We start from the raw sequence: 56,445 nt of genomic DNA, 5'->3' as shown, positions 1-56,445 counted from the left end.
TTGTTTTCTAGGCTTATGTGTTGCTGCTTCCAGCCCTTTATATGCTTTTACACAGAACGATTCATTAACAAAAAAAAGAAATCACTGGAGAGATTGAATTTGAATATCATTCAGTGTAAGTGGAGCTAAGGTTTGAACAATGAACGACAATTAATTCGCTTATCATCCATCATTCATTTTATGCAGGCATAAAAATCACTGTTGGCTCGTTCGCTAATCGTTCTGTTTAAACACCGATTGTTCAGTCGTTCGCATTCACTGGTACAAATGATTTATCTTTGTGTTTAAACTGACTGCACGAGGGAACGAGCAAACTGTGTCATCATTTGCGCATTCACTCAGATGAATGATGTCTCACTATGTGTAAACGTACCCTTCCACTGCCTGGCTTTGTACAGTCCCAGCGCCAACTTCCAACACCAATCGTTATCTGAACGGACAGATATATGCAAACTCATGTCAATCTATTTGCTGAACACTTGGTCAGTTTTATTCATCACCGCATGGGCATAACTGGCTTTACAGGATGATGGCAATTATGGCATTTGTTTTTGTTCAGGATAATCTGCTATATCTCACTAGTATACATGTTTGATTGCTGCTTAAGGGCTTCTACCCACCGGCGTTTTTTTTTTTAACGTTGCGATATCGCTCCGTTTTGTTACTGCAGATGTCAATGGGACTTTCTAATGTTAAAATTGCATTACACTAAAATCGCAAGTTTGTGCTTCTGTGTGGATCCAGCTATGCCAGCACCTCAACTTATGAAAATTACGCCAAAGCTACCCGCTCAAAAAAATTACAGCTAACTGCACGAAAAATAGCGTGAATGGACGATTTCCCGTAATCACATCCCGAGCTTAATTAGAGTCAAAATTGCCCATTCACACCATTGGGAGCTGCGTGTTACTTTAAAAAAGCACTGCTGCAACACCCCTAACATCATTTGAGAGTCTTCTTATTACCAATCCCACAACACAGGGTAGAATATCAGAATTATATAGGTTCTTGCTGGGAGAGGATACTAATTTGGGGGGTAGAATAATTGAAAGAGAGTGGGAAAGGGAGCTCATTGGTTTGCCTTCTGAGGAGTCATGGAAAAGGGCATATATCCTGACACACAAAATAAATATTTCCAGTAGATCACAGGAGCTGAATTATAAAATTCTGATGAGATGGTATCGGACTCCGGTGATATTGGCCAAAATCTTCCCCCAGTATCCGGACAACTGCTGGAGATGCCTATATTCTTATCTGGTGGTCCTGCCCCATGATCGGTGCATTATGGAGAGAGGTTGGCGCCCTTTACTCTTGGGTGTGCAGGGATAGGGTTCGGCTGACCCCGGAGTTGGCTCTCCTTTCCATGTTCCCGGGTTCGCTGGTACAGGCCAAGAAATCATTACTGAGGTTCTTTGTAATGGTGGTGCTTCAGGTGATTCCGAGAAACTGGAAATCCACGACTCCACCCTCTAGGGCAATGTGGCTAGAGGTCCTTGATACAATAAGGTACATCGAGGAGCTGTGTGCCAGAGACGAGTTGAGGCGTGACAAATACATGGCGGTTTGGGCTGCATGGAGCCGGTTCCGGGACACACCAGAGCTGATCACCTGGGTCCTCGACGGAAGTGTCCCTTCTCCCCCGAATGACTTATGATGTACGTTGGGTTAGATGAACAATGGAATATACTGGTTAGAAGGTGACTAAGCCGGATACCCCTCCCATCCCTTTCTCTTTTTCTCTTTCATAGCTTTGCCTTAGCCCTTTCTTTCTTCTTATGTTTTTTTTCTCTTTCTGTATACTAGTATAGTATAATATATGTATAAGTGGTATATTCGGTGTTCAAACAAGCCAAATGTGTTTTTTTCCATGGCCTTCTCCGCCCCTTAAGGGGAGATAAATGGTTTCTAGCATGCCGCTGGATTATTTTTCACGTATAAAGAAACAGAGACTGGTTTATGGAAATGTTTTTTATTGTACAGATAAATGATCGTGGCGATAAATGGAAACCACTGGATTGTTATGTAAAATCCTTCTTGTCAAAATAAAATACTTTTTGAACCATAAAAAAGCACTGCTGCTCTGGGAGGAGAGCGCGAGACAGGTGAAGGAAAGCCCCAGTGAACCCCCTTTTCTGCGGGGCTTCCCTTCATCTCAGCGTGGCTGGAGGAATATCCCCAGTAGGGGCGAGACTGGGGTTCGTCTCATCACTGCTAGGGGTATCCCCCTAGCCCCGCCGAGATGAAGGGAAGCCCCGCAGAGAAGAGGGCTTCCCCAGGGCTTTCCTTCATCTCTCTCTCCCCGCTATGATGGAATTCCCCTGTAGTGGGGAGAGAAAGAGGGAGGGGCTAGCGGGGTTCTCCCAGGGATTCCCACATAGCAAGAAGAGAGGGGGCAGGGCTAGAGAGATGGTGGAGGCTCCGCTTAGTTCCGCAGGAAATGAGAAGGGAGGAAGCGTTCCGGGTGTGCACACTGCCATCAGCGTTGAGTAAAGGAGGAGCAGCACTAACTACAAGGAGGAGGCTACTGTGGGTTTAATATTACTACTTGGGCTACTGAGGGGATTAATATTACTACTGGGGGGGCGGGGTTAATATTACTACTGGGCCACTGTGGGGTTAATGTTTTTACTGGGGCCACTGTGGGGTTGTTATTATTATTACTGGGTCTATTGTGGGCTTAATATTATTACTGGGGCCACTGTGGGGTTAATATTACTATCTGGGCCACTGAGGTTTATTTTACTACTGGGGCCACTGTGGGGTTATTATTATTACTGGGGCTACTGTGGGGTTAATATTATTACTGGGGCTGCTGTGGGGGGTCACTATTACTACTGAGGTCACTGTGGGGGTTACTATTACTACCAAAGCCACTGTGGGGGGTTACTATTACTACTAAGGCCACTGCGGGGGGTCACTATTACTACTGGGGCCACTGTGAGGGTCACAATTACTACAGCTTAATATTACTACTGAGGCCACTGTGGGGGTCACAATTACTACTGGGGCCAATATAGGGGATACTATTACTACTAGGGTCACTATCACTGCTAGGGCCGCTGTGGGGTTACTATTACTAGTGAGGCCACTGTGCGGGTCACTATCACTAGTGAGGCCACTGTGGAGGACACTATTAGTACTGAGGCCACTGTGGGGGTTACTATTACTACTGGGGTTGATATAGGGGACACTATTACTACTGGGGCCAATATGGGGGACACTATTACTACTGAGGCCAATCTGCTCATGGCAGCATACCTCAAGCTGCGGAAATTTCCATGGCAAATTCCCCAGCATTTCTGCATCCAAAGAACTGTCAAAATCCACACCATTGGTGCAGATTTTGACTAAAAATCAACCGCATATCCGCAACTGATTTCATACTATGCAGTGCTCCCATCGCCTCCTTTGTAGGCTTCCTGCCATCAGCGCCCCCCCAGCTTCCGGTTTTCAGTGGCCTGGTCAGGCGAGAACACTACAGGCCGCTGGGAACCAGAAGCCATGGAGCGCTGACAGCGGGAAGCCTTTGAAGGAGGTGAGGGGGAGCGCTGCATAGTATGAATTCAGCTGCGGGTACGCAACGGATTTCCATTCAAAATCCGCACCAATGGTACTCCAGTGCTCCAGCTAGGAAAAAAAAAACAGGGCATTTCCCCCTGTCTATGTCAACGTTGTGATAAGCCCTGCCCCCTGATGTGTTGGTACTTTTCTATAAATAAGTGGGTTTTGGGTTGCAGTTTGGGCACTCTGTCTCTAAAAGGTTCGTCATCACTGGACTATAACATAATATTGTTACACCCAAGAAAGGCGTCCAGGCCCCTCTTGTACTGCTTTAGTGAGCTCCCCATCCCCACGTTTGCAGGCAGAGAGTTCCATAGTCTCACTGCTCTTACAGTAATGAACCCCCTTCTATGTCTTTGTAGAAACCTTCTTTCCTCTAGATGTAGAGGGCGCCTCCTTGTTCCAGTCACAGTCCTGAGTATAAATAGATGATGGAATTCTTTTTTCACATTGTTTGAAAGACAGTAACATATTTTGGACACAATTGAGCAGATTTATATGCTGAATGTCACACTACAGTTAACTCACTCCATCTCTGGGGTACAGATTTCGCTAACATAATCAGAGACCCTGACCCTGGTATCTGTGCTGCGTACAGTATGTGCAAGACCGCAGATGTCAAGGAGAGGGTCAGACCTCAGGGTCTCTGATTATATCAGTGGTGGCTGGACCAGAGTTACAATGTGAATTAAACGCCGCTTGATGGTGTGTGGCTGCTGCCTGGCCTGAGGTTCAGCAGTTAGGAGGGCACAATGAGGGCGCACTAGTACTATTGGGGCCACTAAATAAAGAGGGACTATTACTGTTGGAGCTACTATTGCTACTGGTGCCATTAAGTGGGGCATTATTACTGTTGGGACCACTAAGGGGTTACTAATACTACTGGGGCCACTAATCACTGAGGGGGGGCACCATTACTAATGGGACCACTATGGGGCACTAATAGTACTGGGGCCACTAAGGGGGGGGGGTCACTATTAATACTGGGGGAAGTAAGGAGGTCACTTTTACTAGTTGGAAGCACAATTATTAGTTTAGCGGCACTATAACTTTGTGGGGACACAGAGGGGGCACTAGTAATATCAAGTGATTACTGAGAGCTTTATTTAGTGCACGCAGGACACCTAAATAATAATAATAAACTTTAATTGTATAGAGCCAACATATTCCGCAGCGCTTACATAGACATGGGGAATACAGAAAGACAAAAAGTACAAATATTACAGAACCACGGTTACATAGTAATCAGTTGATGGAAACAATAGGGGTGCGGGTCCTGCTCCAACGAGCTTACATACTACAAATAGTGGGGTGATACAGAAGGTAGAGGGGCTGGAGATGTGCATGGTATGGTGAGGTGGAGTGTGAGGGATTCTATACACATAGACAATGGTCAGACATTTAGCCGTGTGACGGCAGAAATGGTATGACTGCAGGAGCGGTTTATGATGGCTATCAGGGATTGCAGTCAATAGGTCAGGGAGCATGTTATCAGGCGGAGTACAGAGGGGTTTGTTTAGGGAATGCGGTATGCCTCCCTGAAGAGGTGCGTTTTTAGAGCACGCCTGAAGTTCTGCGAGTTCTAGATTGCTCGGGTAGCCTTTGGTAGTGCGTTCCAGAGGACCGATGCTGCTCTGGAGAAGTCTTGGAGGCGGGAATGAGAAGTTCGAATTAAAGGGGCGCACAGTCTGGTTTCGTTAGCAGAGTGGAGAGCCCAGGCTGGATGATGGATTGAGATGAGGGAGGCAATATAGGGGGGCGCTGCGCTATGGAGGGCTTTGTGGATGAAGGTAGCGAGTTAAAATTGAATTCTGTATTTAACAGGCAGCCAGTGCAGTGACCGGCACAGGGCAGAGGCATCCGAGTAGCGACTGGACAGGAAGATGAGCCTGGCTGCCGCATTCAGGATGGATTGGAGAGGGTAGAGTCTGGTGCAGGGGAGGCCGATCAGCAACGAGTTGCAATAAGCGAGCCAAGAGTGGATGAGGGCAACAGTAAGCGTTTTTAGCGTGTCCACAGTGAGAAAAGAGCGGATTATTGCGATGTTCTTGAGGTGCAGCTGACATGTTTGGGCGAGAGATTGGATGTAGGAGGTAAAAGAGAGATCAGAGTTGAATATGACCCCAAGGCAGCAGGCATGTTGTCTAGGAGTTATGGTGGCGCCACACACTGAGATGGAGATGTCAGGATGAGGTGGGTTAGTGGAGGGTGGAAATACCAATAAGTCAGTTTTAGAGAGGTTTAATTTTAGGTAGAGAGAGGACATAGTGTTAGAGACAGCGAACAGACAGTTGGTGATGTTTTGGAGGAAAGGTGCAGAGATATCACGGGAAGAGGAGTATAGCTGGGTGTCATCAGCATACAGGTGGTATTGGAGGCCAAATCTCCTAATGGTTTGTCCAATTGGGGCTGTGTAGATAGAGAAAAGGAGGGGGCCGAGGACCGAGCCCTGGGGGACCCCAACAGCAAGGGGAAGTGGAGGGGAGGTAGAGCCAGCAAAGGAGAGACGCTAAAAGAGCGGTCAGATAGGTAAGAGGAGAACCAGGAGAGGGCAGTGTCCTTTAGGCCAATGGAGCATAGCATACTGAGGAGTTTGTGGTCAAATGCTGCAGAGAGGTCGAGGAGGATCAGTAGGGAGTAATCGCCCCTCGATTTGGCTGTCAGTAGGTAATTGGATACCCTTGTAAGGGCAGTTTCTGTCGAGTGTTGAGGTCGGAAGCCAGACTGTAGGGGGTCTAGGAGAGAGTGCTCTGATAGGTAGCTTACAAGGCGGGAGTAAACCAGGTGTTCTAGTAGTTTGGAGATGAAGGGGAGGTTTGAGATGGGCCGGTAGTTGGCAGCATCAGTCGCGTCCAGAGTCGGCTTCTTTAGCAGTGGGGATATGATGGCATGTTTGAAAGAAGAGGGAAAGATGCCAGATGTCAGAGAGAGGTTGAATATAGTGGTGAGATGGGAGATGACCACTGGGGAGAAGGAACGGAGGAGGTGTGAGGGGAGAGGATCGCTAACGCAGGTGAGCAGAGAAGAGCAATTTGGAGACTTCTTCCTCTGTCGCTGGCCTGAGTACAGACAGTGAGCAGGAGCTAGATGCAGTGCTGACAAGACTAGGGTCAGGGATAGTCTGGGATTGGGAAGTTATTTCCTGACGGATGTCATCAATTTTTGTTTTTGTAGTAAGCAGCCAGCTCTTCAGCACTGAGATCCGTCACCGGGGGCTGCGGTTTTGGGCTGAGGAGGGAGTGAAAAGTATCAAAGAGGTGTTTAGGGTTGTGCGATAGTGAGGAGACTAGAGAGGTTAAGTAGACTTGTTTGGCGTGGTGGAGGGCGAGGTTGTAGGTTCTGAGCATGAATTTGTAGTGGAGAAAGTTTGCGGATATTTGCGACTTCCTCCACAGCCGTTCAGCAATTGTTGAGCACCGCCGTATGAAGCGTGTTTGAGGCGTGAGCCAGAGTTGCCGCGTTCTACATCGGATGGCTCGGGTCCTGGGGGGCGCCGCTTCATCCAGGGCATGTTTGAAAGCGGTGTTGTAGTGAGTGGCAGCCAGGTTGGGGCATTCCAGACTAATGCACTGCTGTTAGTGACTGCCTCTACAGGCTCATGAATCTATGTTGACTTCACCATGAACCAAGACCATACAGTCCACTACAGGACACTTAAATGAATATGATTTTAGGCAGTAATGCACTGCTGCAAGTGACTGTTTTTCTAGGTTCATGATGCTGTGGCGACTTCACCATGAACCAGGACCAGAGGTGAGCCCTACCTAACTAGCCTAAGATATGCTTGCCTGTACTCTTCTGAGGCTAGTTGCTTGCTTGTGGAGAAAAAGTAGTGTCCCTACATCTATAGAAACGCCTAGCTCGGTGTCTTAGTGTTGAATAGCAGCCAATAGCAGCAGAGTCTGTGGACTCATATATATATATATATATATATATATATATATAGTGCTTGCCGCTATCAGTGAATAGATTGTTTAATAAAGAGAAATCAGGTTTAACTTCCTGGTCTGCAGAATTCTTCCTTTAAAGGGCTGCACCATTGACACATTATTCTTGTTAATCTTCTGGGTTATACTATCACGCCGCGTATAGCGGAGGTGTATTTGGGATTGCGTCACCTCAGCATTGTATCATATAAACATTTTTTTTCTCACTGAACTATATCGATAAGATTTCATCTCCACTCAGGGTCGCTTCACCTCTTTTCTCTCTTGGGCAATCCTATTCATGGCCTTTGTAATAGATAAGAACATGTTTCTGTGTTTTATGATGCAACGATTTCTTTAAATTGTATTGTATTTCAGGTGCTTGAGTGGAGTGGCACGAAAGGTGCAGGACAGAATAAGTGGTAGTACCGCTTTAAACAGGGCGCCCCAAAAGTTTATAAAAGTCTGCAGATTGGGGAAGTAAGAGTGACGCAGCAGGTTTTGTAGTGTCTTGAAGCAGCAGCTTTGCAGTCTAAAAACACGTGGCCTGGAAGTAAAATAAACCGCAAATCTGAGAGTCTGTTGAACCAATGCTAGAAACTGAAGCTGAGAACTAAAGGAGCCATATCTGAGGGCTTCCATTAGTGCTCTTTACTGGGAGACGTGTGCTACGCATGATACGCTGTAAGAGGAAAATAAATTTGTATTGTTGATAAAGCCCCTATTACTCGCCCACAAAAGTCAACATAGGGTTAAAGAAGAACTAGGGATAAAGCGAACTGTTAGTCGACACCATTGAGGTTGTTGTTCACGACCCTCGGTGACCCTAAAGGCTCCCTCCCTCCATGTTTTTCGGTTTTGTACTGCTTCTTTCATTTGTGTGATATCCATGCCAGTATCCGCTCTGACAGTATCAGCCATCGTGTCCTCTGGCGGTGAGGTCTTTTTTGCCACTGATCTGTCCAAGCATTATAGACTCTGCTCGCATTACATGGCCAAAATCTGTGAGCCTGAGTCTGGTCATCTTGCCCTCCAGTGATATATCGGGTTTTATATGATTCAGGACTTCCCTGTTTGTTACTCTTGCTGTCCAAGGTATATGCAACAGCTTTCACCAGCACCTCAGCTCAAACGCATCAATCCTCCCTCTATCAGCTTTTTTCTCAGTCCAGCTTTCACATCCATACATGGCTATGGGGAAAACGGTGGTTTGCACTATCCTGCATTTAGTTGCTATACCGATAGCCCTACTTTTCCAGATTTTGTCCATGTTCAGCATTGCGCTTCGCCCCAATGCTATCCTATGTTTTATCTCTGGCATAGATTCTCCAGCCTGGTAAATTTTTGAGCCAAGGAAATTGAAGTCTTGTATGCATTCAATGACCTCATTGATGATTTAGATTTGAATTTGGCCATTTTTTAAAGTTGTCATGATTTTAGTCTTCTTTAAATTCAGGTAGAGACACATTTTTTCCCTTTCAGTTTTAATCTTCCATATCAGCTGCTTCAGACCTGCTTCTGTTTTACAAGCAGAATTGTGTCATCCGCATAACGGAAATTGTTGATGCTTCTTCCATCTATTTTCACCATGATTTCCAATTTGTCTAGGTCCATTTTACGTATGATCACTTCCGCATATGGGTTAAACAAGAAGGGTGAGAGGATCTAGCCCTGTCGGACGCCTTTGCCGATCCCAAACTAATCTGCATCCCCATACTGTGTTCTCAGTGACTTTATCAGCTTGACTAGTTGTGCCGCTATGCCCAGCTCTTGTAGGGCATGCCATAGTTTGTCATGGTTGATGCAATCAAAGGTCTTGATGTAGTCAATGAAGCACATGTAGACATTCTTTTGGTATTCTTGGTCCATTGCAGGTTTGCAACATGGTCGCGGGGGCCACGTCCTTGCTGGAATCCTGCCTGCACATCAGGGAGTATCTCTTCAACTACTCAGATCACAGTTTTTCCTGAATAAATTTGAGAAGGATCTTGCTTGCATGCGGAATCTATTGTTCGGTAGTTGGAGCACTTATGGGAGCCGCCTTTCTTTGGTAGAGGGATGAAGCCATTGTGTGGATGCCCATACTTCCTGGCACAGTGCTGTGATGGTTTTCACTGGTACTGGCAGCAATAGCTCTGCCGGTATGTTATCTATGCCTGGTACTATATTTTTGGCTAGTTGTTTCATTGCCATAACCACTTCTGACTCCATAATGGAGGGTGCCAAGCTCACAGGCTCCACCTCAGGTAATGGTTCAGGAATGTGGTTGCAGGCAAGGGCGTAACTATAGAGGGTGCAGGGGATGCGGTTGCACCCGGGCCCAGGAGCCTTAGGGGGCCCATAAGACCTCTCTTCTCCATATTGGGAGCCCAGTACTATGAAAAAAGCATTATAGTTGGGGGCCCCGTTGCAGATTTTGCACCGGGGCCCAGAAGCTTCAAGTTACGCCTCTGGTTGCAGGCATATAGTTCCTCTGAGTGTTCCCTCCAGCTATCCTTGATACTCTGTTGGTCATTCAGTTCCTTCTTATTTTTGCCTTTGATTGTGCTGTTGCATGCCAAGAAAACCTTGACCTGCGAGAATAGGCCTCGCCTCTGGCCTTTCATGGCTTCTGCTTCGAGTTGTTTGCGACACGCATTCTAGTCTATTTCCTTATATTTCCTTGCCGCTCGCTGAAAATCGGCATTTAGTTGTAGAACTTCGTCGTTGTTGATGGCTGCCTTTGCTGCTCTTTTATCAACTATTCTGAGGGTTTGCTCGGACAACCAATAGCGTTGTTTTGCCTGCTTCTTATAGGCAAGATACTTACTGGCTGTTTCCATAACTGTGGACTGTATAGCGTGCCATACTTCCTCTGGATGCTTTACTGATGTGTAAAGCAGTTAGAATCGTCTTGCTACCTCAATAGTGTATGATTGGGGGATTTTAGAGGTGTCAAATCTTCTGAATGGGGGGGGGGGGGGCTGCCATCGGATACCATATCTGACTCATTTGAGAGCTCTTTCATAGGGTTTCCAAGGCAAAGTTTTTACAGGATAGAATGCCAGGTCTTTCACAACCATCCCCATTTATCCGGGCTTGGGACCAGTGTATAATGACGACTCCTACACGGCTGGGTTACCGTTAAAGTTACATGTTAATAAAGTTCTATTTTAGCAAGAGATGGTATGGCCTGTATGAGAGAATGTGCTAATCCATAGGCTGCTGGGACAACACTGTGACCTGATGTTTTCTGGAGCAGAGGTACCAGCTATGCCCCATGTTCTTTCATGTGGTAAGTCTACTGGAAGTTCTGCCTGAGAGCCCCATTTACAACTTCCTTTACTAAAGCTTCCCATTCACTGATACAATGATGGCCTGCTCATTAGAGAAACGACTGCAAATAAAATTCTGTTCCATTCATCTGAATGACGTTATTTCGGTAGCAAACAGGTGGATTTCTGTGAGCCCCATTCAAACACATAAGTCACAGAAGTTATTGCACGAAATCTTCTGCATGTAAATATACCCTTTCGGCGAATGTAACAAGTATTGAATTTCTAGTTTAAAAAAAAAACTGGCACCAAATTTAGGACTTACTTTTCAGTCAGTACAGATTAGATTATAGCACACAACTATCTCTTCAACAGGGAGGGCGATTGCCATAGGTGTAGATATTATGGTGCATGGCCCTTTAATGACCAAAGGTAATAGGGAAAGATGTTAGATTAGAAAAGACTGCACAATCAAAATAGCTCAGTTCGATTTGGACCATTTGAAGAGAATCCAAGATGACGTTTTAAAAAGGAATTTATTATACTGGAGGATTCAAAAGTCAGGGCCAACCAGAATATCTTCTGTACGGAAAGAGATACAAGTAGGAAACTTGGTAGAACACTTAGATGCCAAAACTTTTTGGCACTATGCTGGTGCCTGTCAGCCAGCTTGGTTGCAGCTATCTTGGATTAAGCCCAAGAAACTTCAATAGAGAGCGGGTCATAGGATAATTTAAGAATTTAATTTAATTTTAATTTAATAATTTAAATGCCTCAGGCTTTGGCTTATATTCCCAGGCATTGTTACAAAGCTTGTCTGATGTTGCCTTGCAGGAATGCTGATTTCTAATAGGTGGCGCTGTAGAGGCATTGCTCCATCTCCCTTTTGCATTATATATATACACATACATACACACACACACATTGTCAGAAATAAATAAAGCACCTAGGAGTTGTATTGCTTCAAAATCCGGCAGATAGGTAAATGGCCACTCATGGCCTATAAAAAAGCTCTCAGAGGCTACTTGTGTTTAGGGGACCTCTTTTTCCGCTTGTGTCGAGCTTGTTGACTGGCAGACAGGCCTCTACGATTCAATCAAAGATATTTTGACCAGTTAACAGTTTGAGAGGGGTTCATTTTTTGGAATGCGAGAAGCCAGATGGTCGTGTGAACGAATTTCCCACCACCTGGGCCATTCTGACCAGACTGCTAAGAGGTGTTGGGACCAGTGGAAGCGTGTGTGAGGGCACACTCACAAGGCTCAGGGCGCCCTCGACAGACCACCAGTAGAGGATCGTCTGACAAGAACGAGCAGCCCCCACTGTTTGTCTGTCATCCAGAGAAAGGTAGCGCCATCATTACAGGCCCGTGTCTGTTGGAACCATTTCCAGGTGCTTGGCTGAAGGTCTCACAGTGCCGATTACGTGTACTGCCTTTAACATCCACTTACCATTGTCTCTGCAGTGGTGAACGACGAAACTGGACTACTATGGAGTGGAACCGGGTTGTCTGCCGTGACAAATCCAAGTTTAGTCTGGGCACGGATGATAGCCGTGCTCATGTCTGAAAACATAGGGTTGAGCGCCTCAATCCTGCCTTTTTTGTGGAGTGGCACACTGCCCCTGCTGTGATTGTCTGGGGGGGCCATTGCATATAACAGTCGGGCACCCCTACTGGCAGCTCAGCGATATGTTCAGGACATCCTGCAGCCACGTGTTCCTCTCATGGCGGCTTCCAAGAGGCAGCAGGATAATGCTCGGCCGCACACACAAGGGGGTCACAGGAATACATACACAACATTGTCACACTTCCATGGCTGCCCGGTCACCAGCTTTATCACCAAGAGAACATGTATGGAACCATCTGAGATGCCACCTTCGACAGTCTACGAGTTTGCCCAGTAATAGGAAATGTAGACTGATATGCCGCATGATACCATGAACCCACCCATATTACATCTTGCATCCAAGCTAGAGGCGGCCCAATAGGGTACTAGACTCTCCCTTCAATGGGTCAGTTTCCACATTAACCCCTTAAGGACACATTAACCCCCCATTTTCAGTTTTTCCTCCCCACTTTTAAAAAATCATAACTCTTATTTATCCATCGCCACTGCTGTATGAGGGCTTGTTTTTTGTGAGAAGAGTTGTATTTTTTAATGATACTATTTAATGTGCCATATAATGTACTGAAAAACTTTTAAAGAATTCTAAATGGAGTAAAATGGGAAAAAAACCTAAATCCTGCCATCTTTGAGTGCGTCTTGCTTCTACGGCTTAAACACTGCAACAAAAATGACATACCTTTTTTCTATGAGTCAGTACGATTACTACAATACCAGTTTTTTTTTGCTGTACTTTTATGTTTTTTTAAGATATTTAATTTTTTAACATTATTTTCTGTTGCCATCTTCTGACCGTAATAACTTTTTATTTTTCCCACAACATAGTTGGGTGTGAGATCATTTTGTGCGGTACATCCTGTAGTTTCAGTTGGTGGCATTTTTGAATACATACGACTTTTTTGAGCCCCCAGAGGGAACAAGCACATGTGATGCTTTGATCGCTCCTGCAGTGTGATGTAATACCATAGCATTACATTATACTGTGATCTGACAGGCAGTCTATCAAGCCATGCCATAGGCACGGCTTGATACGCATTCTGTACGGCAACCCGATCTCATCGCGGGGGTGCCGCATGGAACCCCCGAACATCAGATTTGAATGTTGGCATTAAAAGGCTCAACAGCTCCGTTGAGCTGCAGGGCTTCTCAGAGCTGTTTTGGGCAGCAGCCGCGATGTATGGAGCGAAAACGACTTGCAATTTCCCTATTTCCTTCACCCATGTGAAAAATTCAAACGCTTGAGAGAACCTGCCATGAGCCTTTTATGTGGTTTTTGAGGAATTCTGGCCCACTGTTTGCAGAATGGTTTTGACTCCACTACTTCTGAGGGGTTTCAAGTATGAACTGCCCGTTTAGTCATGCCACAGTATCACAATGGGATTCAAGTCAGGACTTTCACTGCCACCCCAAAACCTTAATTTTGTTTCTTTTGAGCCATTCAGAGGCGGGCTGCTTGTATGCATCAGATCTTTGTCCTGTTATATAACCCAACTGCGACAGAACTTCAGGTAGCGAACGGCCAGCTGGACGGTCTCTTTCAAGATTTGCTGATAGCAGAATTATCTCAAATGTTTTGGTGTTTAATGCCATCTAGCTTATGGTTTTTTTTCTCCCTGGTTTTCATTCTATACATCACCTTACATAATGTATTGCATGTGAGGTCTGTGCCAGTTGCAACACGTTATGTTTTGGTAGGTAGGGCAAGATTACCCCATCCTATAGTGGCACCTGTTTACATACAGCCTGCATATGTGTACATACACAGTTAGGGCTTATTCACACATCCATATACCGTCCGGGTTTTCATGCCTGGCCGATATACGGTGTTCCTTTCTGCAGGGGGAGGATGCGGGCTGGGAGCAGTGCACTGAGCTCCCACCGCCTCTCCACTGTTTGGAATGGGGAGAGGGGGGAGCCAAGTTCCACCCTGTCCCCCTCCCATTGCAAACAGTGGCAGGGGGTCGGAGAGGGGGCAGGAGCTCAGTGCACTGCTCCCAGCCGGCCCGCCCCCTCCCCCTGCAGAAAGAGACACCGTATATGGACCAGGCGTGAAAAGACGGCCGATATATGGACGTGTGACTAAGCCCTAAGATTTATTCTACTGACTGGCATCTGTTTGTTGTGAAGGCTGAAGAGGGTATAAAATGAATTGATATTGTTAGTGATGACTTCCGAATTATACACAGCAGGTAGCCAATTTGTATTTGAGATTTATTAATTACTGCATTTTAGTGATTTGGATGATTATATATAAACATTTGCATTATGACATGTCTATTTCACATAGTGGACTATATTTTTATACTTATTCCTGTATTAATGCATTAATCCTAGTGATTGTGTATATATTAAATCCTACACAGTGTAGACTGACATTATGTCCACTATGGGATTGTGTTATGAAAGGCTCTCTATAATCTGTAACACTGCAAAGGTGAAATTAAAGGGATCATTCACTAAATGCTCCCTCCTTTTTTATTTCTTATGCTGAATAGTAAAATCCTAACTTTCACCCATCTACCCCGTTTCCCTGAAAATAAGACATACCCTGAAAATAAGACAGCATGATTTTCCAGAATGAGGATGCAAAATGATTTTTCAGGCTTTTTGAGGCTGCTTGAAATATAAGCCCTACTCCAAAATTAAGCCCTGCTAACAGTTAATTAAAAAAGTCAATTTTAATAGTGTCCAGGCAGCTATACATGTAAAAAAGTTAAACCTTTTTGAACAAAAATTAATATAAGAGACTGTCTTATTTTCGGGGAAATAGTATTATGGTGTTGCACAAAAGCCTTACATCTTATGTCACTGCCATATGACACTTGTGGTTGAAAACTTACAACTTAATGTGTGAAAGCTTTTAGAATTGTCTGAAAACATAAGAACAGCAGATCACATAATAATTAAATGGTCTCTTACTCATTACCAGAGCATCAGTTACTATATATGAACAGTGTAGAGGCAGCTTCAGTAACTATGTAGACCACCTATTACTCTGCTCTTCTCTGAACTTTGCTTGTTGCCTTGCCTTTTGGATTAAGGCTCTTCTGTGTTTTTTCAACCCCTGGCCCCACAGCTTAGTCCGATTACTCTCAACTTGCAATCACTTCTGAACCCTGCTGCTGCTAACTACATGGAAGACCATGGCCTGGGGATCAGACCAGCTAAACTCAACATTTCTTGTTAAGGTTCTTGGTGAAGAGGACCTTTCAGACTTTGCATTTCACTTTAATCAGCGCCAAACTAGTTGTAACCTTGCGGTTTCACTACTAAGGAATGTCAGCCTATTGTATGGGATCCCTCATGTATCTACCTTTTCTGGTTGCAAGCTAAAACCCTATATAATCTGAGCCTAGATATCCACTTGGATCCCGTTTGCCTATTACCAAACTGGTAGACATGACACCAGTCTACTCAATACTCTGACTTCGCCGTTAGATGTCCCGTGTAAAAGGCGCGATGGATGACAGTCGCCTAAAACGACTGCACAAGCGCTGACGTCACCGCCAAGTTTAGTGCTCATGCAGAGTGTTTAGACAGGCAGACTTCACCGCTGGCTTCACACGGAAGGAGAGGCCCGAAATTCCAGTGACCGTTTTCATGCTGACTGAGTCAGCAATGACAAGTTAACGAATACGAGTACCAAGCGATTCTTTTACATTTTCACCGCACAATTTTGGCTCAAATTCATTTGTTGAACGAGTTTTTAGCAATAATCGTTACGTATAAATGGGCCATAACCTCAAGAGGGTGAAAACAACGATTCACCTCAGCATTCGAATTGTACACTAGAGTGAATGATGTCCCAGGTTTAAGAAGTCTTACTGCACTTATACAAAATAAAGTGGAATACTGTGACATGATTTTGTCCCACAGGAGACTTATTAGACCATACATGGTTTAGGATTGGGTGTGAAGGTAGAATCTGCAGGTGGCTACCCTGTTTCCCTGAAAATAAGACATGATGATTTTCCAGAATTTTTGAGGATGCAAAATGATTTTTCAGGCTTTTTGAGGATGCTTGAAATATAAGCCCTACTCCAAAATTAAGCCCTGCTAACAGTTAATTAAAAAAGTAAATTTAAATAGTGTCCAGGCAGCTATACATGTAAAAAAGTTAAACTTTTGAACAATTAATATAAGACACTGTCTTATTTTTGGGTAAATACAGTAGTATGTCAAACTATCGATTTTTTTTGTACCTTTTAATTTGTCTTTTTAGAGGACAGATCCCTTCTGTGCCGTGCCGTTTATTGTGCATGTGATTGATCATGCATTCATAGGCTTCAGCAGTGATTCTTTCATGGCCTGCGAGTGCCTGAGTGGTCATGTGCACAATGAACGGCACGTGGCCGACCACCGCTTCTTCTGGGTTCCAGGGCAGGGCAGAATTCAATTTTAGCTAATTTTAAACCATTTAATTTTTTTCCCCCTATATCCCAGACACCCCCCCCTTTAAGCACTGCTCCGTGTGCATGAAATTTTAATCTCATCCACAAGGAGCAGGGAAAAAACCCCACAAACATGAAATGGATATGTGGTGCAGATTTTAAACCATAGTAGATTACATTTATGCTGCAGATTTTTAGGGCAGATTTCATCTTTTCAAATGAGGGTGCGAAATGGGCATTAAAAGCCGCATGTAACGTGGATTCTGGTGCAAAGCTACACCAAAACCTACAGTGGATCTGTGAAAAATCCACAATGTGGGAACATACCCTAATCGATGAATTAAAATATAATCTTTTGACGTGTCCAGCAGCAGATACGTAGGAAAACCACAGAACAAATCCAGAGGATTTTTCTGGACCCGCTGTGGATTTAGAATCTGCTGTTTTTCTAAAAAAAAGTGCAGATTTATTGTGAAAGTTTTACGCAGAGTGTGAGGGACATTTTTTTTATTTGCCTCCACATGGGCTGTATTGTAAATGCTGCTGACTTTCTGTAGTGACTCCGGCAGCGGGTATTCTGCAGCATTTCCACCACGCGTGAAGGCAGCCTTAGGGCTCCTGCAGACGGGCGATTTTGTAAGTGTTTTTGCGTACTGAACTGTGGTGTTAAATCGATAGTAACACTGTGGACTAATTAGGCTGCCTAGCCGATTTAATCGGGCCTGGGTTTGTCCCACATTGATGTAAATGGGCCTGGCAGCATAGAAAAGTATAGTAGAAAGTGCATATACACGCACGTGGTAGTGCGCTCTTCACAGTGCAATCAAGTCATGCTATTGTAAATACGCCTACGCTTGTCTGCAGGAGCCCTTAGTGTGAATTTCTACTTCAATGGACTTAAGGAATAAAGTGGCTACAGGCAGAACTACACATGCACTAATGCCGTCTATCAAGATGTAAGCAGATCTGAACACTTTGAAACCAGAGTCCTATATGGGGTGTATAATCACAAGACTTACCTTATAAAGTATTTGTCCACATGATATTGCGACACCCATTATAAAGCTCAACAGTACCAATTAGAACTCTGGGATGGGAATTTTTCAATACGTACCGTTTTCTACGAACAATTGAGGCTTCTAAAAATGCTTTCATGTTACTCTCAAATTGTCGAATAGCAAAAGTTTTGTATATGAGCAATTTAATATAAAACAAACAAACAAAAAAAAACACCCCATGTCCAGTAGTAAGTCACCAACAATAAGCCACAACTTTATTAAATCAATAGAAATAGTATAAATCTCAATTTCAGCTGCACCGACCAAATGAGTTCAGTCCGAGGGACACTCACATCGTCAACTCCTACACAGGGGGAGAGAAAAAGAACATCAATTCAGATAGATGAAGACATTAAAGCTTTGCCAGCTGTTCTACAGCACGTCTATTATGGGGAACAGACATTCTATAAAATGTAATATCAGTCTAAGCTCTAACCCAGAAAGACGTGGGCAGATTCACACAAGACTTCCTGACGTATTACTCCATCACGTTTGTACAAGTTTGACATTATCACCACAACTTCAATAGTACACCTGAATTAAACAAGACTGAATCGCTGTTATCAGCCCATAACTAAAGCACACCTTCTCCAGCAATAAGATCCTCCCAAGGAGGGGAACCTGTGTGTTGTCACAGATCTCTTATGCACGGAAGTGGTACATGGCAACTGTTTTAAATAACTATGTTACGCTATGTATGTCGCAGATACAACGGTTTAAGGCCCCTCGACACACTAACGTATTTGGGACCTTGTGCCATCTGTGGTAATTCACGGGCAGCACTCAGGCCCCATTATAGTCTATGGAGCTATGCAAATTTATTTTTTCACATGCGGAACTCATTGCATATCCTATTCCTTTTTGTATCAAACAAGAAATAGGACATCATAATGCATGTCAGTGTGCGCCGTCTGTGTAAATTGGATCGCACATAAACAAGTGTCCATGTGCTGGCCGATGTGAGTTGCGCCTAAGTTTCTCAGGCGGAACTAGAGCACACGTCAGCAGAATACGATGACCCCCATTATAAGCCAATGAAGTCCATTCGACAGATCTGGCATGATATTACAGTAAAATATTAACTGCTTTGAGCAAACTTTGCCCATAAGACATGCCAGTGGATTAGATGTGACTTCTGTTCAAGTAGGATCCACAATTACTATGAATTAATGGCTTAAGAAAACCGAATACCTATTGAAAACATCTGTGTACAAGGTAAAGACTTACCATGATGGCATTTACAATGTCGTTGCTGTTGTTCTTGAGAGCGCGTACAGCCTTCGCCCGGGACACGTTAGCTTGTGACATTACAAGTTCAATGTCCTTCACTTCTACTCCAGTCTCATCAACCTGAGGAGATGAACAGAAGAGTTAGCATCCTAGTTTCTCTTCTAACCCCCCCTTAATGACACGGCCAATCCGCCTTTTTTTCCCAGTTTCTCCTCCCCACTTTCAAAAAGTTATAACTTATTTTTCTGTCTATGTAGCTGTGCAAGAGCCTGTTTTTGCCGGATGAGTTGTACTTTTCAATGGTACTATTTAATGTAGCAAATGTACTGAAAAAAAACACTTAAATTTTCTAAATGCAGGATGTTCGATTACCGACCTTTATAAATTAAACCTAATTTAGGCAAGACACGGATGATCTTACCTCTTCCTCTTCGCTCTCCTCTTGTACTGTGGGAGTCTGTGTATTTTCCTGTATGTTTGAGACAGGTTCTCCTTGTACCTTGAATTTTTCGGCAGCAGCGAGCTGGGCTTGTTGTGAGAGATCTTCAATCTGCAGTGCCCAAAAATCACAACAGGAACGTTACCCAAAAACCAACAGGTGCCACAAAAATCATAAGAAAAACCTGAGCCTAGATGTCTGATAAAACGCACCTTGGCTTCTCCAAAGACGATGTAGGTGTCAGATGCCGGGCTCTTGTATACGTCTGGCTTTGTTATGACGAACAAAATGTTCTTTGATTTTCGGATAGTGACTCTTGTAACCCCAGTGACCTGGCGAAGCCCCAACTTTGACATTGCCTGGTTGAAAAATACCCAAAACAAAACACTGAGCTTTTAAACAATTTAAGGGGTATTCTGGAGAGAAAAAGCTAGATGGGTGAAAACTGATAGACTGGTGCAGGTCTTACTGCTGGAATGCTCACCGATCCCAAGAACGTGGGACCAACACAGGGTTGCTTCTCCATATGCCTAAAACGTTGCAGGGAATGAACGGCTGGCAGCGCACACGTGGCTCCTTTCATTTCAGGAGGATGACAGATAGCGAAGTGCTTTGTACGTGGGTATTTCCGTCAGCCCCATTTAATTGAGCTGCAGCGGTACAGGCGTGGCCAGCAGTCCATTCACTGCGACATTATAGCACTAGCGAAAAGCAACTCTGCATTAAGAAATATGAAGGGGAGGTGGTGGTGGGGGGGGGGGGGGGGGGGGGTGGGGTGTCTCCATTCTCAGGTTCCCGTTGTGGATGATAAGTTTCCGTCATCAGGCGCGCTCACACTCACGTCTACTACACCCTGGGCATAGGCTTGTGTAAAACAGGAGAATGCTCTGGTACATGAAGACGTACTATTATTTGGCGCCTTGTATGCTAATAACCTGGTTTCCAGTCACGGGAACGGGCGCCTGAGCCTCTAGTTTCTGCGCCATAATTCCACCCTCCCCCCAACCTGGATGCCGACCTCTGCCTTGCCGCTGACATCTGCACAAGTCTCATCTTCTCATGGGGTCTAATAAAAGTTAGTTTCAGGTTCAATAGTACTTTCTGTTTTACACAACCTTGGGTGTACTAAACATGGGCGCTCTGTCGTCAGTTTAACAGCAAATATGTGGAGGCCAAGATGGAACTCTACTTAAAGCCAGTTTCACACAAGTGTAATTACGGGCACATAAACTTGTTTGGACCATTAGACCCGCGGTCAGCTTAGATTTTAAGATGTAATCCTGGCGCACAAATGTGCCCATATTATACTCATGTGAAACTGGCCTAAACAAGTAAGGCCGATTTCACATCTGCATTGGGACATCTGGCCGGAGGTTCCGTCCGAAAACAACGGAAGAAATAGCGCTGCATGCTGCGCTTTGTCCTACATCCAAAAGCCAGGCGGATGCCATTACAGTCAATGGAGTTCGTCTGGCGTTGTTTGGTTTCGTCCAGAGATGGAGCCGTTCGTGCGAGGGGATTCCCATTTCCCACTTCCCAAACACAGCAGGAAAGCAAAATCCCACCACAGATGAGAATCCCCTCTAAGGGTGCATTTAATAATCTAAGTTCTGATAATAAAGGACACAATACCTTTCTTGCTTTCTTTTCACTCCTGCTTTGTTTCGCTTTGCTAACGGGCTCCTCGTCTATTTCTGCTGCTGCAGCCAACTGTTAATGAAACATACACAGTGTTGGTACATGTAGAGCGGTTCAAGCCATAAGTAGCTACCAAGTTTTCTGCACGGTCACCGTACCTGTGCCTGCTGTGTAGAGGTTTGTGAGCAGTCCTGTTCCAGCTCTGGAGGAGAATCATCACTGTCAGAGTCTGTCCCCGACCCTGCCAAACAAAACACACACATTTAGCTTTATGGCAGTAACCGGAATGGACTATGGAAGCCGGGTCTCTGTGCCGCAAACCTACATGTCAAGGGGGAAAATGGACCAAAGTCCCAACATTTATAACCAACTGTGCAAACTACATGCTGTCATAATAAAGCCAATACTGGACACATCTCTACAGCTTTGTTAGCAACACTCACACATCCTGGTTACATACACCGAGACACAAACCCTTGTTGGGTCTTACACATTAATGGAAGCTCTTACCTGCACAGCCGAGAGTGGAGGGGAAACCCTGCAGCGAGTACAACGGTTACAATATGGCCAGCTTCAAACTACCAATTAGTGCAAATAATAAAGCTATACATAAACGATCATTTGGCCTACAGACCACCAATACACACTTGGCCGATTGGGTGTTCTTAAGGGGAATAAACCACCAAGACTCCTCCAGCAGCAGTATCCTCGAAGAACAAAAGATCGGGCATGTTGAAATTCAACATGCCCAATCCTCACCTTTCTGACAACTGCCATTAGAGGATAGTCAGGACACCCTTAAATACCCAAGATACTTTGCTGGTCCTGATGAAATCAGTTGGTCTTAAGAGTTAGGGTGATCAGAACAATCTTCAAACTTTATACTTAGAGCAATACTGGGTAAACAGACTCCCCAACAATCAACATACATCTCGCTTCTAAAAGGGCCACTCCAGCGAAAACAAATTTTGTGTTTACTGCGATCCCTTTCGTGCAATGCAGCCCCCTAACTGATACTTAACTGTGATGCTAACCCTCCCACAGCATCACATGACCAGCTAGAGCTCGTAACAACTCTGCCTGCTGGGAGGACACTCATTTCCATTACCTTCTGTATTCTATATGAACCTAAATAAAACTACAGACCGTAATTATACAGTCAGGAGGATGAGCTGTGATCTCCTTTATAACAAACCCCGATCAATAAACGACGTCCCGTTAACTGTGAAGAGCGGAAGCGATCCCTAGCCCATTCTGCCTCCATTCACCGAACAATGATAGTTTGTGTGTAAAACCACAGAAACGAATATTGCTGGGAAGATCGTCCTGTGTAAAAGGGGCCTTTAGAAAAGAAGTGCCAACACCTTGACAGGACGTGACCTACCCTCATTATTAGTTTATGGTCAGTGTGAGCACAGGAGCCATTGTTCCTGGGACTAACAGCCAACCTATATCTACACCGGGGGACAAGTAACAAGGAATGCAAAAAAAAAAAACACCCAAAAAAAAAACCCCACCGGAGTGGCCCTTTAATAGAGTTAGGCAACTATAAGGTTAGCAAAACAATTAAGAAAAGAAGTTGTTTTCCTTCCAGTATGGCTTCAGAGAATAGAACGTATGGAGAGCACCAAGCAGTAAGTTACAGATCTATCACCACAAAGCATGTGGCATACTAAATGGAAAGAAAACCCCTCATTTCTAAACGCACACATCACACCATCTATGGATACCCATCTTAAGGTTAGTTGTATTCTAGCCCGCACACCATGCACTGCAAAGTGATAGAAAACACTGAGATACCCTTGTCGTTCTTCAGAATGGGCTCCTTCACAGGAGCAGATAGAGGTGGTTTAGGGGAAACGAGGTCCACCGGGACGGGACGAAACACTGCTTCCTTAGCAGGAACCTCTGGGGGGATCAGAGGTGGCAAGTCGTCCTCTTCAGCAGCAACAGGGGTAGGTGCGGTAGGCATTTTGGGGACAAGTAGTGGTGAGACAGAAGCAAGAGGTATAGAAGGCACAGATTCCACGGGAGGCAAAGCAGGAGGAGGAGGAGAGGTTAGCTCTTTTGCAGGACTTGAAATATCTAGTTCTGGAGCAGAAACCTTAGACACTTTCTCAACTTTATTAGCTGGAAGAACGGGAGAAGAACAGAGATTAGGAACTGCAAGGTCTGTAGAAAGGGTCAAGTCATTGCTGTTATCGGGTGGAGCAGAAGCAGACACAAGTAGGGAAGTGGCACAAATGATCATAAGCGAGTCAGGCTGGGCAGATTCTTCCAGAGAGGGGAAAGGCGACTCAACATTAGCAGGCAGTGAAACCAGGGAGTCGACATGCTTGGTCTCATGGGATGCACCGGCAAGAGAGAGCTCACATGCAGGGTCGTCCGGGAGAGGGGCAGACAGGTTTGCTTTGGCATCAGCTCCAAGCTCCGAGCGCTGTTCTAAAGCGGAAGTAGGAAGTGATTCACGCAAGTCCTCACCCCTCTCAGGTAAGATTACTGTTGTGGCCAAATTTATGTAAGTTTTCGTTCCTTCAGAAGATTCATCAGATTTCTGAGAAAATGCAATAATGGGAGGCTTTTTCATATCCAAAGTTTCACCAAAGGGCATTTCAGTGGTTGGTCTCTCAGTACTAGGCACAGTCTGTGGCTCGCCCTCCAGTGCGATGGGCTCTACAGGGATGGGGGCCAGGGACACCACAGGCACGGCGGCCGGGGCCTCGCCCTCCAGTGCGGGGGACACCACAGGCACGGCGGCCGGGGCCTCGCCCTCCAGTGCGGGGGACACCACAGGCACGGCGGCCGGGGCCTCGCCCTCCAGTGCGGGGGACACCACAGGCACGGCGGCCGGGGCCTCGCCCTCCAGTGCGGGGGACACCACAGGCACGGCGGCCGGGGCTTCACGCCCCAGCGTGGGGGGCTCTACAAGCACGGTGGCCAGAGCGTCGCCCTCCAGTGCAGGGGACAGCACCACAGGCACAATAGCCGGGGCCTCGCCATCCAGTGCAGGAGACACCACCAAAGGCACAATAGTTGGGGCCTCGCCCTCCAGTGCAGGGGACACCACCACAGGCACAATAGCCGGGGCCTCGCCCTCCAGTGCAGGGGACACCACCACAGGCACAATAGCCGGGGCCTCGCCCTCCAGTGCAGGGGACACCACCACAGGCACAATAGCCGGGGCCTCGCCATCCAGTGCAGGGGACACCACCACAGGCACAATAGCCGGGGCCTCGCCATCCAGTGCAGGGGACACCACCACAGGCACAATAGCCGGGGCCTCGCCATCCAGTGCAGGGGACACCACCACAGGCACAATAGCCGGGGCCTCGCCCTCCAGTGCAGGGGACACCACCACAGGAACAATAGCCGGGGCCTCGCCCTCCAGTGCAGGGGACACCACCACAGGAACAATAGCCGGGGCCTCGCCCTCCAGTGCAGGGGACACCACCACAGGCACAATAGCCGGGGCCTCGCCCTCCAGTGCAGGGGACACCACCACAGGCACAATAGCCGGGGCCTCTCCCTCCAGTGCAGGGAACACCACCACAGGCACAATAGCCGGGGCCTCTCCCTCCAGTGCAGGGGACACCACCACAGGCACAATAGCCGGGGCCTCGCCACCCAGTGCATGGGACACCACCACAGGCACAGTAGCCGAGGCCTCGCCTTCCAGTGCAGGGGACACCACAGGCACAGTAGCCGGGGCCTCGCCTTCCAGTGCATGGGACACCACCACAGGCACAGTAGCCGAGGCCTCGCCTTCCAGTGCAGGGGACACCACAGGCACAGTAGCCGGGGCCTCGCCATCCAGAATGTTGGACTCCACAGGTACAGTGGCTGGGGGCACCACAGGAATGGCCAGGGCCTCATCCTGCAGCACGGAGGCCTCCTGAGGCATGGTGGCCCGGGCTTTGCCTTCCAGTGTGGGTGCCTCGTGAGGCACAGCGGCCGACGTCTCGTCCAATGCGGGAGCCCACCCAAGCACGGTGGCCGATGCCTCGCCCTCCAGTTTAGCAGCCTCAACCTGGATGGCAGCCGGAGCCTCATCCTCCAGTACGATTAATATAGGAGTCTCATACTCCAATGGAGGAGTCTTAGAAAGAGCAGCCTTATCTGTTTGAGCCACCTCAAGTGATGTTTGAACATTTTCAATGTTATCAAAGGCCGCTTTGTGCAGCACTGCGAGGGATTCGTCCACTGGGTGAGCAGCTAGGGTCTCTATCAGCCTGGGGATCTCTGCCGCCTTAGAAGGGGCAGCTGGGGCCTCTGGAAATTGCAGAAGAGCTACAGGTCTGCCTGATATTAAGGATTCTTTATCAGCTACCGCCTGAAAGCACAGCGCAGAGATTGGTAACAGAGATGGCTCTAAGGCTGGAGTAGGGGATTCTTTCGCTGCAGAAACTGGTGCATAAGTGACATTTCTATTCTCAGGAGGCGCATCTGCAGGGATTTCACAAGTGCTCAGCGATACTTTTTCAGGTGTTGCATCTACATCAGACACCGGAAAGAATGTACAACTTTCAAGCGCTGCTTCCTTTGGTGTCCGGTCATTTGCAGGAACCAAACCAAGGGGTCTCAAAACCTGAACCGAAGTGCCTTCAGAAACACCAACAATGGGAGCGTCTACTACATCGGCAGCGTACAACACACTAGGCACCAAGTGGTTTGTGTTAGAAGCAAGCGTTTCTACATCAGGGTGGCTGATAGCGCTATCAACTACAGCATCTGCTTGTGAAACCAATGAATCAGAAGTTAGAGAGTGAAGAGATTCACATTCAGGAGTGGGAAAAATGGGAAAGGAAACATTATACATGTGAACACGCAGTTATGGCAAAACACAATCACTAGTACAAATCTCCTAAATACCCTTTACCAAGGTACCCGATTATTCCTATGCAACTAGTGGTTTATACATAGGGAGGTATGGGCGCAACAGAGATACAACATTAACGCACTACTGCAAAAGTTGCTTGTAATACCTGTGGTATTACCGACTCATGTTTATACACGTCGCACATGTTGCCATTTCGCAGCAATTTTCGTAAACAGAATTGTTAAATTTTTTTAAAAAAAACTACAGAATATTTCTGCAAAATGCACCTAATATTTTTTAATTTTTATTAATGTAACGTAATGCATCTGATACAACTCATGGCATTCTAGACACACTCCTCTTCCTTTACACCCCCTTATGGAAGTTACATATGTAGGCCAGTGATTTAAAGGCTATGTACACCTTTGCATTTTTTTTAATCAATGCGTTTCTGGAAATTAAGACTTTTTGCAATTGGTTTTCAATAAAAATTTCTGATTGCTTGGTTACTGTGCTTGTATGGTTTTCCAAGGCAATGCAGGCTAGAAGAGTTATATCTGCTCCCTGGTTGTGAATGTGCATTTACTGCCTTTCCACCAAGCTATTACAGTATGACAAGAGTCAGGGAATGGTGGATGAGATCAGGGGGACAGAGAAAACTCTGATCAGCAGTGAGGGGAATGACCAGCAGGTATTCAAAGAGAATACAAGACAGTTGTGTAGTATTGAGTGGGCGTGGTTATGCTACACAGCTTCTCAAGGAAGAGGGGAGAGCTGAGCTTGAGCATGTTCATGAAAGAGACCAGTTGGGAATGCCCCCAAGCCAGAAACGTGAAAGTAGGAGAGCCTGCAAAGCAAGCATGAGACAATCATGAGTACATGAAAAGGAAAACTCAATGTAAGATGTGACATAGTAAGATGTGTGTTGATTCTTCATGCAAAGGTTTACATAGCATTTAAGTAAAAAAAAAAAACTAAATAAATGCATTTGTGCCTGTGCAAAGTTACATTTGGCTTATCCATTGTGAGCTTTACTACACCAAAATATACAAATAAATCCTTGTACATTACATCCTAGAAATCTACGTATCCATACTGTGAGGACAAACATTGAGGAGAGGGACGGGTAGATCAGTCATCTACTCATGCCTCAATCTAAGAAATTAAACAAAAAACTATAAGCATTATCAACTACAGGTTAAAATAAGCAAACTACCTACATAAATTCAACAGACCCGATACGTCTTTGGGATAAAAAACACAAAAGTGCGAGAAAAAAAATGAAACATACACACTATACAGTACAGAGAACGGAGCCATGACAGAGGGATGTGTTCTCTTATAGAAAATAGATATTTTTATATACAATCTATGTCCCACATGGCCAAATGTATGCCAAGTGACAAATCTTTAAATCGCTTACACTAGTCGAACAACCCATTTTGATGCCTAGTCTCTTTAGTGTGTACTTTGCAGCGGAAAATATGGTACATGTGCGCGTAGTCTTATCCTATAAAGGAACAGGTATGAGGAAATGAATAATCAAAACTTTTGTGGCCAACTATGGGGGGGTTTGTCTGTGCCAAGATATAAAGTTATCCCCAGCTTGCACCGACATGGAGCGATGGCGCTGTTCCATTCATTTGGGCCCCTACCCAGCCGTCAAACCCCAACTAACCAAAGTTTGATCTCTACCCTGTCGGGCACAACTCCTCTAAGTCTTCACTAATATCTTGCTCGTATACCTGGAGTGAAGAGCGGTGGGCAAGCGACACTGTAAGGGCGGTGCTATACAAGGCGTGAAGCGGTGATGAACTTTTGCATGCCAGTCAGTGCCCATGGGATTACAGCGACTTACACAAATTTCATGCACAAGTCATGGGGCGAGTGTCAAGGCAAGTAGCTGCAGAGTCTCATAGACCGAGCCGGGCGCGCCATATTCTCACAGCACACAATACCTGGGGTTTTGGCGTTCACAACAGGCGCTGCGGGACCTTTGGAGGCAGTTTTGTTTTTTTGACCTAAAGCAAAAATAAATACCCTCACTCAGTGATACAAAGGCCGATCGAATCCCAGAGCCCGGACACCTTCCAGTGACTCATCTCTGAGCCTCAAACTTTATTTTTGTGCTATATACATTGTAAGCAACTTCCAAGTTATATAAAGCAGACCGGTCACATTACACCCCCCAACATTCCTGCTTGGAGCAGTTGGACATGCACTCCTCCCAGTACAAAGGGACGTGTTCCCGTCAGCCATCTCCGGCCTTATTACACTATACTGGGAGTAAATGTTAGTCAACACCGCAAACTGTTAGCAAATAATTCCGGTCAGACAAGCCGTAATACCTGGAGCCTTAGTGCTGGCAGGAGGCACTACTGGAGCCACAGGGACCGCCGCTGCTGGTTTGGGGGCTAGACAAGAAAGATTCACGAGTATTAGGAGTGTGAAGCTATAAAATTACATAAGACAGAGGGAATTAGCAGCGCCAGCAGAAAGCGGCTTCGGGACCCCAATCTCTAAAATAGGTGGTCGACCAACACTGCGTAGGGCCGGACACTGCTTAGTGCTGACAGCGCCTCCTCACAACCAGTGAAGGTGCCTAGCAGGTCTATCAGACTACTATGGCCACAAGCTGCTGGATTGTGCACCTCCAAGTTTAGATCTCACCCTCCAAAGACTGCTGTAACCGGAACATTCACTCATCTTTTAATGTTGCAAAACTATGAACACAGTCCTGTAAATGCAGAACATCCTACAGACCAATTAATTTACAGCTAACTTGCTCGCCTACACCTTCATGTAATGCTTGGAGTTCTAGTATCCGCAGTACCGATACCGGATTCTCTCCCAGTAGGCACCGGCCCTGTAGGTTGTGTCCTCGGAGCTGAACATGAAGGCAGAGAGGAGTCCCTATACAACTGCGACTACACAAGGACACTGAAGCTGTGAGAAGCCTCTGTTACAGAAGAGTCAGGATCTCTAGGGCCGCCCTGTAGGATATATTACAGCTGTCCGACAGCTCGCATTCAGGATTTTGCAGCATAGTTAATATTGCTCGTTGCACTTTTAGTGTGCCGCCTCACAGGTGGATTTTCTGATGCAAATAGCTGTCACAATCTGTATGTGTTACATGTGGATGTGCAGCGGTCTCCAGCCGCTCCCTGAAGCTGCAGTAGGAGTTGATACACCGCCGATTTTAAATCCGCAACGCAGGAGAATTTCCGCCTGGTTTTCTTCCATAACGTTGGGCGACATTTGTTAAAATCTCTCCCACTTTGCTGCTACTGCAATACACGGAGGATTGTCCGCCCCATGTGAACGCATCACTATGTAGTGTTTTTAGCGGAGGAGTAGATTTGTGGTAATCCCATGTAATATATAGGTATTTTCCATGCTAAAAGTTTATAAAAGGGAACATTAATTTAATGGTTAACTTTGCAGACATCAATTGTGGCCATAAAAGCGTTCCTGTGAGCCTGGCTACTGGCAGCCATGCTTCCTGACCTCCCTGATAAGTGGACGCTAGGCTGAGCACAGGCGGTCTCGATAGGGAGAGGTGAGGAAGTCGCTGCGAGACCCCTCATACTGGCAAGAGCCAAGGCTTATCACGCAGACATCCCAACATGTCCGATTCGTCATCCCCTTCACAACTACCATTGGGAAATTAGATGCTCGGCTGCTCTAATCGATGGTCCAGTGCATCTATATATTGCCATCCTGTGTGACTTGCATGCAGCATGCGGGAGGTGTAAAGCTACATGGCAACCAGCCGGGTGCGCCATATTCTCACAGCACACAATACCTGGGGTTTTGGTGTCCACAACAGGCGCTGCGGGACCTTTGGAGGCAGTTTTGTTTTCTGGAGCTAAAGCAAAGATAAATACCCTCACTCAGTGATACAAAGGCCGATCGAACCCCAAAACACGGACACCTTCCAGTGACCGTCATCTCTATGGGTTACACTTATTTATTTATTATTTTTTTTAAATACACCCCTGACATTCCTGCTTGGAGCGGTTGGACATGCACTCCTCCCAGTACAAAGGGACGTGTTCCCGTCAGCCATCTCCGGCCTTATTACACTATACTGGCAGTAAATGTTAGTCAACACCGCAAACTGTTAGCAAATAACTCCGGTCAGACAAGCAGTAATACCTGGAGCCTTAGTGCTGGCAGGAGGCTCTACTGGAGCCACAGGGACCGCCGCCGCTGGTTTGGGGACTAAACAAGAAAGAGTCATGAGTATTAGGAGTGTGAAGTAATAAAGTCACATATAAGACGTCACCAGCTTATTTGCTTAAGGAGACAAGAATCATGAGATTCTCGGCCCGTGTAAAAGGGCCTTAAGGCTCAGCATGCCGACATCCAACATGTCCGATCCGTCATCCCCTCCACACCCATCATTGGGACATTAGATGCTCGGCTGCTCTCCCTGATGTCCAGTGCATCTATATATGGCCATCTTGTGTGACTTGCATGCAGCATGCGGGAGGTGTAAAGCCACATGACAACCAGCCGGGTGCGCCATTCTCAGAGCACACAATACCTGGGGTTTTGGCGTCCACAACAGGCGCTGCGGGACCTTTGGAGGTGGTTTTGTTTTTTGGAGCTAAAGCAAAGATAAATATCCTCACTCAGTGATACAAATGTTGCACACAAATGGACCAAAAAAACTTCTCCAATAACTGGAATGACGTAAATCCGCAGCTCGACAGATGTACTAACAGCCATGCTTCCGGACCTCCCTGATAAGTGGACGTTCGGCTGAGCGCAGGCGGTCTATAGGGAGAGGTGAGGAAGCCGCTGCGAGACCCCTCATACTGGCGAGAGCCAAGGCTCAGCATGCCGACATCCAACGTGTCCGATCCGCCATCCCCTCCACATCTACCATTGGGACATTATGACAATGAGACAGGCACGCCATATTCTCAGAGCACACAATACCTGGGGTTTTGGCGTCCACAACAGGCGCTGCGGGACCTTTGGAAGCGGTTTTGTTTTCTGGAGCTAAAGCAAATAAATACCCTCACTCAGTGATACAAAGGCCGACTGAACCCCAAAACACGGACACCTTCCAGTGACCGTCACAACCTAAAGTTACGCTTTTTTTAAAAGATACATGAGATTTGTACTATAAACATTGGTGTAATTACAAAAAAAATGAAGTGGTCCGGTCACATTACACCCCCCAACATTCCCATAAACATTCACTCTTGGAGGGATTAAACATAGGACGTGTTCCCTTCAGCCAACTCCGGCCTTATTACACTATACTAGAAGGAAAGGCTAGTCAACACCGCAAACTGTTACCAAATAACTCCGGTCAGACAAGCCGTAATACCTGGAGCCTTAGTGCTGGCAGGAGGCTCTACTGGAGCCACAGGGACCGCCGGAGCTGGTTTGGGGACTAAACAAGAAAGTCATGAGTGTTAGGAGTGTAAATCTATAAAGGTACAGATAAGACGTAGAGGGAATTAGCAGTGTGAGCAGGAAAGGCTTCGGGACCCCAATCTCTCCAGCAAGCTGCAAAATAAGTGGCAGACCTCCACAGTGTAGAGCCGGACACCACCCAGTGCTGACAGCGCCTCCTCACAGCCAGTGTGCCTAGGTGGTCTACAAGACGATTATGGCCACAAGCTGCTGGACTCACAACCTCCAAGTTTAGAATTCACCCTCAAAAGACTAAGGGTCCTTTTACACGGAGCGAGAAGTCGTTTGCCCAAGAGGATGACACTTTGCTTATTCAGCCAGTTTATATGGGAAGATAAATTAAACTTTATTCACTTAGAAATCATAGAAAAGGGAAATCTAAAAGAAAAAAAAATTCACAGAAAGCTGCCATTTTGCGGAGTTTTTGTGTGTCTGTTTGCATTTCCCTCCTTTGTGATTTTATTGATGCTAGTGTGGGGGTTGACAGGGACACAAGGACCCTTGACGCGGGTTGTGAGCTTGTGTATTTTGGACAAAATATTAACCAATATCTTGTATTTATCAGTAACATGCAGTGCAGCTTTGAATGTTGGGGAAGCCCGAGGTGCCAGTGTGGTTCACCTATGAGGTGCAGGGCAGCCCGCCGGATTGAACTATTGCTTCATTAATAGGTTGTAAGCCTGCATGGTGCAGTACACGTGGTACGACACCCGATGCTTACTTTTTTTGTGCAGAAATAAGTAATAAGCAGCCACCCCTCAATATAAGGAGGGTGCGAGGATTCTGCTCAGTGCCTTGCACATGTGTGCCTCCATTTAGTAGTTTGGCTGTCTGCATGTTGAGGGATGTGTTGTCTTTACCTGCCCTCTTCTATCAGTCTATCAGTAAGTATATGGCTGCTTTCTGTGAAATTTCATACCCTCAATCGTTTACACCCACCGTACACCAGTGAATGTGGACGACTGAGTGATTGCCGCTTACACGCAATGAGTTGCAAATGATTGTTCTTATCAGCGCAGTCTAAACAGGCGGCCCAAGCGTGACGGCATGACCAGCACGATCACTCGAGGGTCATAAGGCTCAGAACACCGACATCCAACATGTCCGATCCGCCATTCTCTCCACAACCATCATTGGGACATTAGATGCTCGGCTGCTCTCCCCGATGTCCAATGCATGTATATGGCCATCTTGTGTGACTTGCATGCAGCAGGCGGGAGGTGTAAAGCTACATGACAACCAGCCGGGCGCGCCATATTCTCACAGCACACAATACCTGGGGTTTTGGCGTCCACAACAGGCGCTGCGGGACCTTTGGAGGCAGTTTTGTTCACTGGAGCTAAAGCAAAGATAAATACCCTCACTCAGTGATACAAAGGCCGATCGAACCCCAAAACACGGACACCTTCCAGTTACTGTGGTCTCTTGAGCCTTAATTTTTTTTTTAACATTATTACTTTAGTGCTATATACATTGCAGGCAACTTCCAAGTTATATAAAGCGGACCGGTCACATGACACCCCGACATTCCTGCTTGGAGCGGTTGGACATGCACTCTTCCCAGTACAAAGGGACGTGTTACCGTCAGCCATCTCCGGCCTTATTACACTATACTAGAAGGAAAGGTTAGTCAACACCGCAAACTGTTAGCAAATAACTCCGGTCAGACAAGCCGTAATACCTGGAGCCTTAGTGCTGGCAGGAGGCTCTACTGGAGCCACAGGGACCGCCGGCGCTGGTTTGGGGACTAAACAAGAAAGATTCATGAGCATTAGGAGTGTGAAGCTATAAAGTGACATATAACACGTAGAGGGAATTAGCAGTGTGAGCAGGAAAGGCTTCGGGACCCCAATCTCTCCAGCAAGCTGCAAAATAGGTGGCAGACCAACATTGTGTAGGGCTGGACATCGCTCAGTGCTGACAGCGCCTCCTCACAGCCAGTGTGCCTAGGTGGTCTACAAAATGACTGTGGCCACAAGCTCCTGGATTGTGCACCTCCAAGTTAAGAATTCATCCTCAAAGACCAAGTCCTTTTACACAGAGCGAGTAATCGTATGCACAAGTGAACAATGACAAGTATGCACGTTCAACCAGGCAGATGACTCAATTCAATTTTCTTCAATTAATCATATCCACCAGTGAATGTTGATGACTAAATGATGATGTTTATCAGTGTAAACAAGCGTCCCGAGTGCAGGCGAGCTGGTGATGATGTCACCAGCTTGTTTGCTTGAGAAAACCAGCATCGTGAGAATCTCGGTCCGTGTAAAAGGGCCTTAAGGTTCAGCATGCAGACATCCAACATGTCCGTTCTGCCATCACCTCCACATCTACTATTTGAACCGTAGATGCTCCGCTGCTCTCACTGATGTCCAGTGCATGTATATATTGCCATCTTGTGTGACTTGCAGGTGGGAGGTGTAAAGCTACATGACAACCAGCCTGGCACGCTATTCTCACAGCACACAATACCTGGGGTTTTGGCGTCCACAACAGGCGCTGCGGGACCTTTGGAAGTGGTTTTGTTTTCTGGAGGTAAAGCAAAGAAATACCCTCACTCAGTGATACAAAGGCCGATCGAATCCCAGAACCCGAACACCTTCCAGGGACCGTCATGTCTTAAGGTTACACTTACATTCCCATAAACATTCGGGCTTGGAGGGGTTAAACATACATGATTAGTATAGAGCAAACATATCAAAACACAAGGCCGATGGCCCAAATCTGGACTGCCACCTCATTTCATGTGGCCCACTAGCCGTGCGTCAAAGCTAACAGGAAGTCTACTCATGCAGCCTGTGACCGCTGACCTCCCCCCTCCGGCATCTGCAAGAGCTATCCTGTATGCAGTACCGCCGCTGAGATGAGGGGTCAGCGGTCACAGAATCAGCAGCGGCCACCGGGCCAGGGCTACAGGTTAGGTGAGTGGAAAGCCCATATGGATGCCGCCCAGCAACTACTGCGGCCACCACTACGGCTCCTTCACATGGACGTAAGTGCAGTTCAGTCATGCAAATATGCCCCATATTCACACAACATTTTAATGGCCCCATGTGCGCTTTTCTTTTTCTGTGCAAATACGCAGTGTGTTCGCACACATAAGAGAACGCAAACAGGCCCACTAAAAAAGTGTGTGAACATGCAGGTTCCCCGCACAGCTGCGCCGCCCAGTTACCTCAATGGCCTATTGCGATGCATAATACGCAGCAAAATAGGTCATGTCACGTATTTTTTCAAGTGAACACACGTCATGTCCAAAAACACGCTCATGTGAACAGATCCATGGGTAGTAACACGTTGTGGACATACGCTCATGTGAGCGAGCCCTTACTATACAATTACAATCGGCTCCTTGAAGGCAACCATAAGGCTGATGTGCCTTCGGTGAGGAGTGACACTCCTGGTATAGAAGAATGTGTTAGACCGCTCTCACACAACTGGATTTGACTTCTGCGTTCGCTGTCCGCGAGGATGATTCGTGGTAAAATACGGGCATTGAAAGGCGTGCATTTTTAAATTTCGTGTGAGCCCAGCCTTATTACACTATATTAGAAGTAAATGTTAGTCAACACCGCAAACTGTTAGCAAATAACTCCGGTCAGACAAGCCGTAATACCTGGAGCCTTAGTGCTGGCAGGGGGCTCTACTGGAGCCACAGGGACCGCCGGAGCTGGTTTGGGGGCTAAACAAGAAAAATTCATGATTAGGACTGTGAAGTAATAAAGTCACATATAAGACGTCACCAGCTTGTTTGCTTAAGGAGACCAGAATCATCAGATTCTTGGCCCGTGTGAAAGGGCCTTAAGGCTCAGCATGCCGACATCCAACATGTGCGATCCGTCATCCCCTCCACACCCATCATTGGGACATTAGATGCTCGGCTGCTTTGCCCAATGTCCAGTGCATGTATATATGGCCATCTTGTGTGACTTGCATGCAGCATGCGGGAGGTGTAAAGCCACATGACAACCAGCCGGGTGCGCCATTCTCAGAGCACACAATACCTGGGGTTTTGGCGTCCACAACAGGCGCTGCGGGACCTTTGGAGGCGGTTTTGTTTTTTGGAGCTAAAGCAAAGATAAATACCCTCACTCAGTGATACAAATGTTGCACATAAATGGACCAAAAAAACTTCTCCAATAACTGGAATGATGTAAATCCGCAGCTCGACAGATGTACTAACAGCCATGCTTCCTGACCTCCCTGATAAGTGGACGTTCGGCTGAGCACAGGCGGTCTATAGGGAGAGGTGAGGAAGCCGCTGCGAGACCCCTCATACTGGCGAGAGCCAAGGCTCAGCATGCCGACATCCAACATGTCCGATCCACCATCCCCTCCACATCTACCATTGGGACATTATAACAATCAGCCGGGCACGCCATATTCTGGCAGCACACAATACCTGGGGTTTTGGCGTCCATAACAGGCGCTGCGAGACCTTTGGAGGTGGTTTTGTTTTCTGCAGCTAAAGCAAATATAAATACCCTCACTCAGTGATACAAAGGCCGATCGAACCCCAAAACACGGACACCTTCCAGTGACCGTCACAACGTAAAAGTTACGCTTTTTTTTTAAAAGATACATGAGATTTGTACTATAAACATTGGTGTAACTACAAAGATAAATGCAGTGGTCCGGTCACATTACACCCCAACATTCCTGCTTGGAGCGGCTGGACATGCACTCCTCCCAGTACAAAGGGACGTGTTCCTGTCAGCCATCTCCGGCCTTATTACACTATACTGGCAGTAAATGTTAGTCAACACCGCAAACTGTTAGCAAATAACTCCGGTCAGACAAGCCGTAATACCTGGAGCCTTACTGCTGGCAGGGGGCTCTACTGGAGCCACAGGGACCGCCGGAGCTGGTTTGGGGACTAAACAAGAAAGATTCATAAGTATTAGGAGTGTAAATCTATAAAGGTACAGATAAGATGTAGAGGGAATTAGCAGCGCCAGCAGGAAAGGATTCGGGACCCCAATCTCTCAAGTAAGCTGCAAAATAGGTGGTTGACAGACACTGTAGGGCCGGACACCACGCAGCGCCTTCTCACTGCCAATGCGTCTAGAAGGTCTAGAAGACGATTGTGGCCATAAGCTGCTGGATTGTGCATCTCCAAGTTTAGATCTCATCCTCAAGTCTAAGGTTCCTTTTACCCGGAGTAAGAAATCATTCGCACAAGAGAACGATGACAGTTTGGTCGGTTAACCAGTTTATACATGCAGGTAAATCGTTTCAATTTCATTTACTCACTCAATCATTCACATCCCCCATACCAGTGAATGTGGACAATTGAATGATCGCCGATTACACGTGACGAGTTGCAAATAATGATTTTTATTGGTGCAGTCTAAACAGGCGGCCCGAGAGAGCTGGTGGTGATACAACCAAATGAGAATTGTTGGATTTTCGGCCCGTGTAAAATGGTCATAAGGCTCAGCATGCCAACATCCAACATGTCCGATCCGCCATTCCCTCCCCATCTATCATTGGGACATTAGATGATCGGCTGCTCTCCCCGATGTCCAGTGCATCTATATATTGCATTCCTGTGTGACTTGCATGCAGCATGCGGGAGGTGTAAAGCCAAATGACAACCAGCCGGGCATGCCATATTCTCACAGCACACAATACCTGGGGTTTTGGCGTCCACAACAGGCGCTGCGGGACCTTTGGAAGCGTTTTTGTTTTTTGGAGCTAAAGCAAAGATAAATATCCTCACTCATTGATACAAAGGCCGATCGAACCCCAAAACACGGACACCTTCCAGTGACAGCCATGTCTAAGGGTTACACAATTTTTTTTTTTTAAATACACCCCCTGACATTCCCATAAACATTCCTGCTCGGAGCGGCTGGACATACACTCCTCCCAGTACAAAGGGACGTGTTCCCGTCAGCCATCTCCGGCCTTATTACACTATACTGGCAGTAAATGTTAGTCAACACCGCAAACTGTTAGCAAATAACTCCGGTCAGACAAGCCGTAATACCTGGAGCCTTAGTGCTGGCAGGGGGCTCTACTGGAGCCACAGGGACCGCCGGCGCTGGTTTGGGGACTAAACAAGAAAGATTCATGAGTATTAGGAGTGTGACGCTATAAAGTGACATATAAGATGTAGAGGGAATTAACAGTGTGAGCAGGAAAGGCTTCGGGACCCCAATCTCTCCCGCAAGCTGCAAAATAGGTGGCAGACCTCCACAGTGTAGAGCCGGACACCGCCCAGTGCTGACAGCGCCTCCTCACAGCCAGTGTGCCTAGGTGGTCTACAAGACGATTATGGCCACAAGCTGCTGGATTCGCAACCTCCAAGTTTAGAATTCACCCTCAAAAGACTAAGGGTCCTTTTACACGGAGCGAGAAGTCGTTTGCCCAAGAGGATGACACTTTGCTTGTTCAGCCAGCTTATATGGACAGATAAACTAAACTTTATTTACTTAAAAATCATAGAAAAGGGAAACCTAAAAGAATAAAAAAATTTCACAGAAAGCTGTCACTTTGTGTTTTTTGTTTGTCTGTTTGCATTTCCCTCTTTTTGTGATTTTATTGATGCTAGTGTGGGGACTGACAGGGACACAAGGACCCTTAACGTGGGTTGTGAGCTTGTGTATTTTGGCCAAAATATTAACCAATATCTTGTATTTATCAGTAACATGCAGTGCAGCTTTCAATGTTGGGGGAAGCCCGAGGTGCCTGTGTGGTTTACCTATGAGGTGCAGGGCAGCCCGCCAGATTGAAATATGGTTTCATTAATAGGTTGCAAGGATGCATGGTGCACTACACGTAGCCCGACACCCGGTACTTACTTTTTTTGTGCAGAAATAAGTAATAAGCAGCCGCCCCCTCAATATAAGGAGGGTGTGAGGATTCTGCTCAGTGCCTTGCACATGTGTGCCTCCATTTAGTAGTCTGGCTGTCTGCATGTTGAGGGATGTGTTGTCTTTACCTGCCCTCTTCTAATCAGTATATCAGTAAGTATATGGCTGCTTTTTTGTGAAATTTCATACCCTCAATCGTTTACACCCACCGTACCAGTGAATGTGGACGACTGAGTGATTGCCGCTTACACGCAACGAGTTGCAAACGAGCGAATAATTGATCTTATCAGCGCAGTCTAAACAGGCGGCCCAAGCATGACCAGCACGATCGCTCGAGCAAGAGAGAATTGTTAGATATCAGCTCGCGTAAAAGGGTCATAAGGCTCAGCACACTGACATCCAACATGTCCGATCCGTCATCCCCTCCACATCTTTCATTGGGACATTAGATGCTCGGCTGCTCTCCCTGATGTCCAGTGCATCTATATATGGCCATCTTGTGTGACTTGCATGCAGCAGGCGGGCGCGCCATATTCTGGCCGCACACAATACCTGGGGTTTTGGCGTCCACAACAGGCGCTGCGAGACCTTTGGAGGCAGTTTTGTTCTCTGGAGCTAAAGCAAAGATAAATACCCTCACTCAGTGATACAAAGGCTGATCGAACCCCAAAACACGGACACCTTCCAGTGACTGTGGTCTCTTGAGCCCTAAACTTTTTTTTTTAACATTATTACTTTAGTGCTATACACATTGCAGGCAACTTCCAAGTTATATAAAGCGGACCGGTCACATTACACCCCAACATTCCTGCTTAAAGCGGTTGGACATACACTCCTCCCAGTACAAAGGGACGTGTTCCTGTCAGCCATCTCCGGCCTTATTACACTATACTGGCAGTAAATGTTAGTCAACACCGCAAACTGTTAGCGAATAACTCCGGTCAGACAAGCCGTAATACCTGGAGCCTTAGTGCTGGCAGGGGGCTCTACTGGAGCCACAGGGACCGCCGGAGCTGGTTTGGGGACTAAACAAGAAAGATTCATGAGTATTAGGAGTGTGAAGTAATAAAGTTACATATAAGACGTCACCAGCTTGTTTTCTTGAGGAAACGAGAATCATCACATTCGTGATCCGTCATCCCCTCCACATCTTTCATTGGGACATTAGATGCTCGGCTGCTCTCACCAATGTCCAGTGCATCTATATATGGCCATCTTGTGTGACTTGCATGCAGCATGCGGGAGGTGTAAAGCCACATGACAACCAGCCGGGTGCGCCATTCTCAGAGCACACAATACCTGGGGTTTTGGCGTCCACAACAGGCGCTGCGGGACCTTTGGAGGTGGTTTTGTTTTCTGGAGCTAAAGCAAAGATAAATACCCTCACTCAGTGATACAAAGGCCGATCGAACCCCAAAACACAGACACCTTCCAGTGACCGTCATCTCTATGGGTTACACTTATTTATTTTTTCTAATACACCCCCTGACATTCCCATCAACATTCCTGCTTGGAGCGGCTGGACATACTCCTCCCAGTACAAAGGGACGTGTTCCCGTCAGCCATCTCCGGCCTTATTACACTATACTGGCAGTAAATGTTAGTCAACACCGCAAACTGTTAGCAAATAACTCCGGTCAGACAAGCCGTAATACCTGGAGCCTTAGTGCTGGCAGGGGGCTCTACTGGAGCCACAGGGACCGTCGGAGCCGGTTTGGGGACTAAACAAGAAAGAGTCATGAGTATTAAAGTATAAAGCTATAAGGTTACATATAATGACGTAGAGGGAATTAGCAGCGCCAGCAGGAAAAGCTTCGGGACCCCAATCTCCCAAATCAGTGGTTGACCATCACAGTGTAGAGCCGGACATCGCTCAGTGCTGACAGCGCCTCCTTACAGCCAATGTGCCTAGAAGATCTACAAGACGACTGTGGCCACAAGCTGATGGATTGGGCACCTCCAAGTTTAGATTTCCTTCTCAAAGACTAAAGCCCCTCAATATACAGAACGATAATCATTCAGTTTAAACGCGGGCAAATGACTGAACGCCGAGCGCGGATGAGCGCATGTAAAAGGGCCTTAAATCATCACCACTTTATCTTTAAGTGAACAGAGCAAACAAATTCATTTTCAGCAGTCTAATAGATCGCAGTGTGGTGGGTCCTTATTGCCAATTTCTGAAAACTTGCTCCTACACACCTTTGCATTACGGAGCGCTGTTCTTGGCTGCAGCCGCTGAGACATCCCATACACTGGTCAGTCCTGCAGTTGTAAGAGGCTGAAGCAGGGGAACAAGCGCAGTTTCCAGAAGAGGTGAGTATATCACCATTGGTCATTTTAATGCATGGGGAAGGGGTCGTCTCCTTTAATCATCTGGCATTGGAAGAGTCAGATCACCTCCATGCACACTATATGGTTTCGGCCAAGGTCCAATTATTAGTTGCGTGACTTTCATGCACAAGTCATGGGGAAAACATAGGATGTTAATAGGTGCCGGCGGTGGGTTGTACATGCCAACATCCCACAAAATACCTGGGGTTTTGGCGTCCACAACAGGCCCTGCGGGACTTTTGGAAGCAGCTTTGCTTTCTGGAGCTAAAGCAAAGATAAATATCCTCACTCAGATACAAAGGCTGATCAAACTCCAGGACATCTTACTAAACAGCATGTGAGAACTACGCCGTCATTCTAGAGACTCAGCGTGGAAAACACACCTGAGTTTTTAACAACTTTTCTAAAATATAACAGGTTCACTTTACCCATTTACTACTGTTTGTACCCTGTTTAATGTCCAAATTCTGATTTTCAGTTGGTCTTCCCCATTATTCTGCTGTTTGCAATCCACTTTCAAAGAGGGGGTATGTAGCAAACCTAGCATTCTTATAGCAGTTCACTGTCCTGCACTTTCTGACCCTCACTTCACGTGCTGCACTGCACCGTCTCTGGTCCAATCAGCAAGGAGGCACTATCTGAATGCCCGCCCCTCTGCTTTCCCAGGATGATTCAGGCCAAATGGTTTGTAAACCCACTATATGTGTGTGTATTGTGTGCACACACAAGACACGTTGTAACAGGGGAGGCAGACACTCTGGAAATAGTTATCACAGTGTCTGCAGATATGTCAGCCTGCAAGTGTAGGGAAGCTGCCTGTGAAGAAATCCCCATCCCCTGTTGCTATGGAAACATTCGTGTGTCCTTGTTACTAAGGAAGCTCTGTACCTAACTATAGTGAGTGGATTGCAGAGAAGCTGGAAGGGAGACCCCTAGTGGCACCCACTTCAAATATGATTTACAGTGGTAAAGCAACAAAGTTTTTAATGCAAGTATATTACAGAGTTGACGAGGCAAGCTGTTTTTACATGGGACGCCCGAACACAAGCTAACAGATGAGCAGAAGTTCTCTGGTGCTTTTTTGTTAAAGGAGGTACTAACTTTTCAACCAGGGATTGATCACCCGTGATACCCCTGGCAACTGTGTTTACATTAATTGTGCCCAACGAGGACACGGCTCAACTAAAAAGAGCAACTTATTAAATTAAACATATAACTTTTTTGAAGAAATAACCAAATGCCATCAAGTACCTGGAGCTTTCAATTCAGCGATGGGCTCAGCAGGCGCCGCAGGTTGAGCCTCCAATTTAGGTGCTAAACATACAGAAGCATATTTAAAATAGGTATATTATACTAAACTACAGATATGCACTCCAGACACACAAGGGAAGACGTGGAAACTGGAACTGCCATTTATGTGGACACGCTCTACATAACAAGTACCTGGTGCCTCGGGTTGTACGATGGGGTCTGCAGGGACCGCAGCAGGAGGGGTCTCTACTTTGGGAGCTAAACAAAGTATATTTAGAGTAAGTAGAATAATGACAGATGTTCAGCTGATAGTAAGGAGAATCAGAGTGCCGTTCATCAGGACTTCTCCATAGACAACACACATGAGCATGCTGAGAACCATGCAGACAGGCGAATGTCCCCAAAACTGAGGACAATTTAAGAGGAAAGTGTCAGGCGATGACCTCCTGTACAAGGCAAGCCTGATGTCCTGATCTAGATTTGAGTAGCCTTTTTCCAGAATGAGTCAAGTCCACTGTTAGGTTTTGCACTTTATGATACAAATCCCTTTGCTTCCGTTTACATGACTACAAGGTGATATTGAAGCCTAGTTATCTGCCGCTGTATAACTATTTAATTTAATGCTGTCAGAGCAAAATAAGACTGTAGCGTAGATTCTTTCAAAAACACTTCCTTGTGACTTGACTCATTCCGGAATTTTTTTACTTTTTCTTTTTAAACACACAAAACTTAATATCCTGCAGTTCTCGCTCTGACCACTAAGCCTAGTAGTAGTCTAACACCTGCTGTTCTGTAAAGAAAACTTCTCAGCAGTCATATCACAGGCAGGATTACAATGAAAGGTGACCTATATATAGACTAGTAATTATTAGGAAATTACAGTACCAGTCTTTCTGGTGGCGCAATGCACCTCACAGCTTTGCTACATGCAGGTCACACACACAACTGTACTACATGCCATGCACCTGACAGACACAGCTCTGCTACATGACATGTGCCCGACAGACATGACATGCACATGGTACAAACACAGCTCTGCTACATTATATGCACGTGACAAACATCGCTGTGCCACAGTACATGCGCATGTTGCAAACTCAGCTTTGCTACATGACATGGGCGTCACAGCTTTGGTACATGAGATGCGCCTGATTTCAATGAGAGCTGCCCTTTCAGTTACAGGCGCCGGCTGCTACACAGGGGTCGGAGCAGTGCTTCCACTCCGAGCCTGTCGTATCCCAACAGGCGCTGCCAGGATAACCTGTGCTTGGAAAGGGTTGAGGGTGGAAATGCCACTATAGCATGCTGCAAAAATATTGGGACATTTGAACAGGCGTATGCTACTGGAGCCGCCGTACAGTAACATTTCAAACCAACCTACTTCTCGCTGTGAGGCGTCAAATATACCAACATAGATGGCACAGAATCAGTAGTCGCTACTTGAACATATTCTTACATTTCATAAACCAAAAGTCAATTTTGAATGCAGTTTTTTTAACATTAAAATGGGGTTATCCCGCCACAATTGTTTTTTACCCTGTCCAGGGTGGTGGGGAGAAGCTACTGACCTCGCCTGATCACCCCCCCCCCCCACTCTCTTGTTGCAGCGATGACATTGACAAGTGGCTCATTTCGCCCGACTATTGGCTACAATGGTCACATGCCCCGATGTCGGGGACAGTGTAGCTGCTGATGGGATGCTGGAAGTGGGATATAAACCACCACTAGGGCAGGTTATTATTTTTTGGTGTGGGGTACTAGATTATCCGTTTAACCAGTCTAGTATACAGATAACTGACCCATTACTTATTGGACCCCTGTAAGCGACGACATGCAGAGTCATGCAGCCCAGATACCTGATCCTTTAGGCTCAGCAACAGGAGCTTTAGGGACTCCAGTCTTAGACTTTTTCTTTCGCGCTAAAACAAATAAGTAAGCTTATTCATGGGGTACTTAAGAAGCTTCCACTTTGCCTTTATGCCATGCGAGATCTCAGTACCTTGGGCTTTGGAGTCGGCGGCAGGACCTTTAGGGGCAGCGGGTGATGGAAGCTTATTTTTTGAGGCTAAATCAAATACATACAGAGCGATTACTGACAACCTTAGTGCATGAAGTGCCGCCATACGAGGCCGTCTGCGGCGCTATCCCCTACATGCAATCACAATACCTGGAGCTCTAGAGGCATTAGTGTCCGAGGGTGGTGAAATGGCAGCTATGTGAGAGAGGAGACGGGTTATACTGCAGAACAAGTGCAAGCGTGGCACACAAAGAGTTAGACTTGTGTAGTACCTGGAGTATCGGAAACAGCCGCAGGGTCTGCAGTAACCTCAGAAGGGGTCCCTGTTTTTGGGGCTAAACAAGACAACCACATTTAGACTACGTAGACTTACGTTGTACTCACACGGGGCGGGTGGGTTACGGCAAACACATTTTTGCAGCGGTTTGATGTGGTTGCAGTGACCTCCCCTCTTGTACATGGGCAGTAATTAGCTCAGTCCCATTTATGGAAATGTAGCCGAGCTTCACGCAGAAAAAGCATCACTGACGCAGCAGCAATATCGCTGTCGCCCGTGTAAAAGAGGCCTTAATGCCTGCACACACATCAGATCGGTGTACCTGGTGTCTTGGCCTCAGAAGCAGGCAGTGCAGGGGCTTCAGCTGTTGGAGGCGCCGTCTCTGAAGATAAGAGTTCAATCACTTACATACGGGGATGAGCCGAGCTCCATGCACTATAAAGATATAGCTAAAGCCGCCATACAATAGAGGTCTTGGGCATCCGAGAAGGCAGATTTAGACCACTTTCTGTCAACCACTGGCTTATTCTTGTGGCATTAAAGGCGTTCTGTCATTAAAAAACAAACATTCTATACTCTCCTATTCCTTCCACGTCAGTGTACTTACCAGATCTTTCCCCGGTCGATCTTTCTCTTGTCTCCTGCTGTCCCAACGGGGTCATCTTATTACCAGCTGGTTGATTCCTCTGCTTTGTGATGTTACGTATACATTCACAGACAGTCTCCTTCCTGCCCGGCAATGTATACTACACACTAAATCACAGGCCGGCAGGCAGTGCTGAGCTACTGCAAAGACTGCTCATGCCCGCTGTCTCTGCAACAGGTCAGCACTCCTTCCTAGCCAGCGAACGCTACCTCACAGGGACGTCGCCTTCAGTGACCTGCAGGAAGAAGAATGCGAGGAATGCAGGCTTCCTAACAAGAAGCAGAGGCTTGCAGTGAGCTGAGACGGGGACTTGTTAAGATCAGTGAGAAGATGTGGTAAAGAATGTGCCTGTGGAGGAATCAGAGTATAGAATTTTTCTTCTTTTAATGACAAAACCCCTTTAAGGAGTGTGAAAGATGCCACCCGATGGCAGATAAGTTCATCTACCAGGTTGGATTTTTTTCAGTGGTTGTAGAGCGCCGTAGTTGAAAAGTTATTCATGGCAAACAGATCTGCATCCCATCCATGAAAGCCACAGATCAGAGCGGAGGTCAACTGGCCATTTCGTCTTTTTAACTTGGCATGGCACTGTCGGTCAAGACAACCACCTTCATAGCCACTGAATGACAAGACGCCCGTCTGAAATCCCTAACGCATGGCCAGCTTAAAGGGTCTTTTGTATTCCTACATTTAATCAAAATAGATTTTCATACGGTCTACTGTGAAACGTTACAGAGAACACAGCCAACGGTTACAAAGAAACTCTGGTTCAGACAAGCAGTAATACCTGGAGCCTTAGTGCTGGCAGGAGGCTCTACTGGAGCCACAGGGACCGCCGGAGCTGGTTTTGGAACTGAACGAGAAAGGTTTATGAAGGTCAAAAGTATAAAGCTGTAAAGAACTACATGATACATAGACTGCGACTCATATACAGCATATACCATTACCAGCGACGCATACATACAACTGTGAAAATTTTCATGCAACACGGGAACAAGTAACTTAGTTTATGGTGCTGCGGTGAGGCGATGGGTTCCCTTTAAGGGTCTCCAATCTCTCCTGGACACATCTACTTTTTAAGGGGGTCACCTTTGTTCGGAGAACATGTTCACACCCAAGTTGTATGTGCAGACATTAAACATACATGGAAATCGAAAAGTTTTTCAATAAAGTTTTGTAGCTGAACACTGGCATTTAAGAATAAAAACGTGTGTTAGGCACATAGAAACATGCATTTCCTACAGACTAATGATAAAAGCGGACGCAAAGCATAGTTTGTGTTGACAGTAACAGAACAAATGCAGTCCAGAAAATGCACTTTTGAACGGTGTGACTAAATACAGTCTTTGGGTATGTCAGGCAGTAGATTCACTTTTTTTGCATGAAAGCAACCCTGCCGTTTTGGGACAAGTGTCTGGAGTATATGACGGTTGTTTACCATCTGCGTCGAAGCCTTCGGCCGGAGGTACCGTCGCAAAGCCGGCTAAAAATACCGAATGAAGAACGATGCATGGATCGCTTTTTCTTCTGTCCAGAAGCTGCGCATCTGAGTGGAAAGCGGGCGGACCCCATTATAGTTAATGGGGTCCACTCAACTCAGTCCAGAGATAGAGCAATTCGGCCGCGGGGATCCCCCTTTCCTGCTACCTGAACAGAAAGCGGAATCCTCAGCACAACCTTCCCTGCAGTTTTTCTCTGCTGGCGACTCTCCGTTCCGCTAGCTCAAGATCCTTCTTTCTACCATTCAACATGGCAGTTGCAATTTTCCAGCTACCTAATGCACACTGCTCTGATTGGGCAGCACTGATCACATGAGCAGTACAGGTCAATCAGAGAGCAGGTATAGTGCTACAATAGTCACTGCCAATGGGCACTGTGGCGATTACATAGCCTGAAGATTGTATTGGCCACCTTGGACAGCCGAAAACAGAAGCCAGAACCGATGAATCAGAGGGGATTGGCACAGAAGACCAACAGCAGGTGGTATAACTGCCTCCTTTGGTCCTAGGACAGGATTTTGGACCAAAACTGAATAGTCGCTTTAAAAACCGCATACACTTGATGGCTTAAATGTGATGCAAACATGCTGATTTTGACAAAGATGTGCGCCAGAATCCAACAGCCTAATGAGGTTCATCAATCCCATTACATCCCAAAGAAGTCTAACAGACGGGAGTGAGAGCACCTCGCATGCTTGAGACCGCCAAGTCATCTCTGTATACACAGGAGTTGCTAACTAATCCCTTCAAATAGCCGACTCGCCCCAAGTCTCGAGAACACGTAAAGTTTAAAATTGCAGTAATGACAACAAGCAGTGTAGGTTTCAAGGGGTTGTCCCGCCTACGGCACATGTGCACAATACTTGTTGGGCAACTGTCCCACCCAGCATGCGGCAGCGCCTCTCCACTCCCAGGCAGGAGTGGGGGCTGGGCAGCACCGTCACATGTAATGTTAGACACCTCTACGACTAACAGCTACGTCTGGTAATGTTAGTCTCCAGCTGGACACGGCACACTATTAGTGAACAAAGCAGCAACACTACTGTCATACCTGGCGTCTCACCGGATGAAGGCGTCGCAGAGGGAGGGGAGAGGCCATCTGTGACTGAATAGATTGACAAGAGATAACGCAAAACTATCCGTACACATCAGAAATAAAATGCACCTACTTCACAATCAGGCCGTATTTACACGGGCGACAGAGAGCTGTGCCCGAGGTCGTCGGGGCACAACATACAGACATGCGGGACACTGCACAATACAAGTTCTATTCTAGTAATATTTGTCACATTAACACAGTTCAAGTCCAGCAAATAACGTCAATGGTTCAGAAGCAAGTTAAATACCATGAAGATATTCGGAAATGTTACCCTGAAAACGCAACAAGTGTCTGAATTTCTGATTTTAACAAAAGGGCCTTTTTCGGGGGGACACATCAAGGACCGAAAAAGAAAGCAGATTATGGTTTGAAGTTGGATGCAAACTATTCCTATAGGCGTCTCAACTTTTGTTAATTACTTTCCAACCCTCTGAGTCCATATAACCAGTGTTAGAACAAAGGGCATTACAACACCCTCTCCGACAGGATTTGGATAGTTTTGCGCTTCAGGACAGGATACATTGCTATCAAAAAATGGCAAGTAAAACAAAAAAGTTTATATAAAAAAATTTTGGTATTGTCATAATTGTACCGACACGCAGAAAAAAAAAAAAGTATCATGTCATTTACTCTGTAGGATTAACACTAATAAAAACAAAGCAATTTCTGCTTTTTTTTTTTTCTTTAAACACACATTATGGAGGGCAGGCAGAAAAAGTAAGAGTTATACAATACATTATATGTACTCAACAAACGGACAAACTATAACTACAGCTCGCCACGCAAAAAACAAGCCCTCATATGGCCATGTCGAGGGAAAAATAAAGTTATGGCTTTTGAAAAGTGAACATGAAAATCGCCCCAAAACTTGTCACGTTCTAAGGTTTAACATAGGTCGCGTCACTAAGGCTTAATATAGACAGGTCTTAAAATAGTAAGTGTCCCTTTACACGGGAACAACTGCCTGGTGAATGATTTTTTTACTGGACCTACAGTTCTATGAATGGAGGCGAGGCGGCTGGAGGAACATCCTGGTTCACCCGCCTCTATTAACACTAATAGAGCGACTTCCTGTTCACACGGACTGACAAGCGATTTGTCGCTCATGCCCTGTCAGAGGACGGGTATACACGGGATGCCTATCTCCCACATTTGCCGTTTCCAGCAATACTCGCCCAGTGTAAAGCTCCCTCATGGCAACAACTATCAATTAAAACATTCATTGCAAAAGTGGCAGACTTTTTTTTAGCCCCCCACGAACACCCCTGAAGTATACAGGCCAAAAAAAAAAAAAGAATCCCGCCGTTCACCGTGTGCAGCTAGTGACAAAAGTTAGGCCTTGATCAGCAGACCGTACGCTGAAGGAAATGCTTCCATTGATGTACTAACTCAGCACTTTCCTGACAATGGAGGAGATTAGCAGACAAGGCTGAATAGACCCGAGGCGACAGGATAAACCCCAAACAAGGATGCCTAAAGTGGGGCCACGGGTGCCAGAAGTGCTAGAGGGTCATTCTACATTGCCAGTATCATGTTTGGGGGACTTTATGTAACCAGATGTCTGTATATGTGATGTCATCATGAAAGTTACACAAGTGGACATTATAGCAAACTCTAGATACCTACCTGAAAGCCCAGGAGCAGCTTCAGCTTGTGCCGTCTGAGAAGCCTCACTAGCCGCCACCTCGGGGTTCTGAGGAATGGGCTTTTTCTCCTGAGCTACTACAGCCACTTCTGTAGGCGCTCCAGCCCCACCAGTGGTTGGGGGAGAAGTTGCTGTAATATCAGCAGCAGATGAACAAACAAATAATCTACTACTTACTGCCCCCCACAAGCACATACGGCAGTCATTGCAGGTAGCGGTGAAACTAAACCGCAAGCTTCAAGTAGGGCGAAAGTGACAGCAAGTCAACAATTCTTAAACGGTGAACCAGAATCTCTCACTCCAGGGTGACATTTACTGCGTAAGGATCCACACATACAGAACCACAACATCCTTCCCATTCGACCAGCTTCCCGCTAACAGTATATAGACAATAACATACAAATTATTCCATTTCTGTAGAGAAACATTAAATCCCAGTTTTACGAGCAGTGAGGTCTATAGGAGTTATGTGCTATACCTGCAAGAACAAGCCGTTAGTAGAGGGAAAGTTGCAAAACTAGCTGACTCCTAAGGTATAAGAGCGCTTAAAATGTGTCCCGGCCAATATGGAACAGTGCAAGTAGAACAAGCGCTAGTAGCCGTACAGCATTATGGAACCCCTCCGACGTGTGCGCAGCTGGACCGGGGGGTCTTGTCATTCGTCATCAGTACTTCTCCATCTCCAATTGTCACATGAACGATACCATAAGGAAACTAGAGAGTGTATGGCTGCCTGATGAAGAGCGAGCGGGAGGAAGAGGAGGCAGCGGTCGTGCACTTACCCGTCTCGGCTTGAGGCTGGTGGAGTTCTTGCTCCGCAATGGGGACGGTTTCTGTGGCTTCACCGGGCATTTCTACAATGAAGATATAAACGCTTCAGTCCGACATCATATACAGTGACAATTCCATAGGGTAGCTTCTCTTTAGGCCGGGCTCAGATCTGCTGCGTGAAGCCCGCAAGATACACGCACACGGCAAGTACGAAATAAACACTGCAAGCTTGCCGCGGGCCGCCAATCCTATGGACTATCTTGGTGTGTATACCCACGTAATACATGCCAAGATTTCACGCGCAAGATGTGCGGGCGGCACAATGGAAGCCTATAGTCGCTTGCTATAGGGTAATAGTGTGAGAGCCATTAGCATTGATTTCTCTTAGGCCGGGTGCACACCAACAGCTCATTTTCCACAGCGGGAGACCTGCAATGATTTGTGAAAATTGCGAATAATTTCGGATGCACATGGTTTTCCGCACGGATGTACACTATGCATCATCGGCGCAGAAGATCTCTGCCCCCTTCAGCTGGCATGTCGATTTTCTATCTACTTTCCTCTGAAGTTGCGAGTGCTTCCGCTGCTCATGCAGAATGTTAACTGCGCGTGGGCGACGGAACACTCACATCTATTGACACCAATGGGGCCATCCGCGCTAATAGAGAGCATACTGGGATATTTTTCTTCCACTCGCGAACACACAATTCGCATCCAAGAGTGTAAGCAAAAAAAAAAAAAGATCGAAAAGGCATGCCTTTCAATGCCGCGGTTTACTACGGGCCTTCCACGCACACAGATTCCGGGATTAAAAACCGCCCGTGTGAGCCGGGCCTACACAAGCAGATATTAGCCTGAATAATGGCTCAACCCCCGCCGCCGTCTCTGATCCCCGCTGTCTTGTTTACAGGCAGCTGCGACATCCCATGAACCTACTGTGACAGTCAGCGACAGCCACGATCGCCGAGTGCCGCCAGGGAGAGGCAACTGCTGGTTATTTTAATGCACGGGGAGCGCGGTGACAGGAGCGTCCTGAGCGCTAACAGCCCCTTTGCCGTTTTACAACCCTGCGGAGATCTAAGTTCCGTTCAGCAGAAACACAGAATTAGGACCTTATGACTGCGATGGCATGAACTGCGCCATCCACGACTTTTAAAGTGCGTTTGGGCAGAACAATAATCGTTCGGTCTAACCGCGGGCGAGAATCATTCGCCTTTCCGTTTCTGCAGGACTAAAAATCCTCGTTGACTCGTTTAAAAGGCGATCAGTTCCATCTTTCCCGTAGAAACGCTGAGCGCAAAGCAGACGGGTCAGCGAGGAAACTGACCGTCTAAACAAGCTACACCAGCGATTCTCGCTCGCTGTAAAAGGCGCATTACTTTTGATCAATAACGGATCAGTGGGAGATCCGCCGCTCAGGATCCCTACTGATTGGCCGACCAGCAGTCAGCGCTGCCAACTTCCAGCCCAAGCCGTAGACCCCGCTGATCAACTATGGAGGTTCAAACTCCTGAAGGGTCAGCAATGACCGCTCGATCCAAGCTGATCCACAAGACCCGATCAGGTGATCGCTGCTAGTAGATCTCTCCGGGCTGATCCCGCCAACAATGGAAACAGAACTACGGCTGTCCTCAGAAGCATCAGCAGCGCCGGAGCAGCCGCTGATCACACACTACTGGCCAGCATATAAATACCAGCACGGCCTTATATGGTTAGATTGTAAGCTCTGGGACCAATCGCAGGGCGCCTGGAAGTTCACAGCAGGGGGACATGAACTTCCTGACAACATGCAGCAGCGGCGGCCATGGAGGTCTGTACACACAGCGTGCGGTAACGGAACTCAGGCCTCACACACCGGGCCTCTACCGACAGGACGGTGACCCTCCGCCGCACCGGACAGGCAGCGCTCCCCCGTGGTACTTCCCCGGCACTTATCCCGTCAGCCCGAGCCCCCGCGGCGGCCATACCGCCGGCACCCCACGCCGCACCTCCTCCTCCTGCCAGGGAGACTTTCTACACGAGGATTGACTTGGGGAACGTCTAGGATGGAGGTGGATGTAAAAGAGACACTTACTGTGTGAGGAGTTCAGATCCAAGATGGCTGAAGAAAGAACGCCCACAGCGAACTACTTCCGGGATCTGGCGGCGCAGGACGCGTGTACTTCCGGGGCAGCGCAGGGGTCACAGCTGTTGCTAGGAGACGGGGGGCAGCAGCTGGCTGTGTCTGTCACATGGCAGAGCTCCAGTGTGACCTGCAATAAACCAGTGGCATGATAGGCGGATGTCACACGTATATTACGCAGGCGCTGTCCGCAGGCAATCGCTTATATCATGTTACGCAGTTCCGATCACATTAGTGCATAATAGGCAAGCGCAAAAAAGCACTAAGTTAAATTTCGCCACGCATATACACGAGATAGAGCCCGTTGTTCTCAATGAGCGCGTATTTACACGCACCTGTACGCAAGACCATTGTGCACGTGTGGCGTGTATACGCGGTGTCGCATCAGTGTGCGTGAGTACGCTGTCATGCGCATTACAATTTTGCCGCCATACGAGGCCGGACACAGGGTCACGGTTGCAGCGTTTCACACTTACAGCCATGTGAGCCTGGCGTAAGGCTGGATTCGCACGAGCGTACGCGTATTTGCACACGCCGGAGTGCTGCCTATTTGTGGAATCAATAATGCTTTTTTTTTGCGTGCATCGGCGTATTTTACTGTACTTTTTGCACGCGGCAAACAAAGACGCACCGATTAAAAATGTGTAGTTAATGATTTCCAGATGTTCTTTATCTTGCGCAATTGCGCTGTGTTTCACCTCCTACCATATTGCGCACACCCTATTGACTTCTATGGGTGCACACAGCATGCTAAGGGTATTTTTTTGCGCAACTGAAATGCGTAGGAAAATAGGAACAAATCCACTAAAATCAATGGGTTCTCTTCTTTGCGGATTGTGCGCGCAAATACGTCCGTGTGAAAGGGCCTAAAGCTAGATGACACGAGTGTATGCGCAATTGCGCCACGTATTTGGGTGCACAACAGCGTTTAACTGTACTTTCTGCGCCTGCAAATTGTGCGCAAAACAATACTCACCGATCCGCTCTTGAAACGGCAATTAGTTTAATGAGTTCAGGATCGTTTTTTTTCCTTCACAAATGTACAGAAAAATAAAGCGCGCTGCCTGTTTTTTTTTTTGTGTGACTAAATTGCGCACGGGCGATATGTGAACGAACCCATGGAAATCAATGGTTTCTACTTGCTGAGTATATTAGCGCATATTTGGTGCGCGCAATTCTACTGTCCACCAAAATGTGCCGGGAAACGGAACTTATGGAGTTACTTACATTTATTGCCCATTTCAATAGCTGAAACCGTGGTTGCGTGCGCAAAAAGTACAGTAAAGATCGCATTTCTGCAACCTCTGATGCGCAAAAAGGTTGTGCAAATACGCATCCACCCAGGTAAGGGCTCCTGCACACTTGCGTTTTTTTTGCAATTTTGCTGCTTTTCCTTTTTTATGCAAAAATCAATAGGACTTTCCAGTCTTAAAAACGCATTGCGACTTTCATGCGACGCATTTGTAACATTAGAAAGTCCTATTGACTTTCACATAAAAAACATGCAGCAAAACCGCGTGAAAAAGAAAGCGTGAAAATACCGCAAGCGTGCAGGAGCCTGGCCTAAGGCCAGATTCACACGACAGTATTTGCGCACTCGCACACAGAAACTTTATGCAGAATATGCAATGAATATGGCCCATTGATTTCAATGGGTTCATTTACAAAAACGTATTTTGCATGCGCAATTCCGACGCGCAAAAAAATATCCAGAATGTTCTATTTCCTTGTGCAAATACATAGGAAAAAAAGAACATATCAAAGTAATGAGACTAATTGGCCATTACCATGTACCGTGGCTGCGGGTGTTGTTGCACATGCAAATATGCATGATTAGCGCAACTATGCAGCACATGATGTGCAAAAATGTGTTGCAAATACACCTGCGCTCGTGTGACATAGGCCTCAGGGCTCATCCACACGGGCACAAATGAATTTTGGCTGCGTAAATTCGCTGTGTATTTATGTGACCTAAATTTACTTCCACGTATTTCGCTCACCCCGTATGCAAAGGCAGCGCATATTAGCGCACGCCAAAAAGAACACGCAAAATCGCATTGACTTTGTGTGTAAATTCCCAGCGATTACGCACGCCGATGGGCTTCTACAATGCATAATACGCACCAACATGGGACGATCCGTATATTTTTTTCACGCAATCCCATGAAAGAAACGCGCTTGCGAATGAACCCATTGAAATCAAAACTGCACGGGTAATTCTCTGAGCAAATCTGCTGGTGTGAAAGAGCCCTTATATTGGGAGGTGTGAGAAATGGTTGGTAGACCTTCATATGTGCGGCACTTGCTCTAAACAATCCATGATATGGGAGGACACAAAGAGTTAACTACTGCTGCTTCTATTGTTCTAACACATTGGGATCCATTTTAAAAAAAAATTCTCCATACCCGGTCAACCCCTTGAATTACCTTTGACCTCCCGTTCTCTTATTTGGTGGGGGTCCTGTGGATAGGGAACAATACCTTCTAGTGGCACAGCCACCTAATGTTACTGCTGCAGCTTCCCGGCTTCCTGTATGTATCCTGGCTCCCAGCTTCCCATATACAGACATAGCACTGCAGCTTCTGCTTGTGGAGAGGGAGCAGCGAGCATCCTGGGAAGCAGGCGGTTGGTTATGGACACGTTGGTTACTTGTTGCATCACGGCTGGAGATTTTGCCCTAGGCAAGTCTGTGGCAAAATCAGCATGGACATACTGATTGTAGTGCAGCGGTTCCAATCCCGTGTAACAGCATGGTAATGTCACTGAAGCGTTCCCAGGGGAGACATCCCGCTGGGTACTTGTGTCGAGGAGATGGTGAGTTGGCTATGTACCACTGTATACAGTAGGATACACTGCAGTCTTCCTTCATCGATACAACACCCCAATTGTTCACGTTTTTATTGATATTTCCACAGGTCAATGTCTCAAACGTACTTAGAAATGAAGGCATAAAATAAACAAGTTAAGATGAATAAAAATAATGAATTAACTGTGTTCCACCACATTAAATCTAGATTATTGACTCCCCAAAGGAGCCACCTCGAGCTGATATAACAGGTTAAGGGCTCCTGCACACTTGCGTTTTTCTTGCCTGTGTTTTTTCACGCGATATCGCTCCGTTTTTTAACGCGATTGTTAAGGGGACTTTCTAATGTTAAAAACGCATCGCACAAAAATTGCAAAGCACCGACTTGCGATGCGTTTTTAACATTAGAAAGTCCCATTGACAATCGCGTTAAAAAATGGAGCGATATCGCGTGAAAAAACACAGGCAAGAAAAACCCAAGTGTGCAGGAGTCCTTAGGCCAAATGTCTACGGGCAGATTATCGCTGCGGAATGTCCGTCCATAGACATGGAATGGTAAAAGATTCTTCTCTGCCCACGAGCGGAAATCAACTGCAATTTTCCTCTCACGGGAGATAATCGCAGCATGTTTTAATGTGTGTAAAAATCGCATGGACGGTTTGTATTGCAGTCAATGGAAGCCGTCCATCCCGCGATACGTCTGCTGTGAGCACATTGGAAGTATTATGGGAAATCCCAGCGCCGGCGTGTCATGCGCTGCACATGCACATCGGCTCACCAGCCGAGACGCTTACGGCAGATTCAGAGAGGTGAGTATGGGGTCTCTGGTGGGCGCCGGGTCCGATTCCGCTGCGAGATTTCACACTCGGAATCCGACCCTGGTTGTGGGCATGAGGCCTTACACAATCCAGTCATTCTTTCTACAATCACATTCAGATATTGTTCCAAAATTTCTTCCCCACATTGTTGCAGAAGTTCCCACAACTGTGCTGCACTTGTAGGTGGCTTTCCCTATCACCGTTCTGTGCAGTTCATCCCAAACAAGCTCAATAGAGTCTAAGTCTGGAGACTGTGCAGGCCATTCCATTCTTTGAAGCTTACTGGCCTTTTCCTATCTTAGCTAGTTCTAAAATAATGATCCAAAACATGGTTCTAGGTTATCTTGCTGTAATAAGAACCCCTGACCAACTAGGCGTACACCAGAGGTTGTTGTATGGTATATGGAAATACTGTGGTAGGCCTTTTTGTTTAGTGTGCCAGCCATCCTGTGCAAGTTAGAAATGCTGTACCAGCAAGAGGCCCAGACCCATCACACTTCTTCCTCCATGTTTTACAGTTGGGAACCACACTTTCAATTACTAGACAGCGTACAAAAACCGTGCCTGATGTACCAAGATGTCAAATTTTGATTCATCAGTCCATAAGACCTTCTCCACTCTTCAGGGAAACTCTTAATCCCCAAACGTCAATAGTTTGAGTGACCGTTTTGAGCAATCATCTTTGCTTACTTGATAGTAGCTAATTAGCTACTATAGAATATGCAAGCAGAGCAGGACACAGCCATGGCCCCTAATAGAACAGTACAGCTGCTTTGCATATGGAAACAGCTGTAGTGTTCTCTGTGCCTACAGCCCGTGCCCTGCTGTGAATTCACAGCAGGACACAGGCACATGGAATCTTATCAGTGCAGCTAGCTGATAACAGCCTGCTCCACTGATAACAGCTGATCACTCGGGTTCTAACACGCTAGAATTCAGTGATCAGCGACTCATGCACGAAAACTGCGCGATG

At 46.6% G+C, this 56,445-nt stretch overlaps 1 protein-coding gene across 4 annotated transcripts; it reads right to left on the bottom strand.

Moving 5' to 3' along the window:
* Positions 1–18,004: 18,004 nt before the first annotated feature.
* Positions 18,005–51,928, bottom strand: NACA (nascent polypeptide associated complex subunit alpha). Of its 4 annotated transcripts, XM_066584688.1 has the most exons (41): positions 51,800–51,928; positions 49,737–49,808; positions 48,936–49,085; positions 47,262–47,315; positions 45,499–45,564; positions 44,388–44,447; positions 44,061–44,123; positions 43,939–43,983; positions 43,771–43,836; positions 43,628–43,690; positions 41,964–42,029; positions 41,772–41,834; positions 40,722–40,784; positions 39,845–39,910; positions 39,489–39,551; positions 39,149–39,214; positions 38,742–38,804; positions 37,364–37,429; positions 37,006–37,068; positions 36,182–36,247; positions 35,774–35,836; positions 35,376–35,438; positions 34,988–35,053; positions 33,844–33,906; positions 33,053–33,118; positions 32,648–32,710; positions 31,283–31,348; positions 30,886–30,948; positions 30,488–30,550; positions 30,097–30,162; positions 29,744–29,806; positions 28,287–28,352; positions 27,897–27,959; positions 24,930–25,850; positions 22,923–24,791; positions 21,281–21,363; positions 21,117–21,194; positions 19,697–19,843; positions 19,467–19,595; positions 19,043–19,165; positions 18,005–18,119 (listed from the first exon to the last, which is right to left on the bottom strand). In XM_066584688.1, exons 2-41 carry the CDS (start codon positions 49,804–49,806, stop codon positions 18,105–18,107), a joined length of 5,481 nt encoding a protein of 1,826 aa, XP_066440785.1. In that variant the 5' UTR covers positions 49,807–49,808; positions 51,800–51,928; the 3' UTR covers positions 18,005–18,104. The 4 variants fall into 4 exon arrangements, with proteins under 4 accessions (XP_066440785.1, XP_066440798.1, XP_066440788.1 ...); XM_066584701.1 differs by lacking the exon at positions 24,930–25,850 and having other exon boundaries at positions 22,923–23,252; positions 51,800–51,925; XM_066584691.1 differs by lacking the exons at positions 33,844–33,906; positions 34,988–35,053; positions 35,774–35,836; positions 36,182–36,247; positions 37,006–37,068.
* Positions 51,929–56,445: the final 4,517 nt, after the last annotated feature.

The sequence above is a fragment of the Eleutherodactylus coqui genome, chromosome 1, assembly GCF_035609145.1.
Source record: "Eleutherodactylus coqui strain aEleCoq1 chromosome 1, aEleCoq1.hap1, whole genome shotgun sequence".
In the NCBI taxonomy this organism is placed as follows: Eukaryota; Metazoa; Chordata; class Amphibia; order Anura; family Eleutherodactylidae; genus Eleutherodactylus; species Eleutherodactylus coqui.
Note: the sequence above shows the minus strand (reverse complement) of the source record. Positions and strands in the feature narration are given on the sequence as shown.

What these genes read in the sequence shown, in the direction of transcription:
- NACA (XM_066584688.1), bottom strand. Translation starts at nt 49,806, where the DNA reads ATGCCCGGTGAAGCCACAGAAACCGTCCCCATTGCGGAGCAAGAACTC. An exon ending in TGTGGACGCCAAAACCCCAG is followed by an intron (nt 39,215 to 39,488) that starts GTATTGTGTGCT and finishes TTTCTTGTTTAG; the next exon opens with TCCCCAAACCAGCTCCGGCG. An exon ending in TGCCAGCACTAAGGCTCCAG is followed by an intron (nt 37,069 to 37,363) that starts GTATTACGGCTT and finishes TCTTTGCTTTAG; the next exon opens with CTCCAAAAAACAAAAACGCT.